The sequence below is a fragment of the Aegilops tauschii genome, chromosome 5 (assembly GCF_002575655.3).
Source record: "Aegilops tauschii subsp. strangulata cultivar AL8/78 chromosome 5, Aet v6.0, whole genome shotgun sequence".
NCBI classification, from domain to species: Eukaryota; Viridiplantae; Streptophyta; class Magnoliopsida; order Poales; family Poaceae; genus Aegilops; species Aegilops tauschii.
The window spans coordinates 45,042,329-45,114,417 of record NC_053039.3 but is presented as its reverse complement, the minus strand read 5'-3'; the positions used below and the strand labels follow the sequence as shown (position 1 = coordinate 45,114,417).

The following is a 72,089-nucleotide window of genomic DNA, read 5'->3' as shown; positions in this document are numbered from 1 at the left end:
AACGTTGGTCGCTGCGGTTTAAGTCAAAACCTTAGAAGCCACGTAAAATAAATTTTGCATAAACCGATTAGAGGCGTCTAACTTGGTTTTGCAGGATGTGCATGTGATGTGGTATAGCAGTGCTCATACTAATTCCATTATGTATGAGATGACTATATGATGTAATTTGATTAACATGACCTGCGTGTCATGATTCGGCATGATGGCTGGAGCCATATGATTGCACTTTAATGACCTGCGTGTCAACCTTGTTGTAATGCATTATTTTGTTAGCTATAGAGATAGCAATATTATCTGGTGCATCGACAAGGTGGTGGCAATCTTCGCGAAGGTGAACACCGACGCGAATGCCGAAGACGAAGAAATGAAATACTTCTCCGTCAGAAAGGGCTATACCATATCATGCTATTATGAATTGCCTGAGATGCTTATCCCTTATGATGCACCCTTCTTGATTGCGCGATAGTCGCTTTTATTAGGGTGATCTCTCACTTAAAATACCAAGTAGTTAGTGTTCTCCCAAGTGTAGCACCGTCACGGCACCTATCTTTTCGGGGTGCGCCGTGTCACACGGGTATGAACGATTAGAGAAGTGTGAGGCGGGTGAGTTGAGACCTCGCAGCGAGATCACTTGGTTGTCTTGACGTTCAGGCATGACCGTCATGAGCTCGGAACACACTCATCGAAAGATGAACAAGAGTCACATAGAGATGTGATTGGCAAGTTGGCCTACCGGTTGAGATTTTTCGTCATCAGTGGTGTTACACCAATGGCGAACAATTGAAATGTGGGTCTTGTGTCACTCACAATCAATTTTGAGAGATATTGATTTGAGTGGGAGCGCACTGTTGAATTAACATGTTTAGCTCTCAATGCAATTAATTTTGAACACTGTCTAAGTGTGGTTTGCATAATAGTTGTAGAATAATGGCTCGCATTTCCACCTTCCCTATTAAAATTGAATAGCTGTTAAATATCTGGTTAAAACTTTACGATTGGTAACGTAATATGAGGATTGTCCTCAAAAGTGCCGAGAAGGACTTTGTCCTATCGCATGCTTTCCGTATCCTCCCGCTAATGCTATGGATCATGTGATTCTCGTCCTTCGATCCAAAAGCTAGAATTCTGTTACGGTCAAGTGGAATATGTTTGCTTCCATGAAACCCAAACTTCGAAAGTTGGGATAGTTATATGATATTCATGGAACTGAAAATTATTTTTAGATACAAACAAAGCAATGTTTGTTTGCAAGTATTAGTAAAAGTGTTTACTATGCATTTGACTGTTGGGAAAGGGATCCAGAAGAACGCCTGTCATATAATCAAAGGTGAATAAAACAACAACTTAAAGAGAAAGGAAGTGTCCAAAGGGTGTTAGTATGACTTACACGCCTAGGAAGTCCGGGGCTAATGCCACTCTTAAGTTGGGTGCTTCTTCTGAGAGTAGGAGAAATACTAAAAGTTAAACTGTTAGAAGTATAAAGGCAAAAGGAAAGAAGACTGGAATATCCAGCTCATGTATGAATGTCATATAAGTTTTTGATGTATAGAAGGCTGGTCAAAGATATAGTTCTTGCGAATTATGGTTAAACATGTTAATCACTAATTCTTGGGTATTGTGAGTTCATCACAAAATTGCCCGCTCGATTGCATTCTATTGCAACTCGATGTAAGAACTACTATGGCCTGAAAGACTAGCTAGAAATGAGGTTAAGGTATACACAGGGAACATAGTAAATGTTACTATACCTTCCATCGGTGTATTGCCGTCTGTATTTATTTTCATAATTCATTTAGAGTTTTACAAACTCTATCCCATTGCATAAGGTATCTTGCAAGAAGGTTGTTCATAAGAGAACTTTTTATGTTCGATGTTATGAATAACACAAGGGCCATACTTTCATTATGAATGAGATGTATGTTATGAATATTGATAATAATACAATACCTCTGGGTTTACTTTCATAATTCATTTTAGAGTTTCATACACTCTAGCCCATTGCACAATGTTTGTTGCAAAAGAGTTGTTCATAAAAACAACAATTGTTGTTAAGTATTATGAATAACATGAAGGGCCATGCTTCCATCCAAGATGGCATGTATGTTATGAATATTGATGGTAATATGATACATCCATAACACTGACGCTAAATGTCGCAAGACTAAAAGAATACCACACAAGTGTGGCACTACATTTGGTCACATTGGAGAAACCCGCATGGAAAATTCCATTATGATGGATTTTGAAGTCCTTTTGATTTTGAATCATCTGACACTTGCAACTTTCCTCCGAAAAGTGAAGTGACTAAAATACCGTTCACAGGCCATAAGGAACGAACAACAAACTTATTAGTGATCATACATTTGATGTGTGTAGTCCGATAAGTGTTGTTAGTGGTGGATTTATTTATCTTCAGAAATGACTCAAGTAGATATATGGATATTTACTTGATGAGACGTAAGTCTGGATCTTTTGAAATCATTTGAAAGGTTCTCAAAAATGAAGTAGAATTTATTGTAACAAGAAAATTATGTTTCTGCAATTTGATTGCACAAAGGAATATTTGAGTTACATGTTTAGCGAATGTCTGATGAGTTGTGAAAGGGGTTTCATAACTTGCACCTCCCGGAACACCACTGCAAGTGGAAAGTCTGTGGAGATGTAATCAAACCATTTATGACATGGTAAGGTCAAAGATGACATAAATAAATTTGCCATTATCCCTTTTAAAGTGATGCTTTAGAGACTACGGCTTTTACACTGAAAAGAGCTACATCGGGTCTGTTGAAATGAAGCCATGGTATGGTACGCCCAACCATGTTATATCTTTTCTTAACATTTGGAATATGGGGCTTGTGTAAAAGGTTACAAACCTATTCCAAATCAGACAAGTGCTACTTTGTAGGTTATACCAAAATGTTGGGTATTCCTCCCTCACTATACCGAGGCAAATAGTTTTGCCGCGAAAATGTGTGCTTTTAAAGATAATGGTTCTTTCAAAAAGGTGAGTGGGAGAATAGTGCAACTCGACGAGATAAACAGTATCTACGTCATTAGATCAAAGGAAAGAGACCTTGGAAGTAATTCCAGAGTTTCCTACTGCGACTGATACGAAAGTCTCTACAATAAAATGTATGAACTTCAGTCGAACTTGCAGCTGAACCACGTAGGCAAGGCTCGTGCAAACCTCTCAGGTGCGCGAACGAGATATTGTTGTTAGACAACATTATACCTACGATACACAAGGAAGCGTTGATGGGCCCTGACTCCGGAATTGGCTAAATGCCAATACAACCCGAGTTAGTTTCCATATAAGTGATTCAAGATTTAAACCTTGATACACCTTTCGGAAGACTTAGAGTCTAACGAATATTTATGGAACTTAAAACTGATACGGATAAAAATGTTTTATCCATAAAGCTCGACTTGTTGAAATAACAAGTTCAAGAGTTGACTACGATGAGGTTGTTTTCATCGTAGCGATGCTTAAAGTCGGTTCGGGTTGAACTAGCAATTAATACATATTTCAATCATGAGATATGAAACATGGATGATAAAAGGATTTCCATCTGATGGAAATGAAAGCTAGGACTTGTATATGATACAGTCCAAAGTAATTTGTCGATCCAGAGGATGCTAGTAGGTATGCAAACTTCAGAGTTCCAGCAATGGACAGAAGAGAGCAAAATGGAGTTGGAATCTTCGTGTTTTGATGAAATGGTCAAAGGGGTTTTGACTTCATCAATGGGTAACGAAGATGCTTGTAATTCAAGAAAGTAAGTGGGAGCGTAATAATATTTCTAAAAACCTTATGTGCTTGGCACATTGGTAATTGGAAATAAATTTCTTGACATGAATTAGGACTTCATTTGAAAATAGTTTTTCGATGAAGTGCTTAGGCTAAATAACCTCAATATTAGGCATGATGATCTATGGAGATAGATTTACCTAATGGGGCTAAGCAATGAATACATATTGACAAGATGCTAAAACCTTTTAGCATTTAAAACGCCAAGGAGTGATTCTTGCCAAAGTCACATGGAAAGAGTTTTTGCAAGACTCGGTGTCCCAAAACACTGATGAGTAAAATACATGATGTAGATTCCACACACTTTTGTGTTTGGATTAATCATGTATTCCATGGTATGTAAAACAACCAGATATGTCCGATACTCCCAAGGTGTTGCGAGTATGGATACCAAAGTGATCAAATTACTGATCATGGGACAACAGTGAAAGATGTCACAGAGTACTAGAGTAAGTACTGATGACATGGTTTTCTCGCAAGCAGAGATCATGAAGAGTTCGTTGTAAAATGTTACATCGATACAGTCTTCATCTTTTCTCCATGCGATTTTCGATTTAAATTAAGGGTTTTGTGTAACACACAATGTGGTGGCACAGTTAGTTGGAATTTGTTCAAACTAGTTACTGTGGCGAATTCTATAACAAGGGCTAAGTATGTTGACGCTTTAGAAGCGACAAAGAAGATGTTGAATCATATAGTTCATTCATGAACTTAGTATAGTTCCAAGATGGCTTTTGACAATGGGACACTACTGCAGGTAGTTGCTCCATAACTCAGTCTGAGGAATCCAGGTTCGACCTGTGATTCACATACATACAAAGCCAAGTCCACACAAAATATGAATTTTGTGAAAACGTGAAAACGCGAGGACATGCAAAGATACACACGGAACTGAAGTCGTCAGATCCGTTGGACATCAGGCTATACCACAAGCGAAGCATATTTACACTGGTGTGCCACAGGTGTGAAGTGCATTAGCATAAGCTAGATTATTGTCTCTAGTGCAAGTGGGAGTCTGTAGGAGATATGCCCTAGAGGCAATAATAAATGTTATTGATTATCTCCTTGTTCATAATTATGTTTATGTTCCATGCTATAACTGCTGTGGTTCCCGAGCCCGTATATCCATAAAGGCTCTGAGGAGAACCCATATGCACATGTGGAATAATAAACGGTAAAATGTATTCCTAGTCGTGCCTCTAAGACTAGCTCAAGTGTTGCATGATGATTATGTTTTCCCAATCATGGGCATGTCTATGCCAAGCAACTTTGAGGGCACAATGTCAGGAAGGACATTTGTGTTGAATCGACCCGAATTGATGTTATGCTATGAGATACATTCGTCACAAGTTAATGGTTTATAACACAAAGATAGTTAATGTTTGCATAATTCCTTAGACCATGAGAGTATCGAGTTTCTTCATGCTTGCTTCATGAACTTTGGGGTTTGTTAAACGTCATCCGTAACTGGATGGCTATTACGACGGCTTACGGGTTCATGGGAAAGTATGTTAAGTAACTTGATAGCTCGAGATTGGGATTTGCTCCTCCGACGATGGAGAGATATACTCGGGCCCTCTCGGTGTTACGGTGTCCATCATCGTCTGGCCATACACTTTGTGATTTGATCACGGGGATGCCGGAACACGAAACGAGAAAAGAGAACAAAACCGGTAACGAGGTAACTTGCATAGTGGACAAAGTGTTGGCCCACGGGGATGCAATAAATCTCACCTCAGGTGTTTGTGATATATCGTGAAGCAACAGGAATAGCTCACCTCAACTGGAGGTTCACTCGAATATTCATTCGTGTGGGTATAGGGGTCAATATGGGTGTCCACGGCTCCGATGTTGATCATTGATCGGAAGGGGTTCCAGGTCATGTCTATACTTCACCGAACCTATAGGGTCACACGCTTAAGGGTCATCTATCTGCTGAATACTAGACAGGGAGTCTGGGAGAAAATCACCGAAAAAGTTTCGGACACCGAAAAGTTTCGGACAGCGGAATCGTACCGCAGAGAGAGGTCACCGGATGAGTTTCGGTGAAACCAAAAAAGTTGTTTCGGGGTATGCCATTAAGTCAAAATGGTTTCGGCACATGCCTGATAATTCTTGGAGGGTGCCAGAATCATTCTGGAAACTTTTTGGAATTTTCAGAAATAAAAACCGAAAATGTTTCGGAGCTGCCGGTACCGCTTTGGCTATTTTTCGCAGATGAAATTCACTAATCTGAAATTGTTTCAGAACGAATCCAAAATCATTTTAGTGGGTACTGGAATTATTCTAAGACCCACAGAAATATTCTCGGATTTAGTGGACGCGAAAAATTGTCTTCATGAATAGTGAAAACGCATTCTTGTTTGCTTTTCGCAGATGAAAATCACTAAACCGAAATTGTTTCGGAACGCGTTGAAAATTATTTTAGTGGGTACTGGAAATGTTCTGAGCCCACATAAATATTTTCAGTTCGAACGGACGCTGAAAAATGTCGTCATGAATAGTGAAAGTGCTTTTTGCTTGGCTTCTTGGTGAAGCCACCTTGAGGGCCTTTTTGGTATTTCCCCCCTTGGCTTCTTGGAGAAGCCACCCTTGGGCTTGGCCTATAAATAGGGGTGGAGGGGCTGCCTAAAGGATCATCCCTTCTCACATACAAGTGCCATGCATGATCTGGCTTCTCTCTCCCTCCCAGCGAAATAGTTTCGTAGAGCCGAAAGGCTGTCTTGGTTCCGGTGGGAACTAGTTCTGGACGGTGAAGCCCTGCCGGATAGATGACACCGTATGTGTGCAACTCTATAGAGAGATCATAGTTTCGGTCTTAGTTCGTGAGTGCCTCCCGAAGGGCTGTCCGTGTGACCGTCCGAGTTTCGAAGGTCCTCCCGAAGGGCTGTCCGAGTGACCGTTCGAGTTTCGAAGGTTCTCCCGAAGGGCTGTCCGCGACACCGTCCGGGGGGGGCTGTTCGACCGCCTCCCGGAGGGCTGTCTGAGGAACAGATGAGGGTATACATCCTCGCGGTTGGGAGGTTGTAAATCCTAGCTGCGGGGATCTGCACCGCCGATCGTCATCGACTCTACTTCCCGCTGCGCTACGAGTCGGTAACGAAAAAGATCAAACCTTGTATGCAGTCTCCATAGTGGTCCTGGGCTGGTGCGTAAGTCGGAATTTTTTTGTTTTCTGCTGCGTTACCCTACACAGATGCCTTCTCAGTAAGTGGTTGTATAAGTTATCTGTTGAGACTGACGCAACTTGGGCGCAGATTCTCCGTAACAAGTATCTGCGGTCCAAAACTTTGTCTCAGGTGACAGTGAGGCCAACTGATTCGCCATTTTGGAAGGGTCTTATGAGAGTTAAGACAGCCTTCTTTAATAGAACAAAGTTTATTGTCGGTGATGGCAACAATACCCGTTTCTGGGAGGATACTTGGCTTGGTGATACGCCACTGGCCCTCCAGTACCCGTCCCTGTACCGTATTGTTCAACGACGTGAAGCGTTAGTTGCAACGATTATGCAGTCCATTCCCCTTAAAATCCAGTTTCGGAGGGTGCTTGTTGGTGATCGATGGGAAGCTTGGCTCCATTTGGTGAGTAGACTGATGGAGGTTCAGTTAGCTCATCAGCCCGATCAGTTGTGTTGGAAAATTACTAGGTCTGGAGAATTTACGGTCAAGTCGATGTACGTCGACGTCATTAATTCCAGTGTCATTCCTAGTTCCAAATATGTTTGGAAAGTAAAAGTTCCTTTGAAGATCAAAGTGTTTATGTGGTTTGTACATAAACAAGTCATTTTAACAAAGGACAACTTGGTTAAGCGCAATTGGACAGGATCTACTAGGTGTAGTTTCTGTGATCGGGACGAGACCATTAAGCACCTCTTCTTTGAGTGCCCGCTGGCAAGAGTTTTGTGGCGCACTGTGCAAATTGCCTTTAACATCACTCCTCCGAATTCGGTGGGTACGTTATTTGGAACGTGGCTTGACGGGATTGAGCCCGACACAGCTAGACATATTCGTGTACGAGTATGTGCGTTGTTATGGGCAATTTGGAACTGCAGAAATGATTTGACTTTTAACAGAACAACAACTATTCATCTTTTGCAGGTTTTATTCCGAGCTACGGCGCTGCTCCGTATGTGGTCCTTACTCACTCCGATGGAGGCCAGGGAGCGTTTGGTTACTGGATCTGTCCGGTGGGAGATGGTAGCGTGGGATATCTTCAACCGGTTTGGATGGCGGCCATGTAATAGGATAGGCGATTAGTTTACCTATCTTTGTTTTGCCAGCCGGTTGTGGCTCTATGGCCTTTTTTTGCGGCGTTGAGGCTCTTTGTGAGTTCACCTTTATTTTGTTTTGTTTCCAGACTTTAAGATCTTGTTGAACCTTTTTACTTATTTATTAATGTGGCCGTATGCATCGTTCTGATGCAGAGGCCGGGGAGTCCCCCCTTTTCGAAAAAAAAAGGAGTAGCGGCACTTTTGTTGCCTAGACGGTGGCTTCAGTCTTAATAAAGTCTTGTGTGAATAATTAATAAAGTGACTGCATGCATCGTCCAGATGCAGAGGCCGGGGGTCCTCCTCCATTTCAAAGAAAAAAGAAACATAATTTGCATAAATATGACGCACACTTTCTACTTCCTGGATCTATGGACAGTCTTCTATCATCGTTGCTAGAGTATATAGGAATCGGCACTAAGAGGCTCTAAAGGGCCTGTATTTATCGAATGGCTACGTGCCACATGAAGGTGCCCCGCTGTCCCACTACATTATTTTTAGCACATGGGTACGTTTCTGTAGCCAGATATGTTTTGCTATCTTCGCCTTTATATTATGCATAGTAATACTATATATTTCTCATGTCATATATAGGCTCTCATGTCATCGAATGCATGACTCCCAACTATAACCCGGTTTTAACAAAGACATCGTTAGCTGGCGAATGTTAGCCATGGAGGGTGGCATATGTGAACGATTTTGTGGCAGTTTTAGTTTTGAGGAAGTGGTGAGGGTGACATTTTCTTCAGGTAACATGACAGTTTCTTTCCGAGAAGGCAATTTTCATTTAAAAATTGCCGTTGTTTGATTCACCTGACAACTAAAACTGCCAACATATAACGTTTGCTTGCCACCCTCTCCCAGCTGGCGTTCACCAGGGAACATTTTCGATTAACAATCGGGAACCGTGGCCAAACACTCTGGACCCTTAGTCTAGACATTGAATAGATTGAAACATTCTCACCATATATCCCTTTAAGACACGACTAAAATCACCGGTCACCAAATAGGCTACAAAATCGTGTCCGTCCATCAACCACATAGCATGGCCTCGTTATTATTTAGGGTTCGGTGAAATGTCCACCTAATATATATTTTTTAGTTTGTTTCTTTCAAGACGCCAAATGTTTTCTTGTCGAACGTGCCAGGCTACCATGAAATAGTTCAGCGTGTCCTTATGGAATTTCGCAAAAAAGAAATTACTCCTATGGGATTACGGTTTTACCCTTTATGTGGAGGTACTCAATGACTCCTTCAGTCGGTATTCCTAACAATCTTAGGTTCAGCACTAAATCGTATTAGCCAAAAGATCAAGGTAAATGAGTTGTCTATATTAAATTCAGGGCACTGTAAAAGTGATCAGAGAGTGAGGGGATGTGACGCCCCCGATTTGACCGTACACTAATCATACACGCAAATGTGTACGATTAAGATCAGGAACTCACGGGAAGATATCACAACACAACTCTACAACATAAATAAGTCATACAAGCATCATAATACAAGCCAGGGGTCTCGAGGGCTCGAATACAAGTGCTCGATCATAGACGAGTCAGCGAAAGCAACAATATCTGAGTACAGACATAAGTTAAACAAGTTTGCCTTAAGAAGGCTAGCACAAACTGGGATACAGATAGAACGAGGCGCAGGCCTCCTGCCTGAGATCCTCCTAACTACTCCTGGTCGTCGTTAGCGGGCTGCACTTAGTAGTAGGCTCCTCCAGTGCCGTAGGAGTCGTCGTCGACGGTGGCGTCTAGCTCCTGGACTCCAGCATCTGGTTGCGACAACCAGGTAGAAAGGAAAGGGGGAAAAGAGGGAGAGAAGCAACCGTGAGTACTCATCCAAAGTACTCGCAAGCAAGGAGCTACACTACATATGCATGGGTATATGTGTAAAGGGCCATATCAGTGGACTGAACTGCAGAATGCCAGAATAAGAGGGGGATAGCTAATCATGTCGAAGACTACGCTTCTGGCAGCCTCCATCTTGCAGCATGTAGAAGAGAGTAGATTGAAGACCTCCAAGTAGCATCGCATAGCATAATCCTACCCGGCGATCCCCTCCTCATCGCCCTGTTAGAGAGCGATCACCGGGTTGTATCTGGCACTTGGAAGGGTGTATTTTATTAAGTATCCGATTCTAGTTGTCATAAGGTCAAGGTACAACTCCGGGTCGTCCTTTTACCGAGGGACACGGCTATTCGAATAGATAAACTTCCCTACAGGGGTGCACCACATAACCCAACACGCTTGATCCCATTTGGTCGGACACACTTTCCTGGGTCATGCCCGGCCTCGGAAGATCAACACGTCGCAGCCCCACCTAGGCTCAACAGAGAGGTCAACACGCCGGTCTAAATCCTATGCGCGCAGGGATCTGGGCCCATCGCCCATTGCACACCTGCACGTTGCGAGGGCGGCCGGAAGCAGACCTAGCCTAGCAGGCGTTCCAGTCCAATCCGGCGCGCGCCGCTCCGTCGCTGACGTCAAAAAGAGCTTCGGCTGATACCACGACGTCGAGTGCCCATAACTGTTCCCGCGTAGCTGGTTAGTGCGTATAGACCAAATGGCCAGACTTAGATCAAATACCAAGATCTCGTTAAGCGTGTTAAGTATCCGCGAACGCCGACCAGGGCCAGGCCCACCTCTCTCCTAGATGGTCTCGACCTGCCCTGTCGCTCCGCCACAAAGTAACAGTCGGGGGCCGTCAGGAACCCAGGCCCACCTCTACCGGGATGGAGCCACCTGTCCTTTCAGCCCCCTCATCAGAATCACTTGCGGGTACTCCTCGAGCTGACCCGACTTTAGTCACCACATGTGTCATGTATATAAAGTATATAGTATATACCCGTGATCACCTCCCGAAGTGATCACGGCCCAGTAGTATAGCATGGCAGACGGACAAGAGTGTAGGGCCACTGATGGAACACTAGCATCCTATACTAAGCAGTAGGATAGCAGGTAAGGGTAACAACTGTAGCAACAATGACAGGCTATGCAACAGAATAGGATTAACCGAAATCAGTAACATGCTACACTACTCTAATGCAAGCTGTATAGAGAAGAATAGGCGATATCTGGTGATCAAGGGGGGGGCTTGCCTGGAAGCTCTGGCAAGAAGGGGTCGTCAACACCGTAGTCGTACTGGGTAGCAGCGGCGTCGGTCTCGGTGTCTAACGAGAGAAGAGGGGGAAGAAACAATAAATATAATGCAAACATAAGCATGACGATGGAAGACATGACAATGCGCGGTGCTAGGAGTGCCCTAACACGGTAGGAGGTGGTACCGGGAAAGGGGGGGAACATCCGGGAAAGTATCCCCGGTGTTTCGCGTTTTCGGACAGATGAACCGGAGGTGAAATGTTGCAGGTTCACTATGCTAGGGACGTGTGGCTGACAAACGGACTACGTATTCGGATTCGTCTCGTCGTTTTGAGCAACTTTCATGTACAAAGTTTTTCCATCCGAGCTACGGTTTATTTATATGATTTTCTAAAGTTTTAAATTATTTTTAGAATTTATTTATTTAATTTAATTTAACATTATCCAGAATAGTGCATGCTGATGTCGACATCAGCATGACGTCAGCAGTCAACAGAGGTGTTGACTGGTCAAACTGACGTGTGGGTCCAGTGGGACCCACCTGTCATACTCTGTTTAGGTTAATTAGGATTTAACTAAACTAATTACCGTTCAATTAAACTAACCAGTTAATTAGACTAATTAAACAGGGTTAATTAACTTAATTAATTTAGTTAATTAATTAAATTCATTTTTTATATTTTTTAATAAAACGTTCTGGGCGTGGGGCCCATCTGTCATAGGCCCTAGGGGCATAGCGGGTCGGCCAACGGGCGCCGCCCGAACGGGCGAGGGGAAAGCGGGCGACGGGCGAACTGGTGTGGGTGCTCGCACCCGACGCCATGAGAGGCGAGGGCGAGCACGCCTGGGGGCCTCGGTGGCCGGCGACGACGGGAGCAGCGCCGGGCGCGGGGAGCTGCGGGGAACGCGCGCCGGCGAGACGAGCAGTGGCGGCCTTCGGGAGGCGCGGGGGAGAGGCAGGGCGCACAGGGGAGAGAGGAGATGGGGAGCTCACAGGGGCGGTGGGGATTCGGGCAGCGGGGGTCGAGGAGGTCGTCGGGGACGACGTGCGGCGAGGAGGCAGACCGGTGGGGAGGCTCCGATGAAGTATATCGACCGTGAGGTCGTGCGGTGGCCGTGGGCGGAGGCGAGGTCGAATGCGGCGAGGTGGCGTGTCGGGGCGATGGACGACGGCGCGGTGTCGGGGCGACGGCGTCCAGAGGAGGACGGGGGAGCGCGGTGGCGGTCCGGGGGCGACGGACGGCGGGATCGGCGATGGGGGCGGTGTCCTCGGACGCGAGCAGATCCGTCGATGGAGATGGAGATGGCAGCGCGAGGTGGCGGGCGACGGAGCCGGCGAGGGCGGCAACGTGCACGTCGGGCGCGGCGAGTTCATGCCCCTGATCCAGAACGAGCGGAGAGGGAGAGGGGATCGGGGCGAGGGGAGTGGGGGGAGCGAGTGGGGCGTCGGTGAGGGTTAGGGTTTCACCGGGTGGGTGGATAAGGGATGTGGGGGTGGACGGTTGGGCCAGTTGGGCCGGCCTGGCTAACAGCTGGGCCAACTGGCCCAGTGGGGGGTTTCTTTTTTTCTCTTTTCTCTGTTTTCTCTTGATTTGTTTTTATTTTTTTTACTGTTTTCATTTATAGTTTCTATTATTTTAGTTTTATAAAATACCAAGTTAGCACTTAAATTAGTATTACTAATTAGGCCACTGCCATAATTATTTGGGCACACTACTAATTTAGTTATATTATTATAACTTTATAAAAGGCATTAAATTAATTGTTTTGCCCTAAGCTTTGGTTATTTTAGTGAATTTAAATATTATAATAAATGTTGATTTCTCCACCATTATTACTCATGAATTATTCGGCAACACCCCAACATTTTTAGTTTTAGTATTTGAAAATATTTTATTGTTTGTTTGATTTTGAATTTGAATTCAAACCGGTTTCGAACTAATGCGAGATTAGCAACAGTAATTGAGGTGACGTGGCATCATTAACGTGGAATTACTGTAGCTTGATTATCCGGGCGTCACAGGGGACAACGGATTATGGAACATGTGCTTGTTCTGCACAACTGCATGACCACAAAGGTTTTTTTTCCCTTCCGACGCATTTACCATGTTTTTGTAGGAGGCGGCGGCAGCATGAAGACATGCCCCAGGCCACCATTGCAACTACAGCAGCTATAGTGTGCCACCATAGCTACCAGTCAACGAAGAAAATTTTACCCACGCCCTAGGCGTCTGCCCGGCCTGCCTGGGGCTGCCGCCGCCCCTCATTCCAAGTTTCCTCGCAGTAAAATAATTCCCGATGTCTTTCAAGCATATTCAACTTGTCTTTATACAACACAGTTTCTACCGTCTGGGTGTGGACCGTCTCATGTTCATCACTGGTAGAGGAAATGAAATTGAAACTGTGAGGCACGGGAGAGATTAGTATTTATCGCTTGGGAATTGGTGACTTGAAGGTGCCCTCCTGGCCCACCGCGTTATTATTTCAGCATATGCGCGTATCCTTCTTTGGTGACCTCCGATTTGCTATCATCACCTTCATGCGTAGTAAAACCACATATTTACTGCGTCATAGGCTCTCTACACCTCTCAATCGTGCCCGTGCATGTTGCATATAATGGATTTAAGCCCACAACCTGTCTACTTGGAAATGCATGACGGACTACTTGTTGTCAAGCATCTGGCATTGGACTTATATTTTGGGATTCAACCAAGGAATTCACGACCTACTAGTTAGAACCGCACTGAAAAGTTACCCACTTATGATGCTCTGAACAAGGAAAAATACATCTGATTGTCTATGTGTTAGATTTATTCTGTTATCGGTTTGCCATGTATGCAGATGAGTATTTCTTTCCGATGTGATGGAATCAACGGCTTGATCACGGAGGGCGAAATGAGATGCACCTCAAGCCGGTCCGAAGGTTACTTGGTGTGGAAGGCGGCTAGTTGTCTAGCTACTAATTATTGGTGTTTAGCTGTGCAGCGTTGCAAACCAAGGCGTTGTGGGGATTTCTGTCCATCAGTTCAAATGTAGGCTATAAAAGAGTAAAATGCATCACAAGTCCTAAAATTATTGGTCGTGTGTCAGTTTAGTCCTATAACTTTAAAACTGCAGTTTTGAGTCCTAAAACTATTGGAGTTGTGTCTGTTTAGTCATATAACTTGGAAACTGAAGATTTGGGTCCCAAAAACTTTGTAAGTTAGGTCATCTCAGGTGCTGAAATTGCATGGCCAGCATCTATGGTCCCCAAAAGTAGTCCTTATGCTTCCATGTTGCAGTGTGTGTTCCAACCTGCACGCTCATCACCTGTGTGGCCATGAGCTACAGTGCAGCCTCGTCGGGAGGTTTGGCGTGGCCGCCGGGGAGACCCCGAGCCAGTCAGTATGGAGGACGAAATCGGGATGGATGGCACCATCCCACCTCTCTCTCTCTCTCTCTTTCTTTCTCTCTCTCTCTCTCTTGTTTGGGCATGAGCATGGCCACAGGCGGGGAATTGTCGTTGCTACTAGACGACGCAGATGAGCGTGCGGAAACCGTGAAGCTCACGCAAGGTCGGCGAGAGTGACGCAGCCCCAACAGCAACCACAGGTGGGTAGCAATTGGACATTGTGCGACGTGTCGTTCTGCAACTGCAGGGTAAGGATGAGATAACCATCCTTATAAGACTAAAGTGACACACCTCAAATAGTTTTAGGACCGAAAATTGCCGTTTAACTAATACACCTTCAATAGTTTTAAGACCTAAAACTGCAGTTTTAAAGTTATAGGACTAAACTGACACACCTTCAATAGTTTCAGGACTTATGGTGCATTTTACTCGCTATAAAATTACAGATGAAGATGGTGATTCTTACAGTTGTAACAAAAGGCTTGAAATGAAAGAGAAGATGGTGATTTACTATAAAGTAATGTAACCCGCATTAAAGATACTCTTGGGTCCATAAAGTGGATCATCACAAATAGGTTTAAAAATTTGAAGGCATTAGCTACTCAAGTCCCTCAAAAAGATTTTGGTCCGTAGAGTGGATCATCATAGGAGACCATCCTACCATCGCCCCTGGTACAAGGATTCCTCGCAGTAAAATAATTCCCGATGTCTTTCAAGCATATCCAACTTGTCTTTATACAACACACACTTTCTACCGTCTGGGTGTTTGCACCGTCTCATGTTCATCGTTAGTAGAGGAAATGGAATTGAAACTGTGAGGCACGGGAGAGATTGGTATTTATAGCTTGGGAATTGGTGACTTGAAGGTGCCCTCCTGGCCCACCGCATTATTATTCTTCTCTAGTGAGCTCCGATTTGATATCATCACCTTTATGCTAGTAAAACCACATATTTACTGCGTCATAGGCTCTCTACACCTCTCAATCATGCCCTTGCATATTGCATACTCCCTCTGTTCCTAAATATAAGTCGCTGGGGGAGTGTAGTATAATGGATTTAAGCCCACAACCAGTCTACTTGGAAATGCATGACGGACTAGTTGTCAAGCATCTGGCATTGGACTTATATTTTGGGATTCAACCAAGGAATTCACGACCTACTGGTTAGAACCGCACTGAAAAGATGCCCACTCTTATGCTGCTCTGAACAAGGAAAAATACATCTGATTGTCCGCAAGTTAGATTTATTCTGTTATCTGTTTGCCATGTATGCAGATAAGCATTTCTTTCCTATGCGATGGAATCAATGGCTTGATCACACAAGGGCGAAATGAGATGCAACAAAAGCCAGTATGAAGGTTAATCGGTGTCAGAACGCGGCTAGTTGCGGAGCTGATTATTGGTGTTAAGCAGGGGATTTCTGTCCATCAGTTCAAATGTAGGCTACTAAATTACAGATGAACACGGTGATGCGTCCAATTGTGACAAACGGCTTGAAATGAAAGACAAGATGGTGATTCACTATAAAGCAATGTAACCCACATTGCAGATACTCTTAGGTCCATAAAGTGGATCATCACAAATAGGTTTAAAAATTTGAAGGCATTAGCTATTCCAAGTCCCTCAGATAGCTTTTGTTTGCTTTTCACTTTGCAGGTTACAATTTCTTGAATACTGCACCTGATATTAGCTGAAGCAATGTCCTCACAGTGGAGCAACTAATGGAAATTATGACAACTGATGACACCAAATCTCAGACACATCAATAGTGAGCCATGTATAAATATCCAATCCAGCGCAACACACCGAAGAGCGACAAAAATTCAAGATGATATCTCAGACCATAAGAGGTACTCTGAATCACAGGGCAAAGAACCTAATGAGCCATACAAAACCCAGTTCACATACTACCAAACGTTCAAAATTATGTCTTGGTTCGCTGGTGTCTCCCCACACTTGTAAAAAAAAAAGGCACAGCTCTCTACTGGTCGCTGATGGTCACCTCAACCTCAACACCGGGCTCGATGGTGATCGAGGTGATCTGCTTGACAACGTCCGGGGAGCTGACGAGGTCGATCACCCGCTTGTGCACCCGCATCTCAAACCGATCCCAGGTGTTGGTACCTAAACACCGAAGGAAGATGGCATCATCAGTACAAGTATAGCCAAAATAAACTATACACAAATAGGAATGAAGCAGTATTAAAAAGCTCGATTTTGAAACATCAGATGTGTCAGAAACACCATGTGGAATCATCATTTGCTCAGCCTATTTGCCAAGTGCAACTGCTTCATTCTTAGTGAAACCATAAGTTGAATGATTAATCCTATTTGTAGCCCAAGTGGCAACCATATGGTGCTGGTTAATAAAATCGTGCAAGTATATTACAACCATAAACATCCAGAGGACTGCACTTGTAACACATTGCTTGCATTACCAAGTAGGAAGGACAAGTGTTTTCTTCGGAAGAAAACATAGCATTAAAGGGGCTGCCCACCAGCTTTAAAAAGCTCGATTTTGTAATCCAGGAATAACTTGTTGTTTTAGCATCATCTGAGCAGCCCATCATAAAACAGAGTGCAAACAAAAATTAACAGCAAACAGCTGATCATCGTATCATCAAGATGGTAGGATCGATCACTGTTAAAATCCTATGGGCTATGAACTTCAACTGAGACAGTTGATCTCTTGGCTAACAACTAGCAACAAAGAACTGTCCATACAACCAATTTACTGACGTGCCATCTAACCCTAAACAGCCTGATTCTACAGAGAAGCGTTTTACCGACGCCGTAGTTGCATGACGGCGAGCATACAGGGCACAGAAACGAAGTAAAAAATGGGAGCCGACGAGGGAGGCGTGTCAGTCACCTTCTCCGCACGGCGACTTCCTGGTGGTGATGTTGAGCACCTTGGTGGGCATCCTGACGGGGCCCTTGACCCGGAGCAGCTTGTCCTTGGCGCCCCTCACCAGATCGGAGCACACTGTCGCCGGCACACGAGGAACACGCACGCGTCAGTCAGATCAACAAGATCACAAGACCAGAAGAGGAGGAAGAAGGGGATCCACCCCATCATCATCGGAAGGAAAGGAAGGAAGCAAGGAGGAAACACCCTACCCTTCTCGAGGTTCTTGACGCTCTTGGAGGAGAGGGTGATGCGGATGCGGTGCTGCGCCTCCTGCGGGCCCTCGAAGCCGGCCTTGCCGGACTTCATCGGCGGCGCGTACGCCAGCTCGGTCGCCATGGCTGCGGGCGGCGGCGGGTGTGGGAGAGCCGGCGCTTCTTGCGGCGCGAGGAGGGGAGGGGAGGGGAGGGGAGGGCGGCGGCGCTGGGGGTGGAGGTTGCTCTGTTTTGCCTCTGCGGGATGCGGGATGAGGGTTTCTGTATAGGCTGGGGGCCGCGCGGGAAGGTCGCGCGGCGTCCGATCGGCTGGCCCGACCGATCCGGCCGTCCGTTGGGACTTGGAGAGAGCGTCGCTCGATAGGAAATTGGAGCGCTGGTATGGAGCCACGAGCTTACTTCCTGTTGATCGAAAAAAAAGGATTCCGGTGGATTATTGCATCATTCATCTTTTTTCTTTGAAGGGCGCATCATTCATCTTTTTTTTTGCGAGATTTTTTTTTTGAAAGAGTTTTTGCGAGAATGAACGCCTCCTTTCATCGCAAAAACGATCGATTACGATGGACAGACGTGGAGTATCTGCTGCCGAGCTCAAGTGCTCCTTGATGAACGGTCAAATCCAAAATTTTGCAAAACAAATCAAGAACTTTCGGGTTTTTTTTGGTAAACTTTGATAAATGTTTTGTGTGCTTGTAAAAATTTATCATGAAAGGACATTCGTGGAAGTGGTCGCAAAAAGATCAATGCTCCAAAATTGCTATTTTTGAAACCATTTTGGAGTGCTGTTTTTGTTTTTGCCGTGACTTCCAAGAATGCCATCTTGTGATGAAATTTATCAAGCATACAAAACATTTACCAAAGTTTGTCATTTTCAAAATTCAGGATTTTTTGAATTTGTTTTTTTACCGTTCATCCGGACCTCATTTGAGCTCAGGAGCAAAAGAGGACTTTCGGATAACGACCTGCATTTCAAGGTTCACAAGAAGTGGTAGTATGTGCTGATTTTATTTAATTTTCCTCTAGTTTTTAACAACTGCACCAAGATTCGATTTTCTTTTAGCAACTTCATATAAAAAAATGTCTTCTAGACGACTGCACCAAGAACTTTTTGCGAGAGCCCAGCCAATGAAGGCAATACAAGGCTCGTTGCGATAAGACTGACAATCATAGTACTGATATCAGGTGAAAGAAATCAAATCACTCATGTTTGAATTACCATCTGCAAATGCCCAGGTACATGAGAAATTCTTATGCCACCAGTATCCAGACCATGCCAACATGTTTTTGTTGAGAAGACTCAAAGGTCCAGCTAATAAGCATTTGTTGTCCACGCGCCTTCATGGTGCCGACACCTTCGACACCGTGGACCTTCTCTCGTTCTGGGTTTTGCTTGTGCTGAATGGATCATGACCTGGTAGTTGGTACAACGCTGAATCTGAATGGAATCAGGGCAAAAAGAAAATATTAGCAGATGATGACTGTGCAGTTAGAGCAACGGATCTGAATGAAATCAGGGCAAAAGAACATATTAGCAGATGATGATTGTGCAATTAGAACATCGGCAAGCTTTTGAAAGAATGCAGATACGAATGATGCATATCTTGTGTGGTGCAGAAAATTGTTAAACAACTCACTTTTTGCAGTTAATGGGGCTGCACCATGATTGATGTACTCCTCATGTAACTACTCAAGCGCATTGAGCTGCAGCCCCCACTCAAGCGCATTGACTGCTGCAGGAGCAGCAGCAGCAGCAGCACCGCCGCCTCCAAGAAAGAAGGGAAAGATGGACGAAGGTTCACCTGGAGCAGCAGAGAACCTCTGCATCAGGAACTGGTGCTGGGACGGCGGCCACTGCAGGGTGGACACGGTGTTGGACTGAAGTGTGCTCCTGTCGAAGGCAACAGAGGCGTGGTGGTGGCGGCGGAGGCGGTGGCGGTGCTGCTGCTCCTGGGAGAAGGTGAGCTGGGAAATCATCTGAAAGAACATGGGTGAGACGTGCGAGCCCTGGGTGGTGTAGTAGGCAAGCGTGGGCTGCAGCTGCTGATGCTGATGCTGCATTCGCTTGTCAGCGGCGTTGGAGCAGTGCAGGAGCTCGGCGAACGTGCCATTGGCTCAGTGAGCGGCATTGCCATTGTCGGCAGGGCCGTTGGCGAGCGAGAGCACAGAGCCCTTGCTGGTCTCCGAGGTGCTGACCTCCGCGGCGTCATCTGCTGGCAGGCAGGCGGGGCGGCAGGAAGGGCGAAGGAGCAGTCCAGCAAAGGGAGCCCATGGCTCCCTAGCTCATGCCAGTCCACAGCTTCCTCTGCTCATTTTGGGGTAGGATTCACAACAAAAAGATTAGCACCCAATCTTGCAAAAACATTGAACTCTTTTGAGAAATGCTGCAGCTGTGGCACGAACTCAAGTTCTTGAAGCGAGGCTTTAAACAACAAAAATCTTCCTTTCTTGTAGGAAAAAACAACAATAAACTCTTACAGGAGATTTGCAATTAAAAGGTTCTGCACAGTCAAAACAACAAACAAATTCCCCCCGCAAAAAAAAGTCCTACCAGTTCTTATATAGCCCAATGACCCTTATCCTCTGGTAAATGAGTTGTTTAGCGCCCAAAAATTGCAGCTTGTGAAAAAGCAGAAGCTTTGTCAGAGGAATCTGTTACTCTAAATCTGAACATTAATAGTAGCCGATGTTCTTGCATAAATGCATGGCCCCATGTTCCCTTTTCTTTAACAACATAACTAATCAAGGAAAGGATATTTTAGCTGGGGATTCTGTATCTATAACTCCCAATTACGTAGTCAAATCTAGCAAGAAAGTAGAGATAACCATAAGCTGAAAACCCCAGATTTGCAGACTCACATCATAAACCAAATTTGCTACTCCAGAAAAGATTCCCTCAGCTTTACTTCACAACTTTGGAAAAACAAAGTGCACATGCAGAACATGGGAGGGTAGCTAGCCAAAATGTCCTTCAGAAGAAACGAGACGACAAACCTGATTCAGGGAGAAAATTGTCCATGGATTCAGCAAACATATAAGCACCACCACCAGGTGCAGGTTATCATCATCACCACACGCATGTTTTGCACAACCACTTGTACAAGGTCCAGAACGATGCTCCCTCTCATGCATCAGAGTCTGTTTGTCAAATGATGCCTTCAGAGTTCAGAGAGATATTACAGCACGGTTTAATCAAGGGAGTGAGTGCATCTCAAGCTATCAACGCAAAGCCACGGTTTTATCTTTGGAACGGTATCAGAGGGCGTCCTGTCCACGTCTCCATCTTCTCCAAGTACTTGACGGGGACGACGCCGTCGAAACCCTCCGTCAGTACCACCTTGTTGTCGGAGATGTATAGCTTCATCCCATCTGAGAAACGAATTCGGCAATCAGATACTAGCATCTCTAGTCTAGCGAGATAGTAAATGAAGAACTCGAATCGCTTGCGGAGGGTGTGGCAGCATTGATACATACCTTGCAGCGCCTTGCGGACGTCCAGGTATATCAATATGTTTGCGCTACGCCGCATACCTGAAGAGGACAAACAATGACAAGGCAGAGGTGGAACAAACCACATCTTTAGTAGGTGAACAGTGCTAGTTCTTCCACTTGCTCAGAAGAATAAACCCAATAGACAGTATGTTGGGAACGGAAATGATACCGCTTATGACTCCTTCGTCTGATGGCAAACCGCTTGAGAAATGTATATGTAGCCTTTCCATACGTTTTAGTCCATGTTGCAATATTGAATCAAGATTCTTCCTGTAGGTCCCATGGACACAAACTGTGGATAGAAAGATAAATTAGCACCAACCCATTCAGGAGAAGATGCAAACACGAGTATCACAATCAAATACCTGAGACTTCGTCGGCTGATAAAATTGGTTTCAGCAAGCTCTCTGATGCAACAGTCTGCAAGAGGTTTACAGGATCATTACAAAAGCAAACTTGATTAAGTAATTCCACTAAGCGGGTTACACGCAACTAGAATTCACTTGATGATAGAATGAGGCTAGCAGATCACATGCCAACCCCCACACGATAACAGAACAGCAACACTGCTCTCAGAGGTATGCCAAATAAGAATAAAGGTACATTGGAATTACACTTCTTTTGATTAAATTAGGGTATGATGCTCGAAAATATGACCTTAAAACTGAGACAAAACATGTAAAAAAGAAGACAGCTCCCTGAAATGACAAGTTTATTGTATGACTAGTTAATGATAGGAAAAATACCAACAGGGTTGTAATACTGACAAAGCATTTACATGTCGAGCTAAAGCACGCAATGTCCCATATGGACTTTGATTCAGAAAATACTCTAATATGGGCTTTAAAAAAGTCTGATATAGGCAGCCTAGAAAGGGGTTCGACGCATGACACTATTAATTAGTGCCCCTTTTGTATGACTAATCCTCTTAGCAGTTACAAAAAAAACAACGATTACTACATGGCAGATGATCATGAAGAGTATGAACAAGTCTTACTTGTAAAAACGGAATACATTAGTGCAGGGGGGTTCAGACAGAAAACATACTGTCACAGTGTGCCCCTGGTTAGCCCGAATCAGGAGCTCGCCATCCTCCTCCAACAGACTGAACCTCTGCTTGTTGTCTCGCCTGACCGCCTACAGGCGAGGAGGCAAAAAACCATTTACTCGAAGCATCTTACAACTCGCAACAAATTCCAGGCTAACCCAATTAATTTTACAACATATAGAAATTTCCCAATTCAAGTTCATGGTGCTAGGCTGCTAGCTATCAAGATGAAAACAACATGTAGCAGACACAAGCATACCAGGCAAGGTGGGCTAGGTGCTTAGAAAGATCATCTCCTCTTCAGCAGGAGCGTGGGGCATGAACAGATACTATTACCTCCGACCGAAAATTCTTGTCTTAGATTTGTCTAGATACGGATGTATCTAACACTAAAACGTGACTAGATAAATCCGTATTTACACAAATCTAAGACAAGAATTTCGGGACGGATGGAGTATTTACCTCCCTGATTTCATCCACCGAGTGGGACTTGAGGGGAGACTTGGCGAAGGTCTGCAGGTTGAGGCCGAGCAGGTCGCGGGCACGCACGTAGCCGTCGCTCCTCATGCCCAGCCCCAGCTCCGGCGCCATGTGCCGCAAGACCGTCGTCCTGAGAAGAGAAGCACAGACAGAAGGCGGCCGTGAGTGAGTACCTGTCGAGCGCGACGCGATTGCGGAGAGGGGAATCGGAGTTTTGTGCAGATGGTGTTACAGGAGGCGGCCGAGGGCATCGACGCGGTTGCTCCCATCGCCACGGCCGCCGGCTCGCCCGGCGGCGCCACGGCCACCTCGCGGCTGGTGTGGGGAGGCGAGGGCGGCTGCGTTGGAGCCCTGGCCGGAGCTAGAGGAGGTGTTCATGGTGAGAGCGGTGCGGGGGGTTGAGGAGAAGGAGAGGGGAGGAGATGGCGGCCGCCGTTGCGCAGGCGGCGGTGGACGACGCGACCGGCGTGCGCGGTCACGGACGGCATTTTCCTATTTGACGCATTAGGCGCCGAATTGCACAGAAGCGGAACGGGCCAGCCCATTTAGGTGCACATAGGTTCCCGGCTTTGGGAACCTTCCGGAAGATTCTGGTCCGGCTTTTACTGGGTTTTTTTCCTGCCGTTTCTTTTATCGTTTTATTTTCAAAAAACATTCGGGTTTCAAAAAATTGTTCGCAATTAAAAACGAAATTTAGAAAAATATCATATTTCAAATATTTCTCCGAACTTCAAAAATGTTCTTGTTTTTTAAAAAATAAAATTCAAAAATGTTCCGGAATTTTATAACATGATTGTGTTTCCAAAATTTGTTCGGTATTAAAAAAACGTCCTCGAAACTAGTTCACATATTTGAAAAGTGTTCAGTGATTTTCAATCACGTTGTAAAAAGAATGTGTTTTCAAAAGTTGTTCACATTTTAAGAAAATGTTTGCTTTTAAAAAATGACCGTGTTTCTCAAAAACTATTCTAGAATATATTCAGTTTTTAAAAATAAATTTATTTTGTGTTTTTCTGGGAAAATGAATGAGAAAACTGCAGTACACAAACTGCTATAGTAACGACCGGCTCTCTATGCTAAATCACCTTGCTAGGATCACACTAGCTGCGGGTGGCTGTAGTGGGGACGCCCTGTGCGTCCGGCCGACTATTTGACACAACCCGTCACGGCTGGACAAAACAGTGGAGATGCAGGCTGATGGGCTAGGCCTCGCTATCTAGCCTGAAGATGGAAAAACATGGAATGTTGTACTCCCTCTGTTCACTTTTATAAGTTGCTTTAGACAACCGAAAATGGGCCGCTTTGTATGTTGTCTAAAATGTCTTCAAGGCCTTATAAAAGTAAACAGAAGGAGTAGTACATAAGTTCACACCGAAACTCAATGTATACTTTCAAAAAGTAAAAGGAAGAGTTATAGAAGTGAATGGTAACCAAACTAATGTTCATTGCACAATTTATCTCTCTTACTAGCTACTTCCTCCATTCCTAAATACAAGACGTTTTGATAGTTCAAATTTGAACTACCCAAACGCTTTATATTTGGGAACGGAGGGAGTAATTGCATGTGCGTTGCAATTGGGGCATACATATTCTAGTGATTGAACACCAATCGTGTCTGGCATAAATCTTAAATTCAATATATTCTAGATTTTGATAAGATTTTGACACCAATCGTCGCCATGGCCGTCCCGGAGCAAGACGGAGCTATGGGAGGGCCCCAAAATGGCTTGGGGAGCGGCATGGTGAGGCTTGGAGGGAAAGAACGAGCCTGGGTGGCTCGAATTTAAGGCGAGGCCGGCAGGGAGCTTCGGCCATGGGGAGGACATGGGAGCTCCTTGAGCTTAACTAAGAGGGCAGGGGTTGGTAGAAAGTGCAGGAGGCCGATGGTGAGGAGAGACGCGGTCGGGGGCGTCTTAAATAGCTAGGGCGAGATGCCCGTGTCTGGAAGCCGTCGCGGACCTGTGGGCGATTCTCTTGGCGTGGCCGGGTGAAAGATCAAGGATGTCGCCTAGAGGGGGGGTGAATAGGCGCTTTAAAATAATTACGGTTTAGGCTTGAACAAATGCGGAATAAACCTAGCGGTTAATTTGTCAAGCACAAAACCTACAACAACTAGGCTCGCCTATGCGCACTGACAACTTATGCTAAGCAAGATAAACAACTAAGTGATAGCAAGATATATGACAAGAAACAATATGGCTATCACAAAGTAAAGTGCATAAGTAAAGGGCTCGGTTAAGAGATAACCTAGGCATGCGAAGACGACGATGTATCCCGAAGTTCACACCCTTGCGGATGCTAATCTCCGTTTGGAGCGGTGTGGAGGCGCAATGCTCTCCAAGAAGCCACTAGGGCCACCATAATCTCCTCACGCCCTCGCACAATGCAAGATGTCGTGATTCCACTAAGGGACCCTTGAGGGCGGTCACCGAACCTGTACAAATGGCAACCCTTGGGGCGGTCATCGAACCCGTACACTTTGCCAACCCTTGGGGGCGGTCACCGGAACCCGTCAAATTACTCGGGGTGATCTCCACAACCTAATTGGAGACCCCGACGCTTGCCCGGAGCTTTACACCATAACGATTGAGCTCTGAACACCACGAACCGTCTAGGGCACCAAGGCACCCAAGAGGAACAAGCTCAAGGGTACCAAGCACCCAAGAGTAATAAGCTACTCAACTTGTAACTTCCACGTATCACCATGGAGAACTCAAACCGATGCACCAAATGCAATGGCAAGGGCACACAGAGTGCCCAAGTCCTTCTCTCCCAAATCCCACCAAAGCAACTAATGCTAGGGAGGAAAATGAGAGGAAGAACGAAGAAGAGAACACGAAGAACTCCAAGATCTAGATCCAAGGGGTTCCCCTCACATAGAGGAGAAAGTGATTGGTGGAAATGTGGATCTAGATCTCCTCTCTCTTTTCCCCCAAAAACTAGCAAGAATCCATGGAGGGATGGAGAGATAGCAAGCTCGAAGAAGGTTAACAATGGGGGCAAATGCGAGCTCAAAGGATTGGGTCCATTGGGGAAGAAGGCCCCCTTAAATTGGCACCCCTGAATCCAACCGTTATGCCCACTAGTCGTGCACAAGCGGTACTACCGCTTGGAGGAGCGGTACTACCGCTTAGCACGGCCAAAACAGCCCAATGAGGCAGAAAACACAAATAGTAGATCTGCCAGAGAGGTAGTACCACTCTGGGGAGCGGTACTACCGCTCTGGGGAGCGGTACTACCGCTTGAGCGGTACTACCGCTCTAGTACCCCTCAGGGAAAACAGGCAACAGAAACATGCACAACCATTTAAACACAAGAGGTACTACCGCTCGGAGGTGCAGTACTACCGCTTGAGCGGTACTACCGCTCTACTACCGCCTAGAGAAAACAGGCAACAGAAACATGCACAAAAGACTTTGCCCAAGTGGTAGTGGCGGCGGTAGCTAGTCCACAACGGAAGTACCGCAAGCGGTACTACCGTGGTACTAAGCGGTACTACCGCTTGGGTGCTGCAAAATAGCCCAAGCAAAACAGAAGAAATAGGTTGGACCGAAATAGTCACAACATTTGCATATGAGCTCTGAATTGAGCAAACTCAAGCTTGTTGGATAGCTGACGACGAGTAGCATCGGAGGGAGGTATGCTTAAGATATAGAGGAGAGAAACCTCCAAAAGAGAAGAACCGGCATAACCTCCAACATCGAAAACATCATAGAAGATGCAAGTGAACTCTGTTTTCGATGAACTCGAGCTTGTCATCAAGATGAACATAAGCTCCAAATATCACAAGGAGAAGAACCAAACAAGAACCAATAAAGATGATGCAAGGATGCAATGGTTTGAGCTCTCTACGAATGATACGATCAAGCTACTCATCGAGATCCCCCCTTGATAGTACGGTAATCAATCCTATAACCCGATCTCCTAACTACCACCATGAGACCGGTAAAATAGAAAACCTATCAAGGGCAAACCTTTGCCTTGCACATAGTCCACTTGAGCTAGATGATGATGATCTTGACTCCCTCAAGTTGGACCACCTTTCTTGAATGTGTTAGCTCGATGAAGACTAGTTGATTGCTCCCCCATACTCCACTATGGGTGAGCCACTCTTTGGCACATATTCACAAGTCCATTGACACCACAATGGACGGCAAGCTTCAAGAACTTGATCTCTTCGGGATGCTCCACTTGACCTTGCACACCGCACCACTTGATGTCATCCTCTCCATGGGTTGTAAGATATCTTCCTCTTGATGCAAGCCCACGGAAACATACCTAACCCCGCATAGAACTCTCACGTAGATGATGTGTTAGTACACAAAGCGTAATGGACAATGCTTACCATACCATGGGATCACTTGATCCCTCTCGGTACATCTTCTACACTTTGTGTGTTGATCAACTTGATTCACTCTTGACTTAGTCACTGAAGGAAATATGCCCTAGAGGCAATAATAAAGTTGTTATTTATATTTCCTTATATCATGATAAGTGTTTATTATTCATGCTAAAATTGTATTAACTGGAAACTTAGTACATGTGTGAATACATGCACAAACAGAGTGTCACTAGTATGCCTCTACTTGACTAGCTCGTTGATCAAAGATGGTTAAGTTTCCTAGCCATAGACATGAGTTGTCATTTGATTAACGAGATCACATCATTAGAGAATGATGTGATTGACATGACCCATCCGTTAGCTTAGCACGATGATCGTTTAGTTTGTTGCTATTGCTTTCTTCATGACTTATACATGTTCCTATGACTATGAGATTATGCAACTCCCGAATACCGAAGGAACACTTAGTGTGCTATCAAACGTCACAACGTAACTGGGTGATTATTGCTACCTCTTGAGCACTGCGTTAGTTTTCCCTTGAAGAGGAAAGGGTGATGCAGCAAAGTAGCGTAAGTATTTCCCTCAGTTTTTGAGAACCAAGGTATCAATCCAGTAGGAGGCCAGGCACGAGTCCCTTGCACCTACACAAACAAATAAATCCTCGCAATCAACGCGATAAGGGGTTGTCAATCCCTACACGGTCACTTACGAGAGTGAGATCTGATAGATATGATAAGATAATATTTTGGTATTTTTGTGATAAAGATGCAAAGTAAAGAAAGTAAAATAAAAACGGCGCCAGAAATAGCTTGTTGTCGGGAGATTAATATGATGGAAAATAGACCCGGGGGCCATAGGTTTCACTAGTGGCTTCTCTCAAGAGCATAAGTATTTACGGTGGGTGAACAAATTACTGTTGAGCAATTGACAGAACTGAGCATAGTTATGAGAATATCTAGGTATGATCATGTATATAGGCATCACGTCCGAGACAAGTAGACCGACTCCTGCCTGCATCTACTACTATTACTCCACACATCGACCGCTATCCAGCATGCATCTAGAGTATTAAGTTCATAAGAACAGAGTAACGCTTTAAGCAAGATGACATGATGTAGAGGGATAAACTCATGCAATATGATATAAACCCCATCTTGTTATCCTCGATGGCAAAATCATTATTCTCTGATTTAAATGAATAACTGTCTCGCATCAAACAAGATCCAGATATAATGTTCATGCTCAACGCTGGCACCAAATAACAATTATTTAGGTCTAAAACTAATCCCGAAGGTAGATGTAGAGGTAGCGTGCCGACCGCGATCACATCGACTTTGGAACCATTTCCCACGCACATCGTCACCTCGTCCTTAGCCAATCTTCGCTTAATCCGTAGTCCCTGTTTCGAGTTGCAAATATTAGCAACAAAACCAGTATCAAATACCCAGGTGCTACTGCAAGCATTAGTAAGGTACACATCAATAACATGTATATCACATATACCTTTGTTCACCTTGCCATCCTTCTTATCCGCCAAATACTTGGGGCAGTTCCGCTTCCAGTGACCAGTCTATTTGCAGTAGAAGCACTCAGTCTCAGGCTTAGGTCCAGACTTGGGTTTCTTCTCCTGAGCAGCAACTTGTTTGCTGTTCTTCTTGAAGTTCCCCTTCTTCTTCCCTTTGCCCTTTTTCTTGAAACTGGTGGTCTTGTTGACCATCAACACTTGATGCTCCTTCTTGATTTCTACCTCCGCAGCCTTTAGCATTGCGAAGAGCTCGGGAATCGTCTTATCCATCCCTTGCATGTTATAGTTCATCACGAAGCTCTTGTAGCTTGGTGGCAGTGATTGAAGAATTCTGTCAATGACGCTATCATCTGGAAGATTAACTCCCAGTTGAATCAAGTGATTGTTATACCCAGACATTCTGAGTATATGCTCACTGACAGAACTATTCTCCTCCATCTTACAGCTGTAGAACTTATTGGAGACTTCATATCTCTCAATCCGGGCATTTGCTTGAAATATTAACTTCAACTCCTGGAACATCTCATATGCTCCATGACGTTCAAAACGTCGTTGAAGTCCCGGTTCTAAGCCGTAAAGCATGGCACACTGAACTATGGAGTAGTCATCGGCTTTGCTCTGCCAGACGTTCATAACATCTGGTGTTGCTCCTGCAGCAGGTCTGGCACCTAGCGGTGCTTCCAGGACGTAATTCTTCTGTGCAGCAATGAGGATAACCTCAAGTTACGGACCCAGTCCGTGTAATTGCTACCATCATCTTTCAACTTTGCTTTCTCAAGGAACGCATTAAAATTCAACGGAACAACAGCACGGGCCATCTATCTACAATCAACATAGACAAGCAAAATACTATCAGGTACTAAGTTCATGATAAATTTAAGTTCAATTAATCATATTACTTAAGAACTCCCACTTAGATAGACATCCCTCTAATCCTCTAAGTGATCACGTGATCCAAATCAACTAAACCATGTCTGATCATCACGTGAGATGGAGTAGTTTCAATGGTGAACATCACTATGTTGATCATATCTACTATATGATTCACGCTCGACCTTTCGGTCTCAGTGTTCCGAGGCCATATCTGCATATGCTAGGCTCGTCAAGTTTTGTTGGGGAACGTAGCAATACTTAAAAAATTTCCTACGTGTCACCAAGATCGATCTAGGAGATGCTAGCAACGAGAGAGAGGGAGTGCATCTTCATACCCTTGAAGATCGCTAAGCGGAAGCGTTACAAGAACGCGGTTGATGGAGTCGTACTCGCAGCGATTCAAATCGCGAAAGATCCGATCTAGCGCCGAACGGACGGCACCTCCGCGTTCAACACACGTACAGCCCGGGGACGTCTCCTCCTTCTTGATCCCGCGTTTTACTAACCATCAACAATTCATGCTCCTACTTGATTTCTACTTTCGCGGTGTCAAACATCGTGAGTTGCTCAAGGATCATCATGTCTGTCCCTGATGTGTTATAGTTCATCACGAAGCTCTAATAGCTTGGTGGCAGTGACTATGGAGAACCATCACTATCTCATCTGGAAGATTAACTCCCACTCGATTCAAGCGATTGTAGTACTCAGACAATCTGAGCACATGCTCAACGATTGAGCTTTTCTCCCTTAGTTTGCAGGCTTAAGAAACTTGTCAGAGGTCTCATACCTCTTGACGTGGGCACTAGTCTGAAATCCCAATTTCAGTCTTTGGAACATCTCATATGTTTTGCGACGTTTCAAAAACGTCTTTGGCGCCTCAATTCTAAACCGTTAGCATCACGCACTGAACTATCACGTAGTCATCAAAACGTGTATGTCAGATGTTCGCAACATCCACAAACGACGCTCGAGGTTCAGCACACCGAGCGGTGCATTAAGGACATAAGCCTTCTGTGCAGCAATGAGGACAATCCTCAGTTTACGGACCCAGTCCGCATAATTGCTACTATCAACTTTCAACTAAATTTTCTCTAGGAACATATCTTAAACAGTAGAACTAAAGCGTAAGCTACGACATAATTTGCAAAGACCTTTTGACTATGTTCATGATAATTAAGTTCATCTGATTATTTAATGAACTCCCACTTAGATAGACATCCCTCTAGTCATCTAAGTGATACATGATCCGAGTCAACTAGGCCGTGTCCGATCATCACGTGAGACGGACTAGCCATCATCGGTGAACGTCTTCATGTTGATCGTATCTACTATACGACTCATGTTCGACCTTTCGGTCTCTTGTGTTCCGAGGCCATGTCTATACATGCTAGGCTCGTCAAGTCAACCTAAGTGTTTCGCATGTGTAAATCTGGCTTACACCCGTTGTATGCGAACGTTAGAATCTATCACACCCGATCATCACGTGGTGCTTCGAAACAACGAACCTTCGCAACGGTGCACAGTTAGGGGGAACACATCTCTTGAAATTTTAGTGAGGGATCATCTTATTTATGCTACCATCGTTCTAAGCAAATAAGATGTAAACATGACAAACATCACATGCAATTCATAAAGTGACATGATATGGCCAATATCATCTTGCGCCTTTTGATCTCCATCTTCGAGGCGCGGCATGATCACCTTCGTCACCGGCATGACACCATGATCTCCATCATCGTGTCTTCATGAAGTTGTCTCGCCAACTATTACTTCTACTACTATGGCTAACGGTTAGCAATAAAGTAAAGTAATTACATGGCGTTTTCATCGACACGCAGGTCATACAATAAATTAAGACAACTCATATGGCTCCTGCCGGTTGTCATACTCATCGACATGAAAGTCGTGATTCCTATTACAAGAAACATGATCAATCTCATACATCACATATATCATTCATCACATCCTTTTGGCCATATCACATCACATAGCATACCCTGCAAAAACAAGTTAGACATCCTCTAATTGTTCTTGCATGTTTTACGTGGCTGCTATGGGTTTCTAGCAAGAACGTTTCTTACCTACGCAAAAGCCACAACGGTGATATGTCAATTGCTATTGACCCTTCATAAGGACCCTCTTCATCGAATCCAATCCGACTAAAGTGGGAGAGACAGACACCTGCTAGCCACCTTATGCATCAAGTGCATGTCAGTCGGTGGAACCTGTCTCACGTAAGTGTACGTGTAAGGTCGGTCCGGGCCGCTTCATCCCACAATGCCGCCGAATCAAGATAAGACTAGTAACGGCAAGAAAATTGAACAAATCATCGCCCACAACTACTTTGTGTTCTACTCGTGCATAGAATCTACGCATAGACCTAGCTCATGATGCCACTGTTGGGGAACGTAGCAATAATTAAAGAAATTCCTACGTGTCACCAAGATCAATCTAGGAGATGCTAGCAACGAGAGATAGGGAGTGCATCTTCATACCCTTGAAGATCGCTAAGTGGAAGCGTTACAAGAACGCGGTTGATGGAGTCGTACTCGCAGCGATTCAAATCGCGGAAGATCCGATCTAGCGCCGAACGGACGGCGCCTCCGCGTTCAACACACGTACAGCCCGGGGACGTCTCCTCCTTCTTGATCCAGCAAGGGGAGAGGAGAAGTTGAGGGAGAACTCCAGCAGCACGACGGCATGGTGGCAATGGAGCTCGTGGTTCTCCGGCAGGGCTTCGCCAAGCACTACAGAGGAGGAGGAGGAGTTGGAGGAGGAGAGGGCTGCGCCAGTCCAGGGGGTGTGGCTGCCCTCTCTCTCCCTCACTATATATAGGGGGAAGGAGGGTGGAGGAGGCGCCCTAGGGTTCCCCAGGGGAGTGGCGGCGGCTACAGGGGAAACCCTAGATGGGTTTGGGCGCCCCCACCCCTGGGAAACTTGCCCCCCAAGCCGGGAGGGGTGGCTGCCCTAGGGGAGGCGCCCCCACCTCTCCACGTTACGTGAGAGGGGTTGGGAGGGGCGCACAGCCCCTTAGTGGGCTGGTGTGCCCCCTCCCCTTGGCCCATAAGGCCCCCCAACGCTTGTCGGGGCCTCCGAAACCCCTTTCGGGCATGCTGGCCATAGCCTGGTACCCCCGGAACAATTCCGGACTCCAATACCCTTCGTCCAATATACCGATCTTCACCTCCGGACCATTCTGGAGCTCCTCGTCATGTCCGGGATCTCATCCGGGACTCCGAACAACCTTCGGTAACCACATACTATTTCCCATAACAACTCTAGCGTCACCGAACCTTAAGTGTGTAGACCCTACGGGTTCAGGAACCATGCAGACATGACCGAGACACCTCTCCGGCCAATAACCAATAGCGGGATCTGGATACCCATATTGGCTCCCACATGTTCCATGATGATCTCATCGGATGAACCACGATGTCGGGGATTCAATCAATCCCATATACAATTCCCTTTGTCTATCGGTATGTTACTTGCCCGAGATTCGATCGTCGGTATCCCTATACCTTGTTCAATCTCGTTACCGGCAAGTCTCTTTACTCGTTCCGTAATGCATGATCCCATGGCTAACTCATTAGTCACATTGAGCTCATTATGATGATGCATTACCGAGTGGGCCCAGAGATACCTCTCCGTCATACGGAGTGACAAATCCCAGTCTCGATTCGTGCCAACCCAACAGACACTTTCGGAGATACCTGTAGTGCACCTTTATAGCCACCCAGTTACGTTGTGACGTTTGGTACACCCAAAGCATTCCTACGGTATCCGGGAGTTGCACAATCTCATGGTCTAAGGAAACGATACTTGACATTAGAAAAGCTCTTAGCAAACGAACTACACGATCTTGTGCTATGCTTAGGATTGGGTCTTGTCCATCACATCATTCTCCTAATGATGTGATCCCGTTATCAATGACATCCAATGTCCATGGTCAGGAAACCATAACCATCTAGTGATCAACGAGCTAGTCAACTAGAGGCTTACTAGGGACATGTTGTGGTCTATGTATTCACCCATGTATTACGGTTTCCAGTTAATACAATTATAGCATGAACAATAGACTATTATCATGAACAAGGAAATATAATAATAACCATTTTATTATTGCCTCTAGGGCATATTTCCAACAAGTTTAACCTTAATATTCCGCGTGTGCAACTATTTTGCACCCGTTGTATTTGAACGTAGAGCCTATCACACCCGATCAACACGTGGTGTCTCAGCACGAAGAACTTTCACAACGGTGCATACTCAGGGAGAACACTTATACCTTGATAATTTAGTGAGAGATCATCTTATAATGATACCGTCAACCAAAGCAAGATAAGATGCATAAAAGATAAACATCACATGCAATCAATATAAGTGATATGATATGGCCATCATCATCTTGTGCTTGTGATCTCCATCTCCGAAGCACCATCATGATCACCATCGTCACCGGCGCGACACCTTGATCTCCATTGTAGCATCGTTGTCGTCTCGCCAACTTATGCTTCTACGACTATCGCTACCGCTTAGTGATAAAGTAAAGCATTACAGGGTGTTTGCATTGCATACAATAAAGCGACAACCATATGGATCCTGCCAGTTGCTGATAACTCAGTTACAAAACATGATCATCTCATACAATAAAATATAGCATCATGCCTTGACCATATCACATCACAACATGCCCTGCAAAAACAAGATAGACGTCCTCTACTTTGTTGTTGCAAGTTTTACGTGGCTGCTACGGGCTGAGCAAGAACCGTTCTTACCTACGCATCAAAACCACAACGATAGTTTGTCAAGTTAGTGCTGTTTTAACCTTCTAAAGGACCGGGCGTAGCCACACTCGGTTCAAATAAAGTTGGAGAAACTGACACCCGCCAGCCACCTGTGTGCAAAGCACGTCGGTAGAACCAGTCTCGCGTAAGCGTACGCGTAATGTCGGTCCGGGCCGCTTCATCCAACAATACCGCCGAACCAAAGTATGACATGTTGGTAAGCAGTATGACTTGTATCGCCCACAACTCACTTGTGTTCTACTCGTGCATATAACATCTACGCATAAAACCTGGCTGGGATGCCACTGTTGGGGAACGTAGTAATTTCAAAAAAATTCCTACGCACACACAGGATCATGGTGATGCATAGCAACGAGAGGGGAGAGTGTTGTCCATGTACCCTCGTAGACCGAAAGTGGAAGCATTAGCACAACACGGTTGATGTAGTCGTACGTCTTCACGATCCGACCGATCAAGGACCGAACGTACGGCACCTCCGAGTTCAGCACACGTTCAGCTCGATGACGTCCCTCGAACTCCGATCCAGCCGAGCTTTGAGGGAGAGTTCCGTCAGCACGACGGCCTGGTGATGATGATGATGATGTTCTACCAACGCAGGGCTTCGCCTAAGCACCGCTACGATATTATCGAGGTGGACTATGGTGGAGGGGGGCACCGCACACGGCTAAGAGATCCAAGGGATCAATTGTTGTGTCTAGAGATGCCCCCCTGCCCCCGTATATAAAGGAGCAAGGGGGAGAGGCGGCCGGCCAGGAGGAGGCGCGCCAGGGAGGAGTCCTACTCCCACCGGGAATAGGACTCCCTCCTTTCCTAGTTGGAGTAGGAGAAGGGGGAAGGAGGAGGGAAAGAGGAAGGAAAGGGGGGCGCCGCCCCCCTCCTTGTCCAATTTGGACTTGAGGGGGAAGGGGCGCGCGGCCTGCCTCGGCCGCCCCTCCTCTTCTCCACTAAGGCCCATCTTGGCCCATTAAACCCCCCGGGGGGTTCCGGTAACCCCCGGTACTCCGGTAAAATCCCGATTTCACCCGGAACACTTCTGATATCCAAATATAGGCTTCCAATATATCAATCTTCATGTCTCGACCATTTCGAGACTCCTCGTCATGTACGTGATCACATCCGGGACTCCGAACTATCCTTGGTACATCAAAACACATAAACTCATAATATAACCGTCATCGAACTTTAAGCGTGCGGACCCTATGGGTTAGAGAACTATGTAGACATGACCGAGACACGTCTCCGGTCAATAACCAATAGCGGAACCTCGATGCTCATATTGGCTCCTACATATTCTACGAAGATCTTTGTCGGTCAAACCGCATAACAAGATACGTTGTTCCCTTTGTCATCGGTATGTTACTTGCCCGAGATTCGATCGTCGGTATCTTAATACCTAGTTCAATCTCGTTACCGGCAAGTCTCTTTACTCGTTTCTTAATACATCGTCCCGCAACTAACTCATTAGTTGAAATGCTTGCAAGGCTTATAGTGATGTGCATTACCGAGTGGGCCCAGAGATACCTCTCCGACAAGTGACAAATCCTAATCTCGAAATACGCCAACCCAACAAGTACCTTCGGAGACACCTGTAGAGCACCTTTATAATCACCCACTTACGTTGTGACGTTTGGTAGCACACAAAGTGTTCCTCCGGTAAACGGGAGTTGCATAATCTCATAGTCATGGGAACATGTATAAGTCATGAAGAAAGTAATAGCAGAATACTAAACGATCGAGTGCTAAGCTAACGGAATGGGTCAAGTCAATCACATCATTCTCCTAATGATGTGATCCCGTTAATCAAATGACAACTCATGTCAATGGCTAGGAAACATAACCATCTTTGATCAACGAGCTAGTCAAGTAGAGGCATACTAGTGACACTCTGTTTGTCTATGTATTCACACAAGTATTATGTTTCCGGTTAATACAATTCTAGCATGAATAATAAACATTTATCACGATATAAGGAAATAAATAATAACTTTATTATTGCCTCTAGGGCATATTTCCTTCAAGTAACATACCGATGACAAAGGGAACAACGTATGTTGTTGTGCGGTTTCACCGATAAAGATCTTCGTAGAATATGTAGGAACCAATATGAGCATCCAGGTTCCACTATTGGTTATTGACCGGAGATGAGTCTCGGTCATGTCTACATAGTTCTCGAACCCGTAGGGTCCGCACGCTTAACGTTCGATGACGATCGGTATTATGAGTTTATGTGTTTTGAAGTACCGAAGGTTGTTCGGAGTCCCGGATGAGATCACGGACATGACGAGGAGTCTCGAAATGGTCGATACATTAAGATTGATATATTGGAAGGTTATATTCGGACACCGAAAAGGTTCCGGGGGTCACTGGATAAATACCGGAGTACCGGGGAGTTACCGGAACCCCCCTCCCGGGGGGGTCAATGGGCCTTCATGGGCCTTAGTGGAAATAGAGGGCAGCAAGGGAGTTGTGGGGCGCGCCCCTCCTAGGCCCAAACCGAATTGGTTTAGGGCTTAGGGGGCCGGCCCCCTCTTTCCTTCTCCCCTCCTCCTCTTTCCTTCCCCTCCTTGGACTAGGAAAGGGGCAACCTACTCCTGGTAGGAGTAGGATTCCCCCTTGGGGCGCACCCTATGAGACCGCCGGGCCCCTCCCCTTGCTCCTTTTATATGGGGGCAGGGGGCACCCATAGACACAAGTTGACAGTTGTCTTAGCCGTGTGCTGTGCCCCCCTCCACAAATTTCGACCTCGGTCATATTGTTGCAGTGCTTAGGCGAAGCCATGCGTTGGTAACTTCATCATCACCATCACCACGCCGTCGTGCTGACGAAACTCTCCCTCGGCCTTAGCTGGATCAAGGGTACGAGGGACGTCACCGAGCTGAACGTGTGCAGATCACGGAGGTGCCGTGCGTTCGGTACTTGATCGGTTGGATCATGAAGACATTCGACTACATCAACCGCGTTACTTAACGCTTCCGCTTTCGGTCTACGAGGGTACGTGGACACACTCTCCCGCTCGTTGCTATGCATCACCTAGATGGATCTTGCGTGTGCGTAGGAAATTTTTAGAAATTACCGCGTTCCCCAACAGTCACCGCGTGCATGGTGACTCAGGGTGGCCAACCATTTCCAGGGTGTAGTCCACTCCAACTGGGCCCTCTCTGATGTGATGGCTCGACTAAAGCAACTTTGTGTTGATGGGATGCATCAGCTAAAGTTTCCTGTAGTAAAGTTGGACTAGATGCTCTGGTAAAATGGGATGGTTACTTAGAGCAAATTTGAAGTCACAAGTCATAAGTTTGATCATAGTTGCTTCATAACTGCAGATTTGGTCCAGAAACTAGGATTTGAAGTTGCACTTATATGGAGTGTTGGATTGGGATGAAATTTGGTGGATGATGGTGATTTGAGCATATTGAGGCACTGTAAAAATTTCATGTCATTTGGACATGCCAAAATGGTACTTCCTTCATAGTGGTCCTCTCTTGACAGAAACTTTGGGAATTTGCTGAGGAAGATTGGCTAGGGAAATGCAGCTGAATTTTGGATTGTGGCAATTATTTATATATTAAAGAGCACTCAAAAAGTTTGAGGGCAATCAAGAAAAGATAAATAACACTTCCTTCACAAAGTGCCATTGTGGATAGAATGAAAAATGAATATTTTTGAATTATTTTTGAACTAGGCAAAGAAGGGTTTTGACATATATGTGGAAGATATAATACAAAGAATTTATGAGACTTTTGTGGGAATTTTTGGAATAACAGAAACATAGGTTGCTTCACACCCTAGGTCAAACGGGATTATTCCTTTAATAGAAAAAGAAATATTCTCAAGAAATAAAGATTGGGGTTGGGCTAGAATGGAAATGACATGATCTTGAGAAATTTTTGGGAATGACGAACCACTACTAGAGAAAACCTTATACACAGAATCTTACCAGCAGTGTGGTTTAAAAACAAATGCTACTGCTAATTAGCAGTAGCGCGCTGTAGAAGACCGCACTACTAATAGCCCAGTAGCAGTAGCACGCTAGTTGAAAAGAGCGCTGCTACAACAATTGCCAGGTCGTTGCCTCCAGACTAGGTATAGTAGTAGCGCCCTTTTCACGGACGCGCTACTGCTAAAGTACTTAGTAGTAGCACATTTCTCCAACACTCGTTGCTGCTAAGTATCATTCCCTCTTGCAACTAATTAAGTTTAGTCTCATACTGCTAAGCGAACAGGGTGTTTGCCACCTTAAATATGTTACTTCTCAAACTATCACAAGCACTTGGTCCTGATTGAACTGTATGTGTTGGATTTGTGGCTGCAATATGAATCTTCGCCTGTACCTATACAGGTGAGGATTCATGTTGACTATTTAGATTCTACACAAAAAGATCAATGATGACCAATGTATATTTTTGATATTTTTTACATGCTTAGCCTTAGTAGTAGCATTTTTCTAGGACAAAGCGCTACTGCTATTTGGCTTAGCAGTAGCGCGCTCCCTGGACCAGCCCTACTGCTACAGCAAAAGAAAACCCACAGGCCGCCCCCCCGCACCCTCATCTCTTTCAATCGTCCCCCCCCGCCCGACGCCGGCAGCTGCGGTTAGGGTTTCTCCTCTGCCACCGCGCGCCACCGCCACCGCAGGTAATGCTCCTCCCCCTCTCGCCCCCCTCCGCTGCTCCTCCACCCTCTCGCCGCCCACTCTGTCGCTGCACGTGAGCTCTGGCCGGGCGCCTTTGGCCGACCGCCCTCGATCCCCTCACCAGTCGCTGTCGTCGCCTCCTCTCGTAGGAAAGTCATCGGCCTTCCCCTCGTCAGCACCCCCGACCGAGGTCACCATGCCATCCCCCCTCCTCGTCAGCACCCCCGAGGGTTGCCCTAGCTAGATGCAGCGAGGGCTTGCAAATTTCAGATGGACATGCAGTGGCGTAGTGAGGTGTAGTTCGTTACCTCTGAAGATTTGGCATGACCTAGCTAGATGCTTGGAAAGAAACGCACCCTTTTATTGTTATTTTTCTATACATGGATAGCTAGATGCTTTTGTTTTTCTGTAATAAGTTATTTTTTTGGCAAAATGTAGGTGCCAATTTAGTTGAAATGCTTTGCTAGATATTGGTTTTGATACAAGTATTTGGTTTGCAAGTGCTAAGTTAATCCCAATTAAATTTGCCACTTGTTTTTTTAATCAGTTATTTTAGGCAATAAGGGCCAAATTAGATGAAATGTCTTGGTAGGTGGTACCCTGATTTGGTAGATATTTATGAAAAAAAAATCGGCTTATAATTGGTGATATATATCCAGAAATAAGAATAGAAGCTCCTCAGGCCGCACCACAGCGATTTGGGATTCCTGGCCGTCGGATCGGGTGGCTTGATTGGATCTGGGCCGTCAGATCGACCCCTGTAATGACCTCGTCCGTCGGATCAAAAAAAGTTACTGCTGGAATGAATTGTTACTCCCGTTTCGTGCCACCGCTCATAAATAGTCTGCCCCGCCGGGGGCATTTTCGTCATTTCACTCGCACGGGGTATAAAAGGGCCGGCTCCCGTGGTGAACCCTGGCCGGCTCCTCTCCCGCTCGCGCCGCCTCCTCCTCCCAGCCGCGTTTCCCTCTCCTCCTTCCCCGCCGCCGCCCGGCCTCCTCCCCACCCGGGCCTCCCTCTCCTCCTTCCCCGCCGCCGCCCGGCCTCCTCCCCACCCGCGCATCCCTCTCCTCCAGACCTGCCGCCGCCCGGCCTCTTCCCCTCACGGCCTCCTCCTTCCACCCCTCCGATCTGGCACCGCCCAAACCCTAACGCCCCGGCCCGGCCCCGGCTCCCACGGGAGGGAAGGAGGAATGGCGAGGCGAGGCAAAGGCGGCGACGTACGGGACGCGGCGCAGGCGGCGTGGCCCAGGGGGTCGGCCTCCTCCCCGACACCTCTCTCTGCCCCCCCAGCACATAGTCGCGCCGCTCGTCTCTTCCTCTCCCGCGTCCGTCGACGAATGTGCGAGTCCCTGTAGGAGAGAGAGAGAGGATGGGGCCCTCTTACGCTCGCTTGTGACCCTCGGCCGTGGCTAGGGTTTCGGGCTGGGCATTGCCTTCGTCGCCGGCGCGGCTCTGGTGGACTCCGGCGGCTCCTCTTCGTCTCCTCCCTTGTCCCCACGCGAGGCAAAGAAGAAACGAAGCACCTCGCCTGACTCCTCAGAGCTCAGGCACTTTCGGCCGTCGGAACCACTTATCCGGTAAGTAACTAGAGAAGTTTGGTCCTTGCTTAGCCATATAATCATAGGACAAATATGTCGTGGTTGCAGTTGTTATCCAGGTGATGTTTTTAGGAGCTAGATTAAATTCAGTACAGTGATTTGGTCATCATCTGTGTGAAAATATCTACAGCTTTCTGTTTGAGATGGGGATATTTGTTAGATTAGCAGATGCACATTTGAGAATGATGTTATGTTGTGTTGTTAGCATGTAGAAATATTAGTATAAGCTCTGCAGAGAAGAAAAACCACGAATTTGTATGAGCTGGTTACATCATTTATTTGTGTTGTTTATGGTTGTAGTGGTTGACGGCGACTAGGTTCTCAATACCGGTTCCGATCATTATTGAAGGTTACTATGTCAAAATTAGGATGTGCAAGTCGATGACGGTGATTATGGTTGTAGTGGTAAGGTATTTAGTCTTCTAAAATGATATGCATCATTGTTAAATGTTGGAATTAGGCAGTCCAGCAAGAAACTTGATGGCAACATGCCTCCTAGGAATAATAAGGACATTCTTTATATAGAGGGAAAGCAAAGACATAATTGTTTCTTCTGGTTTATTGTTACTTATTACATGTTGAGGCGTGACTAAATCATTTATGAAATGCCATAATTTATTTCTTACTATAGAAAGATAAAAAAGGTTCACCGTTAAGCACAAAACAGTCTGTCTTAGGATTGACAACTAGGGTGCGCAAGCATACTCAGCCATGGCACCTTGCTGAATGAAAATATTATTTTAGACTCCTGGTAATATATGCTTCCTTGCATTTGTTGCAAATTTTCCCACTTATGCCTTGCATTTATTGATTTCCCCCCTATGGTGTGGGTTGTAGTTGCTGCTGTATGATCCTTTTGTGGCTTAGGGATCGATGCTACTTTCTTTAAGATTGTTGCTTCCTGATTTTTCTTACCAGGGGTTGTCATCTAAAGTTGATTTTTATAGGAATCAGAATCTGTTCTTTTTTCTTCACCAGGAACTGGTTTCCTAATTTGGCTGATGATCCTTTTCTTCCTATGGTATGCAGGCTCGTCGGCGGGGCAGTGCAAGGCGTAACTCCGACGTGGTTCCTCGCCGGTTGGACGGTGTTCAGGCGCAACCCGGTGCCCACTGAGTACTGCCTCGGCTACAACCTCCCTTGGTGAGCTCCATCTTCCTCCTGCTCATCTGCTTCGGCTACTGCATTGGACATGGCCGTGGCTATATTGATGTGGTGCTCGTCTGGTTGATGCTCTATTCCCTGCTCATGCATCGGTTCCTACTTGAGCTCTTTAGTTGTAGATGCATGCTATTCTAGGGTTTGCAGGCTGAGTTCATGTTTGGTTTCTATCATAGGAGTCCCTGCGATGATCTGGTTTACATGTGGATGCTCTGGTTGTATAGCTATGCTCCTGGATTTGCTAAATTGATCAGTAGTGTTCGTGCTAGGGCGATGATGATTAACCTTAACTAAAATAAGTGTGCCTTTGAGCAATCGAGGCACCCGTGGGTATCAAGCTAGATCCTCCCTCTTGTCTCTAGAGTCCTTTTTGATCCTGTGATACTTGTTGTGTTCTGTCCTTGGATGGTCATTCTTGTTGAGTGATAACCAGGGCAGCTCCATTGTATAAACAGATTGATCTGTGATAAGAGATGACGGGGGTAGGTTATATGATCGAGGAAAGCCGAATCTGAACCCACTATGCAATGAACCCTGAACTATTTTTATTTGTACTTAAAGGTGTTACTTATTCATGCTCCGATGGCTTTTGTGCTGGGGCGATGATGATTAGCCGTGTCTGAAATAAGTGTGCCTTCGAGCAATCGAGGCACCTGTGGGTATCAAGTTGAATCCTCCCTCTTGTCTCTAGAATCCTTTTTGATCCTGTGATACTTGTTGCTCCGTCCTTGGATGGTCATTCTTGTTGAGTGATAACCAGTGCAGCTCCACTGTATAAACAAATTGATCTGGTGATAAGAGACGGGGTAGGTTATATGATCGAGGAAAGTCAGATCTGAGCCCACTATGCAATGAACCCTGGATCATTTTTATTTGTATTTAAAGGTGTTGCTTATTTATGCTCCGGTGTTTATAGTTGTCTTATGTAAAGATTTCTTCTCTCTCATACCTTTATTGCATATGAGTTGTTCTTGATCTTTTATTGTTTGTTGTTGGTCCTTGATTTAATCTGGTTAAGAGTAACCTGCACTTTGTTATACTAGAAAGACATGCTCCCAGCAAGTTATAGGGGCCTCTCTTGCCGCCTTAAGTTTGTATGGTAAAGTATGCATCATGTGTGCCTCTGTTTTGTTTCCATCTTGTATTCCTATGTCTTGCTTCACATATCATGGCACTTGATATATGCATGGTTGTTGGCGATCGGACGCCACCGCCGCCGCCGATGCCATCGTGGCTCTTGCCGCCGTCAAACATTAAGTAAGTCGTGACCTTCTCTTTTTTTTGCTTAGTGATATGCGCATGGTTGCAACTACTCTACTGATTACAAAAGAAATATGAGCATGGCAGAGGGTGATTACAAAAGTTTTCTTCGTTCTTTCATGTTGGAGTCAGTGGCAGTACCTTGCCAGTTAAATTACCTTCTTTCCTATTAGAAAGCAGTGTATGCTCTCTAGATACTTAATGTTTTCTTTCTTGGCTGTAGTTTATTTCATAGTTGTAGTTTCAAAATGATATGTCAAACATGCTCTAATTTTTTTCATGCCATTAGAGATTTCGGCTCATATTACTTCCTCTATGTTTATGGTTGGGTAGTGGTGCTTTACTGATTAGGTATTCTCAATCATGTATCATATCTACGTTCAAAAATATGTTGGAGTCAGTAGCTGCGACCGTGGTTCGGCCTGCAATTCCTGTTGGCTATGCTGATGGCCCTACCGCTGTGATTGACGCCGATGTCCTTTTGTAGTGACAGATGTTGCACGCCAGATAGGTCTTGACGGCGTGCATTATTTAGTTTTAGCTTTATTGTGTGAGGTTTTTTGTGTTTTTCTGGTTTTCCATTGGTCCTAAATTGTACATCGAAATCAGTGTAGATGTATTAAGAGAGATGAGATACTATGTAGGCATTATTTGTTTTTGTTATGTACCTGGTTACTTAATAATCGTTCTTAATATTGAAAAGGGACAGAAATAAGCTGAGTATTTGATCTGACTTGGTAGTGTTTGCCGGTTAACACATCTATGTCATTAGACCAGTTCTTTTTTCTTCTCACAGTTTGTCATTTAGAATGATTTTTTAGAGGAACCAGGAACTGGTTCCTGATTCACTTTGTCCTCTTTGTTGATGATCCTTTTCTTCCTATGGTTATGCAGGCTTGAGTCTCAGTTTGATCTTACGGTTCTATGGCTCAAAGGTTGATGACTGCCATGAGGCACTACCCAGTTAAATCTTCGTAAGTTGTTGAGCATGAACTTTTCTTCTTAATTATTTTCATCTTCTTAGCCTTGCCACATCATCTCTTAAAAATAGTTTGAATCCATCAACTGTGTGCTCTGCCTATGCAATTCATTGAACCGTAAGATTAAAACATTCATAAGGTGTAGCCCTGTCTCCAACTACCTTCTGAATATTAACATTTTTGTTGGAAAAAGAAGAAAGATTGAATCATAGTTTGCACTAAATGAAAATGAGTTTTTTTTACATTTTGTTCACTCACTAGGAGGGTCACTATTTATATGCTTGCTTCAACTTTTTCCGGATCACCATGTAAATCATTTGTACAGGAGCTCCGGAACAAGAAAAACAATAATCACAAGGATGGAGGCTTAACATGTATTTTGTTTGCCATCTGGTGTTTATCTAATTTTTTGATGGTGTGACCAAAACCAGATTACCTTTTCTAATGTTAGTATTGGAGTGTTATCTGCAATGGCATCTACTATATATACTGAAAGTAGTTTTATTTATCTTTAGAACTTGATATATTTTCTAAAACCACTTATTATGATTCTATTTGTATCTATGACTTCTGAAGCAAGTCAACACCCACACAGGCAAACAAACCAAACTGCCGGTAGAGTCACTGTATATAAGGAAATTTACTTTGCTTCCAGTAGTGGGTTTAGGCTTGATAGAAGCTTGGTTGTTTATATTTTCAGAAAACTGGATCTATCATGATTAAGATATGGTCAACATGTATATATTTGGTTCTACTGTGCCCTCCAGTGTTGCTTACCAATGTGATTGCTTAATGATTACTACGACATATCTTGCTAGGTCCAAGCTGACAACAATCCTTTTGGTCTTAAAATTTTTGTCGAGGCGGCAGGGATCAAAGAATAACAGATCTGGGTCTTCGCCTTCCAAGATTAGAAGGGTGAAACCATCGCTCACTGTCCATATGCTTTAAAAGCAAATCTCAAGTGCATTGCCTATACAAAAATAATTTTGTGGTCATCTATCTCACAAACTATTCACATCAAGTTCATATGGAATGGCACTCACGGAGGCAATTGAACCAAGCTATCTATTGTATGCCTAACTATGGCTTCGTAGTTTTATCGCCTCCATTGCCATTGTTGGCTTTTTCTCTCTTATGTTTCTGCTCATATTACTGAACTTAATGTTAGCTAATTAGTTTTTCTATTCGTATGACCATAGTGGATGCTGCTTTGCTTCTGGCACGGGTTAACTTTGATAGTCTCATGCCCGTGTTTAACTTGATGATGTTACTCTTCTGGCACATATTGAATGTTTCTTCTTACTCTTGAACCGGCCAGATAATCGGTTGTTCTGTTACATGTGCTAAAACTTGCCTTCATACTGATACATCATGACGTTTGATCTTCCATCGGTTGACCATATCGTTGGGACCGGCACCCTCGCGCCAAGGCGCGTTGCCGATCTAGTACACAAGATTTGGCCATCAAATTGCTTCTCGCGGAAGAATCTCTTCATCTAGAGATATCAGTGATATATACACAAGATTTGGCATTTGCCTGCTAGCTGTTGGTTCTATTCTAGAAGGTGTTAGTAAGCTAATTGAGAACTTGTTGGTTGTGAGTCTTGTTGGCTGATTTGGCATTTGCCTGCTAGCTGTTGGTTCTATTATAGAAGGTGTTAGTAAGTTAATTGAGAGCTTGTTGTTTACTTTTTGGGATCGGGTTCCACTATGAAAATATAACTGAAGAAGAACCAAAAATATCACATGTTACCGTTTTTCTTTCCTGTGAAGTGGATCGTTAATCCTTTGCTCATATTGCTTTAGGAAAATGGCGCCACCACCACCACCACCATGTCGACTGTGCAAGTCAAGGTGCGCCAGCAGCCTTGCAACTGGCAAGCTGTTCGGCATCTACTTCCAGCCGAGTTTTCGTCATGCGATGGTAAGAAATTATATGAAATGTAACAACTATTTTGTTTTTAGTGTTGGCATTACTGCATTGTGTTATTTTGCTTTTTTACACAGATCATCCCATGCAATGTGAGGTTGAAATTCAACAAGCTGACAGGAGACACTGTGACATTTGAGGCTTCTGGGGGGCCTACACTATGGAGGTCGAGAAAAGACGTATATGTCGCAGATTGGAGGAGATGGATGGGCCCGTTTCCTCGCCCGCATGCGTGTTACTGGTGGTGAGTTGATCAGCTTCTCCTTCAGAGCAGAAAGACCCAAGCTGGCTGTCATTTATATCAACAAGGTGGAAGATGATGAAGATGATGAGGACCCTCTCGATGAAGATGATGAGGACCCACTTCATGATGAGGCTGAGCGAGGAGGAGGTGTGCAACCTATGGGACATAATTCCGCCACGTGATGACTTTGTCGGGGTGCCATTCGTGACCCGCCTGACAAGTACCATGGTCGATCAGTATGATATGGTATGTTATACTAACTGTAGTAATTTGATATGCTTAGTGAATCCGATGATATGCTTTATTGTTATACTTACAAATGCAAATTATCCGATGATATGCTTTAGTGTAGAGTCCGATCACATGCTTATTAGTGTAAAATCCAAGGAACTATTAATAGTGTAGATAATCCATACATACTTATTAGTAGAATTTATGCTTAGTAGAAATGTGTAGTACTGTGTCTTTTGATAGTGTAGAAATCTATACTTAGTAGAAATATATTTGCAAGAGTATGTGTGAGGCTACTTATTAATTGATATGTTTTTATTATTCAGAAATTGCCAAAGAGCCTATCTGTGAGTTGTGGTATCGAGCCTGATGAAGAAGGCTCAGCTGGACTACGCCTTACCGCAAGGGGCTCCGTCACCACCTGTACTTACGGCGTGGACACGGACGACCGCACACACTTAAACTCCGTTGGGTGGAAGAGATTCCTCGTTGGCAAGAATTTTTCGTATTGGACATGCCATCCTAATTACTATCAGGAACACCCACCGCCCAGGCTTGAGAATGATGATCGTCGTCGATATCATCTAGAACTACATATGTGTGTGGTTATATGACTATATATACCTAGTAGAACTGCTATATATGTGTGGTTGTTAGACTACCTAGCTAGTACTGCTTATCATATATGCGATATTCATGTGAGGATGCATGTTGACTATGTATGAGTACCTATAATGCTTTATGCTATTGTATGACTACTGTATGACTATATGGTATTGTGGTTAATGATATTGTTATCTGGTACATGTGAAGCTGCAGTTTATAAACTATAAACTGAAATGTGAAACGGGGCAGGGAACAGGAAAAATGATGAAAGATACAACAGTAGCACGGGGATACAAAAGCGCTACAGCTACTTAATAGTAGCGTGTTCCATAAAAGCGCTACTGATATAGTCAATAGTAATAGCGCGGGTTTATACTGCACTACTACTAACTGTTAGCTGTAGCGCCGTAGTAGTAGCGCGGCTACCCGCGCTACTACTAGCACCACAACCCGCGCTACTACTAGGGTTTTCCCTAGTAGTGAACCATGTGAGAGCAGAAGGAATGATGATCTTCTCAGGCTTCAAGTCTACAGAACCACTCCAAAAAGTAAAACGGAGCAAAAACCAAAGAAATCTAAAAGAAAAAAAAGGCAAAAATTGGGGTGTTAGAGATTTGGCAGAACTTTCCACTCACTTATTTGAGGACACATAATACATGAACTTTTTTACTATCAAATTATTTGAGATATGAAATTCTTTTACCTTCTTCGTGGTCCTGCAAGATATCGGTATGCACATAATATTCATCAGCTACTTATCTTGTTGTAGCATATTCATTAGCTAATTACGTTGGTGTAGCATACAAGCAATCAATTTCACTCAAATATTTTCTGTCGCCGTTTTTATAGGATGGCAGAGGCGGCACAGGGAGGTGAAGGTGTGACGGCAATGAGGAAGGCGTGATATAGGATGGCTCCGTCCAGGAAGACGAAGGTGCTCCTCTAGGCGCCGAGGCTGTAGTCCAGGAAGACAGTGGCGGCGGCGGCGAGGGCGACGTCCAAGGAGGTAACGGTGCTACAGTGCGGTCTCACACGCATTGGCGACCCAAAAGGCCGGAGGTTCAGGGTCGTGCGGTTCTTGTAGGTTCCTTTATATGTTTTGTGCGGTGCATGTAAAGAAATTCCAGTTCGCTTCTTTATTATAAAGAAAATAAAGAATAGTAGAGAAGTACAATCTCCGTCTCATAGTGTTAGAAAACGTCTTACATTATAGGACGGAGGTAGAACGGAGGTAGTAGTAGTAGAGAAAGATAAAATACAATGCTAATATATTAGGCTCGTAACGAAAGTCTGCGACCACGGTGATCGCTGGTTGGGTTAGAAACACAATGCGATCTTTGTTTTTTTTTTTCTAATCTCGTTATGAAGTGATTACGGGAGGGGAACGATCGGTTTTTGTTTTTTTTTCTCAAACGGAAATGGAAGTAAATCCTGATAATCAAGGCAAATCAAATACTACTACGTAATTAGCTGGAGGGGATGTTGGGAATGCGTGGTTTCCCTTTAGTAGACTGTAGTATATTGATGGTGGCGTCCGATAAAAACATGTAGCACCTGCCGTGGGATGTGCGATGTACTCCCTCCGTAAACTAATATAAGAGGTAATATCAAATAATATACTCATGTAGCACCTGTCCACACACAGGATCTATGGGGAAAGGAAATCCACCGGCACGGGAAAGTGGTGGACATCAAAGGCAACAGCTGCATCTCCAACGTCTAGCCTATTTTTGCCCTTTGCTCCAAGTCCTCCAAGATCACATTGGTCTATGGTGGAATGCTCTGCCTGCCATGCGTCAGTTTCCTTCTCCGTTAGTGTCACATAACATTTCAGTAAAAAAAAAAATCAGTCGCCCTTTCAGAGATTAGCGAGGTGCCAACATGTAACAGTATCACCTTGGGAAAGCTACGGCAAGCAGCGGCAGAACTATTTAGCGCATCTTCAACAGGCGCCTAAAAAAACTCCGCGCATTAAAAATTTAATTTTTTTAGCGCCGAACAGCTCCAGCAGATGATGTAGCGTTAAAAGATTTAGGGCGCGCGCTGAAAAACGCTATCGCGCGCAACATATTTTGGGCTCCGGATTGTGCGCGCTTCACAATTTGCACTGTCTGCTTTTTGGGCGCGCGTTTTTGGCCATCTGCTAATTGTAGTTTGTGAATCGTAAATTATCCCCGCAAAAAAAAAAGAATCGTAAATTATCCTTCTTATTACTCTGCTCTAGTGGCCATTTGCTAATTAGTTTGTCAATTCTAAATTATCTTTCTGGTTTGCCATTTTGCAGATCTCTCAAGTTCAGTCGGCTTGGCGTCGAGGCTGCGCTCACGCTCTTGGATATCAGCCCCATTTTGGTCGCTCACGAAGCTGCCGTCCACAACACCACCAGGTAGTATATGCTCTGTTTCCTCTCTGTTATTTGCCTCTTCAGATTTAGCTCAAGCCCAGCCATTGATTGCTCCAACTGATCTTGTTTGCAGTACAGCCTCTATCCGTAAAAACTAGTTGAATTGATCTACAGAAACATCCAGTAAAATGGAGGGGACGGCCATCAGCATCGGCAAGTCCGTGTTGAGCGGGGCGCTCAACTACGCCCAGTCGGCTGTGGCCCAGGAGGTGGCTCTGCAGCTTGGTGTCCAGCGTGACCATTCCTTCATCAGGGGTGAGCTCGAGATGATGCAGTCATTCCTCATGGCTGCACACGACGAGCGAGACGACAATAAGGTGGTCAAGACTTGGGTGAAACAAGTCCGCGACGTGTCCTACTCTGTCGAGGACTGCCTCCTGGATATTGCTGTCCGTCTGGAGAAGCAGTCTTGATGGTGTCTCTCTCTCGCAAGGTGGTAGCACGTCGTTATGTGGCAAACCAGATGAAGGACCTCAGCTGAGGTGGAGGAGGTCAGCCAGAGGAACCAACGGTACCACCTCATCAAGGGCTCTAGCTCCAAGCCTACCTCTGCTGTTGGGCAGCCTATCATGTCCAGCGCGACGATGTCTGCCGCCTATGATGCAAGGCTGCGGCGGCATCAAGCAAAAATGGATCTTGGTGAGTTGATCAATTACAAGGATAATGCACTTCAAGTGATAGCGTTGTGGGGCACAAGTAGCACTGATCTGGGGGAGATATCCATCATCAAAAGTGCTTATGAAGATCCCATGATACACAACAATTTTGATTGTTGTGCTTGGATCACATTGATGTGTCCTTTCAGTCAGACAGACTTCATTCGAAGCATTGTTAGGCAAATCTGTGTTAATTCTCTTCAAAAGACAGGAGAGGAAGGGAAAACAACTATTGGGGCCCAAGTTTTGAAGATGATGGCGACGACAAAAGAAGATGGTTTGGCTTGTGAGTTCAAGAGATATTTGAATGACAAGAGTTACCTAATTGTACTCAATGACATACACAAGATTGAAGAGTGGGATTGCATTAAAACATGTTTCCCAAACAACAACAATAAAGGAAGCCGAATCATAGTGTGCACCGAGCAAGTTGAAGTTGCATGCTTATGCATAGGAGCAGAGGATGAAGCTTTAGTGCATAAGAAGTTATTTGCTGATGAGTCTCTTTATGCTTTCTACAGTAAGGTAAATTTTTAAGTCCTCACAATTTTCTAATTAACTCTACACTTGTTTTTTTCTTGGTTCACTGTCTCAACCACTGGTTTACATAAATAACTAGACTTGGACTTGTGTTGTCATGAAAGTTTTAGGTTCATCACCGTTCCCTCTATACATTTCACTTACATAGTTTAATTAAATAATAATGTATCAAAGCCTATGTGCAAAATTGACCTCATTTGCTGTTTCTACACCACCCTCCCTTCCCCATCATCGGGTTGCTTGTCCTCTGCCTTAGGCCCTTAGCTAGCCTTAGATTCAATATTGATCATGCAAATAATTCTAGTGGTTACAACTTCATACTCCATTTGTTGTGGTTACAACTTCATACTCGATTTGTATTGGTTACAACTTCATGCTCAAGTCCTCAACTCTTGCATGGAGTTATTTGGCTTCTTATATTTTTCTAGGGGCCATTGTCAGCAACCACATACTTCTTTCATAAATTAACTAGACTTGAACATGTGTTGTCATGAAAGTTGTAGGTTAATAACCATTCTACATAATTTAGTTAAAAATTAATTATATATTTCCTCTTCTTAATGAGAAAGAATTTGTATGATTGATATACATTGCACTTATGCTACATCTGAGATATATAGTAACCTTAATGTATCAAGGCAAATGTGCAAAAATTACTACATCTGATGTTTCTACACCTCCACATCCCTTCACCATCACCTAGTTGCATGTCCTCTGCCTTAGATCCAATGAACATGCAGGTAATACGATTGGTTTCAACTACACCTCATATACTCCATTCATTTTCTAGCTCAAGCCATCAACTCTTGCATGGATTTATTTGGATTCCTATACTTAACTAGCGTTCACTGGTCAGTACATACTTCCATAAATTATATTCTCTCTATCTTCTTCAGACACCAAATGAAAGCAAGCAAAGTATGAAGTTCCCCCAAAAAGTTCCGACATATATTGTGACTGACAACTAATGAATGGTCAAAAAAATTAATCTGGCAAAGGGATCATTATATACTATCATCATCCTCTAATTGTTTCATGAATTTTGGAAAGGTTCCAACCATTGGAACTCTTAACAGTGTCACTGATGAAAATTCCTAGTACATGTTTTATGTGTAAACCTATCTTATTTTCCGTAATATTTTTGCTTGATATTTTGCATGTTCAAGCTAATTGTGTGCTTGTATTTAGGTATATCAGGAGGGAAGGAATTCAGCAGAAAAAGGATCCGTCTCATACGTAGTCTCTACTGGTGTTAACAACTCTACACACAAGAACATCCTCACTCGCACGGAGACAATGACTACTCTAGAGGAATCTTGTCTCATCGGGAGAGGGAATGAAGAAGTGGAAATCATCAAACTAATCTCAAATAAAGATCTCCAGCATTTTCATGTGATTTCCTTGTGGGGAATGGGTGGTATTGGAAAAACAACACTAGTGACAGATATTTATCAAAGCCAAGAGATCAGTAGCATGTTTGATAAGCGTGCTTGTGTCACAGTCATGCGCCCTTTCAACTCAGCAACACTCCTGGAGAGTTTAATTATGCAATTCAGAGATAAGAATGAAGATAAAAATGAGACAGATTTGAGGAAATGTTTAGAAGGAAAGAGATATTTGCTTGTTCTTGATGATCTGTGGTCCAGAGTAGAGTGGGATGCTATAAAAGAGTATTTGCCAGAAACTGCAGCAAGCTGCGTAATAGTCACCACAAGGGAAGAGAATATCGCCAAGCAGTGCTCGAGGAATAAAAGAAACATATACAGGCTCAACCATCTGGGCCCTAATGACGCATGTGCTCTTTTCACCAAAAAGGTACAAATGGAGCAATGTCATACTCAATGCTTCTCCTTCTTATTTATATTTTATGGAATAAATGTTGTCAATTTGTTTATTTCTTTTTTGAAGGGCCAATTTTTTTTATTTCAGCGAATGCTAAACTACTTTAAACTTCACAAACAATATCTTTATGTCCACTAGAAAATTGGAATTGCCATTCGTTTGAAATCTTATGCAATAGCTAGGATAATACTCCCTCTGTAAAGAAATATAAGATAGTGATCTAAACGCTCTTATATTTCTTTACAGAGGGAGTACATATAAATACAAAAAGCTTTGGTACATAAACTACGATTACAATAAGGTGGAGACATGATAATTTGTATAGTTATAGTTAGGCCCAACCAAATTATTTGTACATTTTGTAGCTGTCAAAGTGAAGTAGGATATCCCGGTTTCGCTACCGAACAGCAAAGAAATCAGACAGTAGAAGTGCAAACAAAGGTCCATCCCTTTTCTTGTGGATACTGTCTCAAAATTTTCATCCACTCGGATCTACCGCAATAAAAACACATGCTTCAGTAATCATGGAAGAATATGCGATCTACTTGTAAGAAACTTTACTCAGTGTCTCATCGGCTGTATTTGGCTCAGTCCTCTTTAAATCAAGCCACTCTCTTAATCCAGATTTGAATTTAGATGGTTCGCGGTTCTTCTTTTTCTCGCATTGATATGGGAGTTTATAGAAAATCTATAAATAGTATATGTTATAATAAACTATATTATATTTATATATTTACATAAAAGGAAACCATACATCTTTAAAGTACAAATTGATAATTTGGAGCATCCTGATATTTTCAATTTCTTGAAGTCGAGCATATTTTCGTATCTCCTGCCATGCTAACAATACATGAATTGAAAGAATCTTTAACCGAACTTCGCTTTTATTGAACAGAGAAACAAGGGTCCTACAGTATGATTATTTATAATGTTAAAACATTCTGCTTGTAGCATGGCAACACCGCTATTAACCTCTATCAAACAACATATATTCCTAGTTTACTACAAGAGTGCTGATGGGACAGAATATCATATGGATATATAATGAGATAATCTATTTGATCGGACCTAAGAATTGTAGTAACCGGGCAATACATCTGATTAGAAGGGAAAAAAAATTTGTCTTTGAAACTCGTAAATGGCTGACAAGCTCAAGTATATCATCCAAAACATTGGCATGCTTCGGCATGCATATGTATAAACGAAAATGTTTCATATGAAGCTCCTTTGAAATTCAAGCGCTGCAGACGTACCACTAAGAAGGCTAAGGCAGGTTTTGAATCCTGCAAATGCAGTTGACAAATATAGAGAAAATACAGCAGGTCATATGAGTTGTTACATTTAGTTTCTCTCGAATATATTACATTTATTTTTACATTCAGAATTTTGATTTTGAAGGAGTTTTTGGTTTGTTCAAAGAAAAAAGTTGTTTTCAGTGGGTTGTTTTTTTAAGATAGTAGGCATGTTGTCTGGCTTTATATTGACGAAAGCCCCAATTACAGAGTAGGATTGCATGAAGTAAATCACCATTGCACCATGCGTACATTTCTAGGTGGGAGGGTAATATTTTTAGGAAGAAAAGTGATGATGTACTAAGTGAAAAAGAAGGAGTACTTATATGATTTCTTGTAGTGCTAAATGACATGATTGATATGGATTTCAGGTATTTAAGGAGACCATAAATTTGGATGAGCAATATCCGGAGTTCGTTGAACAAGCAAAACTGATATTGAAGAAGTGCAAAGGACTTCCCCTTGCACTAGTCACCATAGGTGGCTTCTTGGCAAGCCAACCAAAAACTGCTTTTGAATGGAGAAAATTGAATGAGCATATCAGTGCTGAGTTGGAGATGAATCCAGAACTTGAGATCATAAAAGCAGTCCTTATGAAAAGCTATGATGGTTTACCCTATTACCTCAAGGCTTGTTTCTTGTATCTGGCCATCTTTCCAGAAGACCAGAAGATTGCACGGAGACGCTTAGTGCGTCGTTGGATTGCAGAGAGTTACTCAAGTGAGGTGCGTGGCAAGTCAGTGGAGGAAGTATTGGAGTGTTACTTCATGGAACTTTTAAGCAGGAGCATGATCCTGCCATCTCGACAGTCAATTCATAGTAGGAAAGGAATTGACTCCTGCCATGTCCATGATCTCATTCGTGAAATTGCCATCTCAAAGGCTATGGAGGAAAATCTTGCATTCACATTGGAGGAAGGTTGCAGCTTAAATAACCAAGGCACGGTGCGTCATCTTGCTGTAAGCAGCAATTGGAAGGGGGATCAGTGTGAGTTTGAGAATATAGTGGACTTGTCCCGTGTACGATCACTGACAGTGTTTGGAAATTGGAGGCCATTTTACATTTCTGATAAGATGAGGTTGCTACGAGTGCTGGATTTGGAAGGCGAGTGGGATCTAGTTGATCATCACCTTCAGCACATTGGGAAGCTTGTACATCTTAGATATCTTTCCCTAAGAGGACATCATACAATATTTCACCTGCCAAATTCATTGGGGAACCTGAGACAGCTCCACACATTAGATATTTCAGGTACAAGCATAATAAAACTACCAAGGACCATCATCAAGCTTGAGAAGATGGAACACATTCTTGCTAGTGGCACAGGAGATGCAGGTAGTCATATAGATGCAGATAAGTAGTCTCTGATGTTGCCTCTGTGTTCAGCGTATTGTTGTGTGGCATGTTGTACACGGAGGATCCTAGAAAATGAACTCGATCTTGATGATAGTGCACAACTTAACAGGCGTGATATATGCACTATGTTTTGTTGCAACATATTACCATATTTTGTGGCGGGACGAAATCCAGGTGGTGTTGAAGTGCCAAGGGGAATTTGGAAACTGAAGGCCCTGCACACACTGCGTACTATGGGCTGTTCTACAAGATATAAAAAAGCTCACCCGGATACGCAAGTTAGGATTGACAGGCATCAACAAGAGAAATGGTCAAGAGTTGTGTTCAGCAATTTCTCGTCTCAACAGCCTGGAGTCATTGTCACTGCAATCACATGGAGAGACAGGTTTATCAGTCTGCTTGGATGGCCTGTCCTCACCTCCAAAAGACCTGCAGAGCCTCAAGTTGATAGGCAACCTGGTTAAGCTGCCGGAGTGGATCCAGGGGCTGAAAAATCTTGTGAAGCTGAAGCTAGATGGGTCGAGGATATCGGAGCATGATGCGGCCATACAAGTCCTTGGGAGTCTACCAAACCTGGCCACCCTACGTCTATTGGATAACTCGTTCGTTGGTGAAGAGGTCCGTTTCAGTTTCTGTCAGGAGGCATTCCCGAGCCTGAAGGTGCTGCAGTTGGATTGCATAGGAGACCTCAAGTTGGTGGGATTTGAAGAAGGAGCAACCCCTAAGCTTGAGTTGCTACAGTATTCTAAACTGAGGAGCAGTCCCAGTGTTGGGTTGTTCTGTGGGTTTCCACATCTGCCAAGCCTCAAGGAATTTATGCTGAATAGGAGTGACTGGCGTGATACCAAGTTGGTGGAGGACCTGCGAGGCCAGCTCGCAGAGAATAAGAACGGGCCCGTTTTGAAGAGTTATAGTACTCCCTACGTCCGAAAAAGCTTGTCCTTCAGATGGGTGTATTTAGCACAAAATGGACGGAGGGAGTAGCTAGTTGTACTCTACTGTCTTTTTTTACTGTATCTTGACATTCATGTATTACGTCCCTCTCTTGTAGTATTTCCTTTTGTACCTTACTACAATATATATACCCCCTAGCTACAACGGCTGATTTTATATGAAAAAGAGGCATTCATCGTTTTTTTCATTCATGATAACTTTGATTTATACAGCACAATTCTCCTCTTTTTTTGCTAAAAAAGAGAGGAAAATGCAAAAAAAAAAAAAACATGTGGTTTTTTAACAATAAAAATAAGAAATGCACATTTTACATTACAACCCCAATAAGGACCCAAGCCCATTGTGCTGATGGATCATGGACTCGTCTTCTCTTTCTTTATCTGGAGCCCAACGGATCCCGGAACAGTACGCTGGTGCTGTTTCCATGTGCTGCCCTCGGACGCAGTGGCGGAGCGTGAATCAAATATTAGGAGGGGCCAAATGAGTGTATATGGCATAGAAAAGGCTAGGATGATCAGAGACGCCGGACGATTAGTATAGCAATTAGCAGATAAGTAAGTGTATTTGGTAAATTGTCCTCCTGGAAGGGGGGGCCAGGGCCCGGAATTGTCCCCACTACGCTCTATGGACGCACTATGTGCTGCCCTCGGGCGCACTATGGATTTGTTGCGGCGATGTCCGCCCCGCTTTTGTTGGGTCTCTGTGCCCCTGGTGACCATGAGTTGGATCGGATCGGTAAGATGATGTAGGGGGGCTCCACGCCGGCATGGTGGACAGAGTCCTTCTCCGACGAAAACCCTACGCCTTCCCACAAGGAACCAGACACGAGGGCCTCGCCATATACAGACATCGGGGACGGGGCTCATGGTGGAACGCACCCTGAATTTTGTCATCTTGTAGACCACACAAAGCTACAAGCCGACGCTACGACCTGCAGCAATGTCGACGTCTGCGTCCACGCCAGAGATCACACTGGAGGTGCCAAAAGTGAACCCCAAAACCGGTGGACGCGATCATGGGGCTCCCCTTGCAGAAGCTGCCCGCCCAAAGCCGGTGGACGGGGAATCTGCGGGACCAATGGTGTCAATCCCTGACGCACGCGCTCTCATTGCTGAGACAAGGAGGAGTCGGAGGTGATAGCCGATCATCAGAAGGAAGGTGCGGAGGAAGGATCAGCAACTATTATACCAGCACTGCATGGCATTGTTAAATACACTGCTTCATATGGAGACTTGGACCTACCCATGTCTGATGCAGTTTCAGTTCCGGGGAAAAGGTATACACGGCATCAGGAAGAGGAGCAGGCCGCGGCTAGGGCTGGACCAAAAGCTCGTAGCTCGCGAGCTTAATGAGCGCTCGATAGTTCGGTTCGTTAAGCTCGTAGCTCGCTTCTTAATGAACAGAGTCAATCATTGATTTCAACTCGTTAAGCTTAACGAGCTTAACGAACGAGCTAATGAGTTTCACGAGTAGCTTGTTAAGCTTATTAGTAACAACACAACACATATTTTCATCTTACATGACAAACTTTTTGTACCACCTCTGCCATCTATTCAATCTAATCGACATATGAGGCAACAAACTAGTGGATTTCTTTTTGTAGTCACCATATTTCATCTTGTAAACCACACCTACACATTTATCCTGTATATCATAGCACATTATAAGCTTGGAGGAAAAGGAGGCGACCAGCCATGGGGCCGCTGGCGAACTGACGGGGCCAAGTGTGGCGCCCCATCAAGAGCAATGAGTCTCCTCAGCTGAAATTGTCGAGGAGTGGGTAATAAATCGATAGTTCATGACCTGGTAGCGCTCTCAAAGGCTGTCGGAGTGAGTTTTATTTTTCTTTGTGAAACTAGGCAAAAAGCAGAAAAAGTCCATTGTCTTCGAGGAAGATTAGCTCTGAATAGTTTTGCCGGTTTTGATAGAGATGGTCTCAGTGGTGGTCTAGGGTTGTTTTGGAACGACCTAATGCACGTTGAAATAAAGGATGTTAATGAGAGGTATATTGATGTTTATGTGTGTGTGTCTGAAGGAGCCCGTCTTTGGCGTCTCACCTGTGTGTATGGAGAGCCGAGAGTGGAAAATCGTCATCACATGTGGTCTCTTTATGCAAACATTAAAAGCCCAATCAGATCTTCCTTTGTGTGTCTTGGGGGATTTTAATGAAGCCATGTGGTCTTTTGAGCACTTTTCTACTTCGCAACGCAGCGAAGGTCAAATGCTTGCTTTTTGAGATACTCTTGAGATGTGCGGTCTGATTGATTTGGGGTTCTCAGGACTACCTTTTACATTTAATAACAAATGTCGTGGAAGACACAATGTTAAAGTCCGTTTGGACCGTATGGTTGCTGATAATAGATGGAGGAACATTTTTTTCTGAATCAAGAGTTGTGCATAAGGTATCGCCATGTTCTAATCTGACAGTCCCATTGTACTCCTATGCGAAGGCGAAGTACTGCAACAACAGCGGCCGCGACAGCGCTGATATGAGATCATGTGGGAACGAGAGCCCAGCCTCCCAGAGAAAGTACAAAATGCATGGGCTGAAGCCGGTGGAAAGGTGCATCTTGGTCGCATACACAGTGGACTTGGCTCCCTGATGGATGTGTTACATGTTTGGAGTAGCGAAAAATTTGGAAGTGTGACCAGACGACTCGAATAGTCTCAGACTCAGCTAGAGGAACTCCTTAACATGAACTAGTGATTGGGGCGCCACCTATGGTGCCGCTTAGAGAAAGTTGTGCGCATATTTTCATTTAAAAAAATATAGAGTCCTCGCCTCTGTCTAAAACAACATCTCAAAAAAAAACCTCACCTTCATCTAAAAAAAGAAGTAAACAAGAAAAAAGAAAAAAAAATACCACCACAGCCTACCAACGAACGCCAATGTCCTCACCTCCATCTAAAAAGAAAAAATACATTTAAAAAATAATCCGCACCTTCATCTAAAAAAATTCTAAAGGATTTCTCACCGTGGCCAACCAGCTTGCACCACGTGGCATGGCTGGTTGGCCGCCCTTCACGCGACACTTAATGGGTTTAATGCTAACCGAGACGAGATACGGCGTGTGACAGATGAGATGAACGAACTTCTATATAGGGAGGAGCTAATGTGGCTGCAAAGGTCAAGATTTGACTGGCTCAAAGCAGGAGACCGAAACACGAATTTTTTTCACAATAAATCTGTGTGGAGAGCGAGGAACAGGGTCAAAAAATTAGTGGATGACACCGGTAACATGCAGGAGGTTTTATACCGATAACCGGAACAGAAACCGAAGTAACGTGATCGAACACGCAAAATCCCAGCGCCCTGGTCGCTATGAACCTTGACAGGTTACTTTTTTTCTAGCAAATCACCAAGTTTTATTCAGCAAAATCCACAGATAGTGGGATACGTCTCACGTCATGGGGTTGCCCTAACCAAACATGGCGGCCCAACCCCAGCGAGAGAGCGAACTTGGCTAAGTTATGTGCCTCAATGTTTGCAGCACGACCCTCAAAAGAAAAATTACAAGTAAAAGAAGATGCTAAGCTATTGATCTCACTTATGATTGCTCCATTTTCACCTCTAGCTCCCATGTTGATTGCACCAACCACCCCTTTTGAATCTGACGCGGTCACTATGTGGTTCAGATGTAAGTCTTGTGCCAACGCAAGCGCTTCTCTGCATGCTATAGTCTCCAAGCTTGCCGGATCATCCACTCCCCCGATTACTAGCACCGAGTTGCCCAAGTACAGCCCATTTGCGTCTCTGCACACCGCTGCAGCTGTGCCTCCAGCTCCCTTGCGACAAGCTGCATCCACATGAATTTTTTAGTATCCCGCCGGTGGCGCCTTTGGTCTCTGACTTGTGACAGTAAGAGAGCCCGTTCGCTGGTTTAGTGTGTGTGTGGGTTCTGCCAGCATATTCAGCTCATCAATATATCTATTGATGAATCCATGGATAGTCTGCGGGCTTTGAAATATCCCCTCGTGGATGGCCTTCCGACGTGCCGCCCATATCGCCCAGAGGGTGACGGCCAGCTTCACAAAGAGGGCATGTGATAATGAGTTCATGAGAACAAACAACCATTTTTTGCGTCCGGCTCTGTAGTTGTTGCCATAGCTTGTGCCATTTCCTCATCTACCAGGGCCCAAGTACATCTGGCCATCGTACATTCCAACAGGGAATGCCTCCATGAATCGGGCGATCCACACATATTGCATGCGCTCGAACTTGCCATGTGCCGATGTGCACGAACATCATTTGTTGGTATTGATTGTTTCGATAGCCTCCATAAGAACATTCTGAGCTTTCCCGGCACCTTGATTTTCCACAGCTTCTTCCATTCCCCTTCCTCTCTGACCGAGCTAGAAGGACCTGCCCGGTTTTCTAACCAAGCCTCTCGCCGTTGCTGTGTACTGACAAGCATTCGGTATGCTGACTTTACGGAGAAGATTCCGTTCTTTTCATAAGCCCAGCCCCAAAAGTCTTCCACATTGCTCGTGCATAGTGGGTTGCGCAATATGATTTCAGCATCCATTGGCCAGAAACAAGCCGCACCCTCTGTCTATTCCATGACGCGGAGGTGGCATCTATCAGTTCCGAAACAAGGACAGGAGGATTATTGCTTATACAGCCATAGGGCTTCATCATCTCTGGTCTTGGCAGCCAATTATCGGCCCAAATGGCAGTCCCAGCTCCACTGCCGATACGGCGGATCAGGCCTTGCTGTAGTGTGTCCCTTCCCTCGCAGATTGCTCTCCAGATCTGGCTAGGGTTGCTGCCAAGGGGGGCGTCTAGGATTGAGCTGTTTGGGTAATATACACTCCTGAGCAAACGCGCACATAGACTGTTTGGATTTTGTAGTAGTCGCCATGCCTGCTGAGCTAGCATTGCAAGATTAAACAACTCAAAATCCTTGAAACCCAGTGCCCCCATGCTTTTCGGTTGGGTCATATCCTTCCACGAAACCCAGTGTGGCTTTCGTTTTCCTTCCTTACTTCCCCACCAGAATCTTCTTATAAGCTTGTTCAGGTGTTCACACCGACCCCGTGGTAGCTTGAAACAGGACATGGAATAAACTGGTACTGCCTGGGCAACTGATTTCACCAGTACCTCTTTACCTGCTGAAGACATTGTGTTCTCAATCCAACCTTGAACTTTGCTCCACAATCTGTCCTTTAAATACTTGAACGCACCATTTTTATTACTTCCTATATCCGATGGCATACCAAGGTACTTTTCATTTAGTGTTTCAATGGGTACATTCAGAAGTTCCTTGACTTCTTCACGTATACTTTCTGGCACCCCCTTGCTGAAGAAAATAGATGACTTGGCATGGTTGATTCTCTGGCCAGTAGCTTGGCAGTAGGTATCCAGTACCTGGTTGACCTCAGTAGCTCCCATACTATTTGCCTTGAAAAACAGCAGGCTGTCATCAGTGAATAAGAGATGGTTTACCGGTGGTGCCATCAGTGCCACCTTCACCCCCTCCAAATTGGATGACTCACTTCTCGATTTTAAAAGGCACGACAGGCCCTCTGCTGCTATCAAGAACAAGTACGGGGATATTGGGTCCCCCTGTCTGATTCCTCGTGATGGTTTGAACATGTCCAGTTTTTGACCATTAAACATAACGGAGAAATTAACTGTGGTGACCAAACTCATGACAATGCTTACCCAGTTTTCTGTAAAGCCCAACTTTAACATCATTGCTTTCAGGTAGGGCCATTCAACTCTGTCATAGGCCTTCATCATATCAAGCTTAAGAGCACATGACCGGTTTTCCTTCGTCCTATTCCGCTTCATAAAATGGAGACATTCATATGCCGTGATGATGTTGTCAGTTATCATTCTGTCAGACACAAATGCTAATTGTTCCTCAGAGATAATGTTAGGTAAAACCAGCTTGAGGCGATTGGAAATAACCTTCGATGCAATTTTGTAGAGTACATTGCATAGACTTATTGGACGAAATTGGGACAAAAGGGTGGGGGTTTTTACCTTAGGAATCAGCACTAGAACGGTCTCATTAATACACTCGGCAGACTCGTTCCCTTCCACTATTTTCAAGACCACATTGGTAACTTCCTCGCCACATACATCCCAATGCCGCTGAAAGAAATGTGCCGGGAACCCATCTGTACCGGGTGCCTTGGTCGGAAACATTTGAAAAAGAGCTGTTTTGACCTCCCTAGCGCTGTATGGGGCGTTCAAAATTTCGTTCATCGCCGTGGTCACCTTTCTAGGAACGGTCTCAAGAACCCTTTCCATCTCATTGACCCCCTGGGATGTATACAGCTCTTTATAAAAATCAGTAGCCATTATTTCCATCTCTGCTCTATCCTCTGTCACTTGCCCATCATGCCGTTGGAGAGATTTTATTTGATTTTTCTTTCTGCGGCGGCTCTCGCGTAGGTGGAAAAAGTAAGTGTTTTTGTCACCATGCATTAGCCATTCGATCCTCGCCCTCTGCCTCCAAAGAATTTCCTCGCGGTGATATAACTCCACCAGGTGATCAACAATTTTTAATTCTGCCAATGCTGGACCGGATCTTCCTCGGGAATTGCGCATCTCCTGTAGCTGTCCTTGCAGCTGGCGAATCTGCTGTCTGACATTGCCAAAATGGACGCGATCCCAATGTGATAGATCGCCTGCGAGGTTGGTCATTTTGTCGCGCATCTCCACTACCGAATCACTGGAGTTCCGTGTCCAGCCTTGCCCCACTACACCTGCTAGCTCTAGATCCCGTTCCCAGCAAATCTCATATTTAAACCTTCGTGGGGCCCGCTTGCATGCATGCATGTCCTTGAGCTTGAGGAAAATTGGTACGTGATCTGATGAGGCCGCTTCCTTGTGCTCTGTTATTGCATCCGGGAAAGCCAAACACCAGGCTGTATTGGCCACACTTCTGTCTAAACGCACCTTAGTATAGGTTCCTCCTGTAACCTTTTTCTCAAAAGTCCAATTTCTCCCAATGAAACCAATATCCGTCAAACCACACGTGTCCAGCGCATCCCTGAATGCGTCCATTTGTGCTTGGCTACGGTTCCCCACACCATCATGTTCATGAGCATATAATACCTCATTAAAATTTCCCATGACGACCCACGGCAGATTGCTTGAACCAACTATCCCTCTCATCATATCCCACGTCTTGTGGCGTTCATTTGCTTGTGCTTCTCCATACACAAAAGTGACCCTTACCTTAGTATCAACAAGCTCATCAATAGTCACGTCTATATGGTACTCAGAGTAACCAATAACTTCAAGCTTTATTTCCTCATTCCAAAAGATCCCTAAGCCTCCGCTTCTATCGGAGCTACTTACAGCAAAACTTTTATTGAAAATTAAAGATCCTACCATATTCTTTACTCGAGAGCCCTCTATCTGAGTTTCAACAATGCATACAACAGAGGGGGCAAGTTGCCTCGTGAGGTCACGAAGCTCGCGAACTGTCGCGGGTTTGCCAGCTCCGCGGCAGTTCCAGCACAGGAGACTCATTGCGCCAGGCGAGCCCCTCTATGAGAGCCCGCCAAACGTGCATCAGTAGTTTTGTTTGCTTCTGTATTCTTTGCCTGGACTATTTCAAGGACCGACGGACTCGGCTTGTTCCTTTTGGATTCCCCTTGACAGGTTACTTTGCGTGGCCCCATGCTCCCCTGGGCCTTCCACGTACATGCAACTATCCAAGGCCCACTCTTTTGCACAATAGTTTCTCTCTGGCAGCACACTATGATTTATCCCACCTCGGCTAGCTAGACGGGATGACACAGTGAGCTTGGTACTTAAGAAGACAGGGTACGATGCATGGGTACAACGCACAAAACAGATAGGCCCTGCTTGGATTGTCGGTTTGCTCCTAAATACCTCTCTAATAAATACAGACCTTCAACCGTCGTTTTCATTCCAGACGAAAATAACGCAGTGGCCGGTAATATACACCTGTAGAATCAGCAGGGCCTAAGGTAAGAGCAACTCTAGTAGACCCCGCAAAATTCCCGCAGGGCCTAAGGTAAGAGCAACTCTAGCAGACACCGCAAAATTCCGGCGAGTATGCGGGCTCGGTCTATTTTCCGGCCAGAACAGAGCCCCGCATACTCGCCCGGCCCGCAAAATTTTTGCCGCGGCCCGCAATCCGCACACCCTAACCGCTCTAACTGCGGTTCCGCGACTCGTTTGCGAGTCCAAACCCTATCCCTCGCCGCCGTCGAGCCACGCGATTCCCCTTCCCCCTCTCCACATTTCTCGCCGCCGGCGACCACCCGCCCCGCCTCCAGCCGCCATGTGGGGGCGAATGTGGAGCTCCGGACGCGGCTCCGGCAGCAGATCCGGCGGCGAAAGGGACCCGGAGCGCAAGCGGCGCGTCCGGTCCAACGGCGCGCGGAAGCGCGGGACCCGGAAGTGGACCAACCGCGGCCTGTCGCCACCGGCGAGCTTCCAGCGGAGCGAGACGGCGGAGTACGACCGCCGGCGCGCGTCCTTCTCCTCCGCGAGGTCCTCGTACGCCGGGAGCTCCTCCTCCTCCTCCGGCGTGGGCCTTCTCCCCGTGAAGAGGGAGTGGTCGGAGGACGAGGAGGAGCCGGATGCGTTCGCCTTTGTCCCCGTGAAGGAGGAGCCTGAGGAGCCCGCTCCGCTCGGCCGCCGTGGAGTCATCGGGCCGGAAGACTACGTCGCCAACTTCGACGCCGTTGCGGCCACCATCGCCGAGCGGAGCGTGCGCGAGGAGGCGGAGCGCTAGCGTCACGCCGAGGAGCTCGAAGCCTTCCAGTGGCGGGAGGCGGTCGCCGCCAACCTCGCCGCCAAAGAGAAGGCCAAGGAGTGGCGCCGCATCCGCACGGAGCAGGAGGCGAAGTACGTCGACCTGTGCAGCTCCGGCGAGGAGGATTGAGCGTCCGGCTCCTCCACGGCGTCGTCCATTTGCCGCGACCTCGCCACCGTCAGATCCGACCCCTCTAGTACTAGTTTAACGTAGTATGTACTATAACTATGCTTGTAGTTTGTGATCATGTGATGCGATGAACTATGTAGTATGTGATGAACTATGTTTGTGCAATTTCTTCCGCGAAAGTGTTTTTTCAAATTATGCAGGTTTAGATACGGGTTCTGTTCGGCCGCGCTAGTTTTCGACCCGCAAACGCGATCTTCGTGGAACCGCAAACGCGTTTTGCGGGTCAAATTTTTACGGGGTCTGCTAGAGTTGCTCTAACACTTAATGCAGTGTTGTTTTGAGTTTATTCTTTCTACTGTTAATTCAGTGCATGCTTAAAAAAAATGTTTTCTGTACATGGTTCCTAGTTCGGTTAAAACTGAAAACCGAACCAAAAAATTGGTTAACCGGACTTTTGGTTAGTTGATTTTTTGTGTTTATTTCGATTTTCACTTTGACTAACCGAATTTGTAAAAAAACGACTAGTTAAACTTGCTGTAACCGGTGGTGACCAATGAAATGAATGATAAAATGTGTGCTCCCTTTACAGATAAAGAGACAAGTGATAGTCTGTTTCAAATCGGTCCCCTAAACTCTCCTGGGAAGGATGGATTTCCTGCTCGCTTTTTCCAATGGAACTGATTATGTATGAAAGTGGAAATTATTGGCGCAATAGAGACATTTTTTCAGACCGGCGTCATGCCCCCTGGTGTTAATGAGACAGTCATTGTCCTTATCCCAAAGGTTAACGATCCGGTAAAATTAACTGACTTTCGCCCTATAAGCCTATGTAACGTGTTTTACAAAATTGTTGCCAAGTGCCTTGTCAAGAGGTTGCGACCAATATCGGATGACATCATATCACCCACTCAGAGTGCGTTTGTATCTGGAAGGCTCATCACAGACAACGCTCTTCTCGCTTTTGAATCCTTTCATTTTATCAACCAGGAGAAAAAATCGGATAGCAGTTTTTGCTTATACAAACTGGACTTACCCAAAGCGTATGATTGCGTGGATTGAAGGTTCTTGGAGCAATCCATGCAAAAGATGGGCTTCGCTCACTGGTGGATACAATGGATCATGACTTGTGTGACCACGGTGAGGTATCGGGTTAAATTCAATGGAGCTCTCTTGGATTTCTTTGCACCGTGGCTTCGGCAAGGCGACCCTCTATCCCCGTTCTTATTCCTGTTTGTTGTTGATGGTCTGTCAGCGCTTTTGAGACAAGGAGTGGAGACAAATGCAATTCAGCCAGTCAAAATATGTCGAGGTGCACCGGGCATCTCTCATCTGCTTTTTGCGGACGACACACTTCTTTTCTTTAAAGCACAGAAAGAACAAGCTGAAGCTATAAAGGATATTATCCATGGGTATGCATGTGCCATGGGCAGCTAATAAACCCTCAAAAATGCTCTATCATGTTTGGTCCTAGCTGTCCGGCTACTCGTCTAAGAGGAGGTAAGGAGAGTGCTCCAGATCCCCGTGGTAGCGTTTGAAAGTAAATATCTCGGACTGCCAACTCCGAAAGGGCGCATGCACCGGGGACACTTCCAAAACCTCCAACAAAGGCTGACCAAGCGCATTATGATATGGGACGATACTCTGTCGCAGGCAGGGAAAGAAGTCATGATCAAGGTTGTCACACATGCCCTACCAACTTATCTTATGGGAGTTTTTAAACTGCCTTTCTCGGTCTGTGATGATCTGACTAGACTCGTAAGAAACTTCTGGTGGGGCTCAAAACAAGGGAATCGTAAAACACACAGGTCTCGTGGGACAAGTTACTGGAACCAAAGCAGAGAGGTGGCCTCGGTTTCCGAGATTTTAGATTGTTCAACCAGGCACTATTGGCTCGCCAGGCATGGAGGCTGATTGAACGACCAAATTCGTTGTGTGTGACCGTGTTAAAAGCCAGGTACTATCCTAATGGCTCCCCTGTTGACACCCTTTTTTTCAAGAAATGCTTCATCAACTTGGCATGCGATCCAGTATGGTCTTGACCTGCTCCGCAAAGGACTGATTTGGCGTGTCGGTAATGGCGAGAAGATCCGGGTTTGGCGTGACCCTTGGATCCCAAGACCATCTTCATATCATCCCATCACGGCACATAAGAAGGGGGACTGGTCTTTTCTTCATGCCGATATTTGTACGCTTGTAATAGTCCCCTTGAAGCTGAGCTATCTGCATGCGCGGGGGCATCGCTCTCGCCCAAGAATGGAGTGCAAAACCTTTCATTATCGAGACTGAATCGGAGGTTGCAGCCAAGGCGATCATGGAGGCGAAAGTCGGCCGCTCACCAAATGCTGGCATCATCGGTGAGGTCAACGACTCCTCCAGCAGGACAGAGATTTCACCATAATCTCGACTGTACGACGCTCGTGCAATTGTGTGGCTCATGGTCTTGCTCAACTAGGTTATCGTAATGAGAAAATTCTTTATTTGATACTACCTTAATTAAAATGTGGTTTCTTATTTGACCCTTAAGAAATTTTTCTTCTCTATTTGACATGTAGTCTAAATTTATTTTCTTACGTGACATTGCCGTCGGTTTCGTTACATTGTTCCGTCAAAAAAAATGGATGGACCAAAATACCCTGTGCTAGTCCCTCTCATCTCTGTTGTTTGATGTGTTTTTGTGCTTGCCGCTTTGAAAAAGCTAATTCCAGTTGCATTTTTTTAGTGCAAGTTACACGTACATTTAAAGTTATACCTACGCATGCACATACTTGATTGTCCGGTTGCTTCACGTACCATGCATTCATGCATGCTCGCACACATGTATACTGGCCGATTACACACATGCACCGGTCTATGTATTTGATCATTTAGCTAGCTAACCTTGCAGATGTAGAGGTCCGGAGCAGTTTCCGCTGATGTCTCATCAACTCGTACATACTCCCTCCGATTCTTAAATATTTGTCTTTCTAGACATTTCAAATGACTACCACATACGGATGTATCTAGACATATTTTAGAGTGTAGATTCACTCAGTTTGCTCCGTATGTAGTCACTTGTTAAAATGCCTAGAAAGACAAATATTTAGGAACGGAGGGAGTATATCTGAACGGCGCCCTGGCCGGCGTGTATTATAATTCTCCGAATACCCGAATACTTGACTAATGCATGCATGCACCAGTATAGTCTGGGCTGGCCGTGGCGTGTTAAATATGGTTGCCTTCTAGACTATGTACATGCATGTATACAAATAGCCGCAACTGATCCAGCCAGCAAACTTGGGAGTTACGTACGAAGGTTGCGAGCAAACATGTCGACCAGATGGCCCACCGGCAGCTGTGTAGCTCGGGTACGCTCACGCTCTGCCTATCTCCCTTCCCTATAAATACAGAGGCACCAGGCCATTTGCAGAACTCACGCACGCCCGGAGAGGGGAACTATACATAGTTCACAACATCCATCCATTCGCCAACGCCCACACCCATCCATCACTCGCATCTCGTGGAGGCGTTTGGCAGCGTCGGAGTCCTCGGAGCATAGTACATCCAACCACCATCCGCTCAAATTATGGGGTCTTAATTGGTCATTTAACATGACCAAATATGTAACATAAATGTAGACATTGCCATGTACATATTTTTGGTCACCTTATGCACCAGGGGTAAAAAGGTCTTTTCACGTCTGTCTTTAACACCGTTAGTGAAAAAAATGCACTAGGGTGTCATTTTGGAAAGAAATTTAGAGCAGATGTCAAACAGGGAAGAAAAATTTCTGCAGGGCCAAATAGGGAACCACATTTTAAGAGCATCTCCAATAGTCGTGCTAAACAAGCGCCGCGCCGCAAATTTGCCCATTTTAGCGCGGGCGCAATTGATAGAGTGGCTCCAGCGGGCGCGCAATAATCGCGCGCGCGGCATATAGAGTTGGGCGCGTGGTTCGAATTGCCAACGCGCGCTGTGTATTTGGGGCGCCCGCTTCCGCGCGCGGCACACGCGAGCGCTCGCGCCGCACTCTCTCCTCCGCGCCACCTTCGCCCCGCACGCGCCGGCGCCGGCGAACTGGACCCGATGGACGCATGCGTCGGCACCCCCTCACCCCATCCTACAGCCGCGACCCCTCCACCGCCGCCGCCGCAAACCCGAGCGCGGGGAGTGTTGGCCTCGCCTCCGCCGGAGCTCCTCCGAGCATCGGCCTCGCGCGCGGCCTCTTCATGCCGCCGCGGATGACCTTGGCGGCAGGTGGCGTCGCCCCGGCGCCCGCCGTGATGAAACCACGTGCCCCCCCTCGAAGCTCCCAAATGCGGCGCGACCGAAGAAGGGCAAGACATCCGCGAAGAAGAACATGTTGGAAATATGCCCTAGAGGCAATAATAAATAGGTTATTATTATATTTCCTTGTTCATGATAATCGTTTATTATCCATGCTAGAATTGTATTGATAGGAAACTCAGATACATGTGTGGATACATAGACAACACCATGTCCCTAGTAAGCCTCTAATTGACTAGCTCGTTGATCAATAGATGGTTACAGTTTCCTGATCATGGACATTGGATGTCGTTGATAACGGGATCACATCATTAGAAGAATAATGTGATGGACAAGACCCAATCCTAAGCCTAGCACAAGATCGTGTAGTTCGTTTGCTCAGAGCTTTTCTAATGTCAAGTATCATTTCCTTAGACCATGAGATTGTGCAACTCCCGGATACCGTAGGAATGCTTTGGGTGTACCAAACGTCACAACGTGACTGGGTGACTATAAAGGTGCACTACAGGTATCTCCGAAAGTGTCTGTTGGGTTGGCACGAATCGAGACTGGGATTTGTCACTCCGTGTAAACGGAGAGGTATCTCTGGGCCCACTCGGTAGGACATCATCATAATGTGCACAGTGTGACCAAGGAGTTGATCACGGGATAATGTGAGTTACAGAATGAGTAAAGAGACTTGCCGGTAACGAGATTGAACAAGGTATAGGGATACCGACGATCGAATCTCGGGCAAGTAACATACCGTTGGACAAAGGGAATTGTATACGGGATTGATTGAATCCCCGACATCGTGGTTCATCCGATGAGATCATCGTGGAACATGTGGGAGCCAACATGGGTATCCAGATCCCGCTGTTGGTTATTGACCGGAGAACGTCTCGGTCATGTCTGCATGGTTCCCGAACCCGTAGGGTCTACACGCTTAAGGTTCGATGACGCTAGGGTTATAGGGAAAGTATGTACGTGGTTACCGAATGTTGTTCGGAGTCCCGGATGAGATCCCAGACGTCACGAGGAGTTCCGGAATGGTCCGGAGGTAAAGATTTATATATGGGAAGTCCTGTTTTGGTCACCGGAAAAGTTTCGGGTGAAATCGGTAATGTACCGGGACCACCGGGAGGGTCCCGGGGGTCCACCAAGTGGGGCCACCAGCCCCAGAAGGCTGCGTGGGCCAAGTGTGGAAAGGGACCAGCCCCAGGTGGGCTGGTGCGCCCCCCCCCCCCACCAAGGCCCAAGGCGCATGGGAGAGTGGGAGGGGGCAAACCCTAGGTCCAGATGGGCCTTAGGGCCCATCTAGTGCCCCCCCCCCCTCTCCTCCCCTTGGCCGCCCCCCTTGATGGGATCTAGGGCTGGCCGCCTCCTCTTGGGGGTGGAAACCCTAAGGGGGGCGCAGCCCCCTCCCCCCCTATATATAGTTGAGGTTTGGGCTGCCCAAGACACACGAGAACGTCTCTCTTTCGGTGCAGCCCTACCCCTCTCCCTCCTCCTCTTCTCCCGCGGTGCTTGGCGAAGCCCTGCGGGATTGCCACGGTCCTCCACCACCACCACGCCGTCGTGCTGCTGCTGGATGGAGTCTTCCCAACCTCTCCCTCTCTCCTTGCTGGATCAAGGCATGGGAGACATCACCGGGCTGCACGTGTGTTGAACGCGGAGGCACCGTTCTTCGGTGCTTAGATCGGAATCAACCGCGATCTGAATCGCTACGAGTACGACTCCCTCATCCGCGTTCTTGCAACGCTTCCGCATAGCGATCTACAAGGGTATGTAGATGCACTCCCCTTCCCCTCGTTGCTAGATTACTCCATAGATTGATCTTGGTGATGCGTAGAAAATTTTGAATTTCTGCTACGTTCCCCAACAGTGGCATCATGAGCTAGGTCTATGCGTAGTTTCTATGCACGAGTAGAACACAAAGTAGTTGTGGGCGTCGATTTTGTCAATTCTTCTTGCCGCTACTAGTCTTATCTTGTTTCGGCGGCATTGTGGGATGAAGCGGCCCGGACCGACCTTACACGTACGCTTACGTGAGACAGGTTCCACCGACTGACATGCACTAGTTGCATAAGGTGGCTAGTGGGTGTCTGTCTCTCCCACTTTAGTCGGAACGGATTCGATGAAAAGGGTCCTTATGAAGGGTAAATAGAAATTGGCATATCACGTTGTGGTCTTACGTAGGTAAGAAACGTTCTTGCTAGAAACCTATACAAGCCACGTAAAAACTTGCAACAACAATTAGAGGACGTCTAACTTGTTTTTGCAGCATGTGCCTTGTGATGTGATATGGCCAGAAGATGTGATGAATGATATATGTGATGTATGAGATTGATCATATTCTTGTAATAGGAATCACGACTTGCATGTCGATGAGTATGACAACCGGCAGGAGCCATAGGAGTTGTCTTTATTTTTTGTATGACCTGCGTGTCATTGAATAACGCCATGTAAATTACTTTACTTTATTGCTAAACGCGTTAGCCATAGAAGTAGAAGTAATCGTTGGCGTGACAACTTCATGAAGACACAATGATGGAGATCATGGTGTCATGCCGGTGACGAAGATGATCATGGTGCCCCGAAGATGGAGATCAAAGGAGCAAAATGATATTGGCCATATCATGTCACTATTTGATTGCATGTGATGTTTATCATGTTTTGCATCTTATTTGCTTAGAACGACGGTAGTAAGTAAGATGATCCCTTATAATAATTTCAAGAAAGTGTTCCCCCTAACTGTGCACCGTTGCGAAGGTTCATTGTTTCGAAGCACCACATGATGATCGGGTGTGATAGATTCTAACGTTCGAATACAACGGGTGTTGACGAGCCTAGCATGTACAGACATGGCCTCGGAACACATGCGAAACACTTAGGTTGACTTGACGAGCCTAGCATGTACAGACATGGCCTCGGAACACAAGAGACCGAAAGGTCGAACATGAGTCGTATAGTAGATACGATCAACATGGAGATGTTCACCGATAATGACTAGTTCGTCTCACG

The 72,089-nt window shown here is 45.4% G+C and overlaps 2 protein-coding genes, 1 long non-coding RNA gene and 1 pseudogene across 7 annotated transcripts; 2 read left to right on the top strand and 2 right to left on the bottom strand.

Annotated features, from left to right (window-relative positions):
- Positions 1-16,319: 16,319 nt before the first annotated feature.
- On the bottom strand, positions 16,320-17,944 carry LOC109769435 (small ribosomal subunit protein uS10). The gene is made up of 3 exons (XM_020328182.4): positions 17,687-17,944; positions 17,439-17,552; positions 16,320-16,690 (listed from the first exon to the last, which is right to left on the bottom strand). The coding sequence occupies exons 1-3, from the start codon at positions 17,811-17,813 to the stop codon at positions 16,548-16,550; spliced, it is 384 nt and encodes a 127-aa protein (XP_020183771.1). The 5' UTR covers positions 17,814-17,944; the 3' UTR covers positions 16,320-16,547.
- Positions 17,945-18,872: 928 nt separating this feature from the next.
- Positions 18,873-23,219, bottom strand: LOC109769434 (uncharacterized). Of its 5 annotated transcripts, none has more exons than XM_040388762.3 (9): positions 22,939-23,219; positions 22,689-22,836; positions 22,226-22,315; positions 21,544-21,598; positions 21,348-21,470; positions 21,161-21,217; positions 20,681-21,055; positions 19,324-19,991; positions 18,873-19,124 (listed from the first exon to the last, which is right to left on the bottom strand). In XM_040388762.3, exons 1-7 carry the CDS (start codon positions 23,082-23,084, stop codon positions 20,925-20,927), a joined length of 750 nt encoding a protein of 249 aa, XP_040244696.1. In that variant the 5' UTR covers positions 23,085-23,219; the 3' UTR covers positions 18,873-19,124; positions 19,324-19,991; positions 20,681-20,924. The 5 variants fall into 5 exon arrangements, with proteins under 5 accessions (XP_040244696.1, XP_073355815.1, XP_045084244.1 ...); XM_073499714.1 differs by having other exon boundaries at positions 19,489-19,991; positions 22,939-23,215; XM_045228309.2 differs by having other exon boundaries at positions 19,324-21,055; positions 22,939-23,215.
- A 21,781-nt stretch (positions 23,220-45,000) lies between these two features.
- LOC141022295 (uncharacterized) lies at positions 45,001-47,501 on the top strand. Its single transcript, XR_012183583.1, has 2 exons — positions 45,001-46,312; positions 46,624-47,501. It is a non-coding gene; the product is annotated as an uncharacterized lncRNA (long non-coding RNA).
- Positions 47,502-49,175: 1,674 nt separating this feature from the next.
- On the top strand, positions 49,176-56,136 carry LOC109769433 (disease resistance protein Pik-2-like; annotated as a pseudogene).
- Positions 56,137-72,089: the final 15,953 nt, after the last annotated feature.

Excerpts from the sequence above, each read along its gene's own strand:
- LOC109769435 (XM_020328182.4), bottom strand. The coding sequence starts at position 17,813 with ATGGCGACCGAGCTGGCGTACGCGCCGCCGATGAAGTCCGGCAAGGCC. Across the intron at positions 17,553-17,686 it reads CGTCAAGAACCTCGAGAAGG|TGTGCTCCGATCTGGTGAGG; the intron begins GTAGGGTGTTTC and ends TGCCGGCGACAG. Across the intron at positions 16,691-17,438 it reads GAAGTCGCCGTGCGGAGAAG|GTACCAACACCTGGGATCGG; the intron begins GTGACTGACACG and ends TTCGGTGTTTAG.
- LOC109769434 (XM_040388762.3), bottom strand. The coding sequence starts at position 23,084 with ATGAACACCTCCTCTAGCTCCGGCCAGGGCTCCAACGCAGCCGCCCTC. Across the intron at positions 21,218-21,347 it reads AGACGAAGGAGTCATAAGCG|GTATGCGGCGTAGCGCAAAC; the intron begins GTATCATTTCCG and ends TGTCCTCTTCAG. Across the intron at positions 21,056-21,160 it reads CGTCCGCAAGGCGCTGCAAG|ATGGGATGAAGCTATACATC; the intron begins GTATGTATCAAT and ends TTCGTTTCTCAG.